Source organism: Cheilinus undulatus, linkage group 4 (assembly GCF_018320785.1).
Source record: "Cheilinus undulatus linkage group 4, ASM1832078v1, whole genome shotgun sequence".
Lineage (NCBI taxonomy): Eukaryota > Metazoa > Chordata > Actinopteri > Labriformes > Labridae > Cheilinus > Cheilinus undulatus.
This window is the reverse complement of record NC_054868.1, coordinates 39162056-39234144: the sequence shown is the minus strand read 5'-3', so window position 1 is coordinate 39234144 and position 72089 is coordinate 39162056. Positions and strand designations below refer to the sequence as shown.

General features: G+C 40.0%; 1 protein-coding gene across 1 annotated transcript; it reads right to left on the bottom strand.

The window, feature by feature from the left end:
- Positions 1-15725: 15725 nt before the first annotated feature.
- LOC121509133 (hedgehog interacting protein) lies at positions 15726-54359 on the bottom strand. Its single transcript, XM_041786367.1, has 13 exons — positions 53583-54359; positions 49840-50032; positions 44550-44691; positions 42632-42833; positions 35420-35571; positions 32908-33081; positions 32643-32786; positions 32268-32386; positions 30682-30805; positions 29861-30006; positions 28530-28611; positions 18247-18395; positions 15726-18074 (listed from the first exon to the last, which is right to left on the bottom strand). Exons 1-13 carry the CDS (start codon positions 53850-53852, stop codon positions 17878-17880), a joined length of 2094 nt encoding a protein of 697 aa, XP_041642301.1. The 5' UTR covers positions 53853-54359; the 3' UTR covers positions 15726-17877.
- Between the last annotated feature and the right edge of the window lie 17730 nt (positions 54360-72089).

Below are 72089 nucleotides of genomic sequence, written 5' to 3'. Positions count from 1 at the left end.
TGGCTTGATGCATGCAGCAGGCATTGATGTGGCAGCAGGACCATGTAACAGACAGGTGGGGGAAAATGGGAGGAAATCTCACCCCATTTATCAGTGCCCTGCCCATTAAAGTCATTCAGATCCTCTCTGTGCTCATGCTTTTGATTTGTCCTTCTGAAAACATATGGGAATCTTCATATGTTGATTACAGACATTCCTACAATTTTGATATTGATTTAGACTTTGTCTTGCCTATCAACTATTAGTTACTTAAATAATTTCATGTCAAAGAAGTCATTTTAATTGTCCGTAGAAATGACGAATGTAGGCCACTGAAGGTAATCTGTACCTAGTTATACATCTTTGCCCCTTATTTTCTTTATAGTTGTATTTCTTCGTTCATACATTTATTTATTTATTTATTTATTGACACCATTCTGTGTGATGTCTTTCCCTTACCTTCACCTACTGTGAGTTCTCCCTCCTGTATCTGCTTAGCCTCACATTATACGTAGTTCTCATCGTCTTCTGTTTCTGTGACAGTATACCTTTTGCCATGTGTCTTCAGTGTTTTCATTAGCTTGCTTTGTTTTGATTTTTGTTGGGCGTGTATTAGATGTTGTAGTTCTTAACCTTATCATTTTCCTTGGTGTTTAGTTGCCCACTTTGACTGCAGTTGCACTGATTTCTCCGTTGAGCATCAAGTTCAATCGCTAGCAGCCCTGTTAACAAATGAAGGGCCAACTGGAAATAATGTGCCATGAACCAATGTCAGTAGCTGATATTACAGAGCAGGAAGTGGCAAATCATAGATCCAGTAGTCATTGAGTATATTGAAAACGCTTTATCAGCGTTAATGTTTCAGAAAGGTTTTTAAAGAAAGGCTTTCCCTGTTAAAGTAAACTCTGACAATGGCATACAGGTAAGTGTATTTGAACCCTTGGTTCATGGCCTGGTTTCCATAGTGGACCATAGACTTCCTCAGCACCTCTGCACCCTGGCTTGCAACCTTTGGTCAGCAAGTTCCCAGTCTTTACCTTAGTCTACTAATTTTAGATTTTCTAATTTGCTGCATGCATCTAGTATGTAATCCATGATCAGGGAGTGCAGTCTTACAGCCTTATTACCCCAGAGCCTCTGCAGCCGAGGAGTCCTGTTCCTGATGGTCTGCAGTAACCTCCTTATCCTAATGATCAGCAGAGGCCTCCTGTTCTTCTGCAGTAGCCTCCTTTTCCTGCTGATCTGTGATAGTCTCCTGTTCCTGCTGATCTGCAGTAGCCTCCTTTTCCTGCTGATCTGTGATAGTCTCCTGTTCCTGCTGATCTGCAGTAGCCTCCTTTTCCTGCTGATCTGTGATAGTCTCCTGTTCCTGCTGATCTGCAGTAGCCTCCTTTTCCTGCTGATCTGTGATAGCCTCCTGTTCCTGCTGATCTGTGATAGTCTCCTGTTCCTGCTGATCTGCAGTAGCCTCCTTTTCCTGCTGATCTGTGATAGTCTCCTGTTCCTGCTGATCTGCAGTAGCCTCCTTTTCCTGCTGATCTGTGATAGTCTCCTGTTCCTGCCTATCTGCAGTAGCCTCCTGTTCCTGCCTATCTGCAGTAGCCTCCTGTTCCTGCCTATCTGCAGTAGTCTCCTGATCCTGCTGGTCTCCGGTAGCCTCCTGTTCCTGCTGATATGCAGTAGTCTCCTGATCCTGCTGGTCTCCAGTAGCCTCCTGATCCTGCTGATATGCAGTAGGCTCCTGTTTCTCTAGATCTGCAGTAGTCTCTGTTCCTGCTGATCTGCAGTTCTGCAGTAGTTTCCTGTTCCTGCTCACTTGCTGAGCCTCCTGTTTCTGGTGATATGCAATAGTCTCCTGTTCTTTTTAAAAGCCTACTCCTCCCAATGATCTGCTATAATCTCCTCTTCCTGCTGATCTGCAGTAGGCTCCTTTTTTCCTAAGGATCTGCAGTAGTCTCCTGTTCCTGCTGATCTGCAGTTCTGCAGTAGTTTCCTGTTCCCACTCACCTGCTGAGCCTCCTGTTTCTGGTGATATGCAATAGTCTCCTGTTCTTTTTAAAAGCCTACTCCTCCCAATGATCTGCTATAGTCTCCTGTTCCCACTGATATCCAGTAGCATCCTGTTCCTGCTGATCTGAAGAGCCCTCCTGTTCCTGCTGAAATGCAGTAGTCTCCTTTTCCTCTGTAGGATCCCCTTGTTCCTGCTGATCTGGCAGACTAGTCCTCCTCAGGCCCCATTTACATGTCAGCAATTTGAGAAAAATATGGTAAACTGCAGTTGCATTTTGGCTGGTCATTTTGACACAAATACAGTATTTTGGGTGCCTGAAAACGGGATGTTTTTAAAACAGGATTCAAAATGGTAGTGCAAACTTTCAGGTTTTATGTGAACAGGACACCTTGGCAACCAAAACCATTTATGTTGGACTTGGTAAACGTTGAGCAGCAATTGATTATACTACAGTTATTGTAAAAAGGGAAAGAGAGGAGACATCTGAGAAGATGGGATGTACAGCTGCTGAATCACTGAAAGAAGAAGATGGGGAGCTATTTATCACTTGTTCAACCACTGAAGGAGGAAAAGGATGTCTGATATTTTCAGATCTTGGCATGTAGATTTGACTAGTAGATTTGGTTTTCAATCACATAAAATCGTTTTAATTATTATTTTTTTTATTAGCAAAGTCCTGGAAGAAGACGAATAACAGCTATACTTTCCAACATCTTAGTGTTGAACACCTGATAGTTTTTACAGTTTTATATTGAATGAGTGAGGTTTGGACCGTAGATATGACCAAATAAATAAACCCAATGTGTCCGCATGGTCTGTTGAAAATTAGAGTGGACATTTTTTACTCCTTTACTTAAAAAATGTTGCAGCCTTAACCCTATAAGACTTATAGATGATTTAAGAATTGATAGAGGGAATTACTAGCATTGAAAAGCAGTCAGGAAATAGAATACAGTAGAGTAAAGTGGCTATTACCACCATGATGACTGACAGTTCTGCATGAGGTAGGCTCACAACAATGTGTTGGTAATGAGTGTTGTTTGACACCCTGACAGGTTTGTTTACATCAGTCATGTTTGTCAACACATAAGTCAAAAAGGCATGTATTTTTGTTTATGATCCTTCCTCCCTTTCTTCCCTCCTTAGTCTGTTTGTGTAACAACCTCTTGCTTTCACCACTTTGCCATGCTTGTTAGGCTATAGCTAAACTGGGAGTACACAGTGTACAGGGAGGCAGTGCAGCCATTCGACACAGAGCTTTGGAGAGATTAGGATGCACACAGTACACCACCAACACAGGCGGTCTCAGTACCAAAACAAGGATTAGGGCTTTGGCATTTGCAGTATAGTATCTGAGGAGAACACTTAACCATGCAAAGACACCAAAGCATCGCCAAAGCAAATGATACTGCATGCATGTTTTAACCTTGCGTGGCACTGAAGAATGAATGGGCAATATTTCCTGAGAAGGAGCAAACAATATTTCATATGCAGTTCAGTATTTCACTAAAGAGAAGGCTGTGTTTACTCAATAATCCTCCATTTATGAAATAAGACTGACTTGATTTATGTGTTATTCATTTAGTAGAGTGCATTTTGATGCTGTGGTTGGAGTTACGGGGGAACATTTGTGTGATTGTGTGTGGCTTTGACTGAGAGGCCGTGCAGAGCTGCAAGTTTGTTTTGATACTAAAGCCACAAACATATTTTTTTCTACGCTTTGCATACTGTAGCTTTTTGGTTTTATCGTCAATGTTGATTCATTTGAGAAGTTAAAAGAATATTTCTCTTTTAAATCTGATCATTAAAAAGCTTTTCATAATTAAGCTGAAAAAGGTACAACTTGGGGTAAATAATGTCACCTTTAATGATTTAAAATGTTAGACTGAAAGCCTCTTGTTCTCTGACTCCCTTATGACTCATACAGTTGTTTTGTATCCCTGAGTAACTTATGCACGTTTTTAATGTAAATAAAATCATTTTATTTAAAGCTGTCCATAATATTTGACTGCATTAATCACCTTGTGATTAAGTCCATAATTTGTGCATTGGTATTGGTTAATCGCATTCATTGCATGCCTTATTGTCCGTTTTAGCGCACTTTGGTTAAGCTTTGCAACGTCTCCCTGCAGCCACAATGATGTTAAAGCAGGACACCACTGCTCTGCAATGTCTCATTTCAGTTTATTAAGAAAAGATAAGATATTTCATTATTAGTCCCACAAGGGGAAATAAACTCACAGACAGCTCAGTGGACAAGTCAAAAGTCATCTGCAATAAATCAGTCATCTGTTTTTAAACATTTACCTTTTTACCATTCCCTTGTGTCCTTTTCAATCCATAATGAGTTCCTTTTTCCGTGGTTAAGTTCATGCCATAATCTTCACTCTACCTGAGGCTCCTTATTTCCTTTTAGATCTGTATCCAAACAGGAAGTCTGCTACCCTGAATTTAACGTACTATTTGCAGAGGATAATTATTACCTGTGGACCTCTGATAATTTGTGAGTTACTCCCTGACGTCAGTGTTTGGCTCGGTGCATTTACACAGGATAAGTGTAGTCTGTGATGTATTAGAATCTACAGATATTTCGGAAGAAAACATAAGGGTGCAGCAATGTCTGCAGCAAAGAAAACAGTGAATTTTGTATTTTTAAAATTCATACAAAAAATGCATTGTTCTGCACATCGCATTCTGCAGGCAACATTTCCTGCATATAAGTTAAGCATCCCTACCAATAATATATAGGACAGGGAGACGCCTCATGTGAAATCTGAACCTCTCCTGTTACTTTTAACAGTTTTAATGCAGTTGATGCTATTATTCTGCGCTCTGTAAATTTGGGATCATTACGCATCCTCAGCAGCCCTCCTCGCCCACATCAGCTTTTGCAGCCTAATCACTGAATGTTGAGCAATAAATTTCAAATCATAAATTGTGTTACGCATGAGATGTACATTAAATAATGCTAACATGAGATTAGGTACTTGCAAAGAGAAACTGTAGAAAGCAGAGCCGAAGCGCTATTTAAAACGTATATCCATCAAAAGTTTATAAGCAATCTTCTACGCAGTCTCTTTCTTTTTTTATTTTTTCATCAGAAAAAGGAGCAGAAAAAGCAGCATGGACTGTGAAAAAACATAATTACTACCCTAAATTACAGAGATGCCAATTGGCACAGGGATAGTAATACTTGTGGACTTGTGTGTGAGCTGAAATATGGTGGGTAATTTTCCCTGAATTTTTATTCCAATATTTACAGACATGGTTGATTTGTACATTTAAAATATGGATGTCCTGCACCATTATTACAAATTACCAGAGGCCCTTAGGTTAGCAAGGCATAAGACAGTACAAAACCCCAAGATGACACAGAAACAGTTATAAATAGAAACTAGAGGAATTTCAAAATGCAAGTAAAAGGGATCAATACGATTAACTACAGAAACTCTGAGATTAAATGCATTTTGAAAAATGTAATGGTTTGACAGAAATTTGGATTTGTTCAGCTTGTTATCTCATAATTCTGACCTACTATCTCATAATTTTATTTTTTATTTTTTTCATAATAATGACTGTCTTGTAATTTTGATTTAAGATTTTTTTACTTATGTAACATCCTTTTTGGTCCAAATGGGCATCCATAGATCTGGGATTTAACAGTCAATACATGAGATTGTCACAGGACAAAGGTCAGTCTATGAATAAATATGATTTTTCATACAATTTCTCTTAATTAAAAAATACAAGACATCCCATTTCCTTAATTTCCTCTTTCAATACAGGGAATGTTTTTAAATATTTTGGGAATTGTTTTTTTGTGTATCTTCTGTTTGTTTGTTTTTTTTAATTAAACAGTCACTAGTGCTTTGAAAACAGGCCCTTTTTACACTTGTGTTAAATATAATAGGATTTTTTTTTATGTTAAAATCTACTCCCAAATATTTTGTATTGTTTGTTTTTGGTGTCTTGAACTTTATGTCCTGAAGCCCTTTATGTGCTGCATCTTGTTCGTAGTGCTATTTGTGTTGCTCATCCATAATTTTTAAATGTACAGGTTATTTTGTTCTGTCTGTTTTTCTTGTCTGGATACTTATTAAGACCGTATTGCAATGTATATTTTCAACACATCAATTTAAATATTCCATACTTGAATTGATTTTTAAATATTTCACAAGGTTTGGTTACATCTCTGCTCCCTAGGTGCAACAGAATCATAGTCTAGAAATTTCTCCATGCAGATGTGTTCATTTGTCCTCTTTGCATGTGTTTTCATGCTTGATTCTGCTGCACTTTTGTGTGCTTCTGAGTGTGTCTGTGTGTGTGCTCTTGCTTGTGCAAGACTCCAGCCTCTCTTCTAGTGTGTGATAAACTGTTTGGCCCTCACAGCACAGCAGAAAGGGCCGTGCCTATAAAGATAACAAGGCGACGGGCACCTGGCAGAGTTCACTGGCCTGGACACACAGACACACCATCAGCAGTCTGATGCAAGCTATGGCTGCACTTCAGTTGGAGAAAACCACATCTCTGCAAGGACAAGAAAGCAACTGTGGTTTAGTTCAGTTTCCTCGCACAGTTCCTTTTCCTCCTTTCTAGGAAGGCTGTCAGTGTTGGAAATGAACAGGGTCATTGGAAAATAGAAATTTGTGAAACAGTTTTCTTGTAAATAAGACAAACAACAAGGAACTTTCTGCTCTGATGTGTCCCTATAAACCAAAGTGGAGCATTTAAATCAGCCGCTGACCTTTTTTGGCTCTGCTTGGACAGACTCACTGTTTGACCCCAGTGTTAGCGCTGGTGTTAGCACTAAGGCTGCGGCGGATGTCCCTCTGTTGACTCTGGATGATGTAAGCTTGAGATGAGCCCTGCAGATTAAGAGTGAAGACAAACAAAGGGTCCTGCCAAGATGAGCCACAGTGTATACAGATTAATATAACAATACAGCCACACGAGCGCTGCCGTAAACCATTTGCATAACTCTTTTTAATGTGTTTCGGAAAATTTCTTTGCTTTGCTTTCAGGGGATACCCCCACATGGAAACTTATACCTAGGTGGTCCATTCCAACCGACAGCAGTTGTTTACCTACTGAGGCTGAGGATCACAGCGAAGGGGAGCAGACAAAGAGCGATGTGTTGTCTTTGACAGCCACATGCAGATTCACTAGAGATCACACACACAGGAATGGAAGATGTGCAAACAGTGTGCAAAGTAGCACATGCACATTTAAGAGCCTACTTGCTACTGCACTTGCTCCCACTGTGGCAACTTTCACTGATATGTGTGAATTAGCTAAATTAATCCTTCATTTGGCCACAAAAAAACAACTTTATATGAATATAGATCAGTTTTCTCTGGCCCCTTCTTTTGTAAAAATGGAGCCAAAATACAAACTCAATATGAGCAAAGATCTTGTGGGTTAAGCCACACCCTTCCCACAAGCCAATACATGTATTTGATTCATAAATAAAATGGTAGGATCCCTCAGGAAGACAGAGACTTAAAAAGAAAAGACTTGTGTCGATTTTGAGCAGACACTTTAGTTTATGCAAAGCTCAATGACTGAAATGTTCGAGTTTGTTACATTTCCTCTTGTCATTCCTCCTCTACTATTCTGCTGAAATGAACTGCAAGAAGCTGCATTTGTCTTCAGAGCTGTCAATAATGACAGGGCTTCCCCTTCTTTCACATCAAAACACAGAGACAAAAATCAGTGACAATAACCAACTTTTATGACAGTAGCCAGGTTTGAGAAAAACATAAATTATTTTCTATATTTTACCATGATCCATCTGCCAACAGAGAGTCTTTTGACTTGACTTTGAGGGGGTGTTGCTTCATCCATATGTTTTTATGATATGTGGTTGCAATAAACAAACTTGAAGGTTCCCAGGAGCACAGTATCTCCCATAATTCTCAACTGGGAGAAGTTTGGCACAACCAGGACTCTTCCAAGAGATGGTCGCCTGGCCAAACTGAGCAACTGGGGGAGAAGGGGCCTTGGTAAGAGAGGTGGCCAAGAGCCTGATGGTCATTCTGATAAGCCTTCATAGCACTTTCAGACAGACAGGGTTCTGCTTCTGGCTCCACTCTGGAGTCTCAGTACCTTGGTGCTTTCTGGCAAACCAGCCCACGTTTCAACTAGTATCAGAACCAAAGTGGGAGGACATGAGGAACATGTATCTCCATGTCCAGCTCCACTATTGCCCAAGACTTTCTTGCTGTCCTGGTATTCCTTCTTCAGTTTCTTGACTTAATAATTATTTGGTCTGGTGTTCAGGTGAAGCCAGTCTTTGCTATCTCTTCTGCAAGTTCGACATATGACTTGCTCTTTCTTATTCCACTCTCCAGCTTCACCTGGAATTCTGTTAATGCCCAGATCACAACCAAACATTTTGTCTCCCCAGCAGACCCCTTTTTCTACATTTTCTGCTCATCTTCTCAACCTAGAATGTGATATGCCCACTGATGATGTTACGAATCCCAAAAAGGAACCAAATATTTTTGGTACCAGCTGAGAACCAACTTTTCAGGTTCAAAACCAATTATTTGTCAGTCTGAAAGGCCTATCAGATCAGCAGGGCTATGGCTGGTCCCGGTTCCCAAACCTAATTTTGATCCGACCGGTGCCATCAAACCAAGAAAACAATATTTTTTTGGCCGGATGGTGGAGTAATGTCCTCTCATTTTGGTTCTGCTTAACCCTTTAAAGCCAACTGTATCATATTTGATACCCACTGTTTTGATACCTCTCATCAAAATTATTAACAATTTCCTTAAAAAGCTTTTGTATACAGTAATATAAATGATAAAAATGCCCTCCAGTGCATTATCAGTTTCAAACAATTCTTAATATATCAAATGCGGTACAAAAAATGTATGTGAAATTGTACGGCCTTATTTCTTTTTCTGGATTTCAGTTAAATAAACATCTCATTTCCGCATTTCCAAAAAAATAGAATTTTCTGGCTATTATTTGAGGTATCAGGCTTTAAAGGGTTAAACACGGGTTGGTTCGCCAGAAAACACCAAGGTTTTTAGACTCCTAAATGGAGCTGTGTCTGTCTGAAAGTACTATGACTGAGCTCCAGATATCCTATGTGGAGATGGGACAGAGTCCCAGAAGGACAAGCGTCATTGCAACCCTCCACTGATCTGAACTTTATGGCAGATTGGCTAAATGGAAGCCTCTAGTCAGTGTAAAACACATGAAAGTTTGCAAAAAAGCACCTGAATGACTCTCAGACTGAGAAACAAGATTCTCTGATCAGATGAAACCAAGACTGACCAGTTTAGTCTCGATTCTAAACGTTATGTTTAGAGGGAACCAGGCGCCACTGGCAGTATCATGCTGTGGGGGTGTTTCTCAGCAGCAGGGACTGGGAGACTTGTCAGGGTTGAGGGAAAGCTGAAAGAACAGAAATATCATCAATAAAAACCTGTTCCACAGTGCTCAGGACCTCAAACTGGGCCGAAAGTTCACCTTCCAACATGACAATGACTCTCAGCACACAGTCAAGACAACACACGAGGGACAACTCTGTTAAAGTCCTAGAACTGCCCAGCCAGAGCCCTGACTTAACATCTCTAGAGGGACTTGAAAATGTAACCGTTTGGGACATGATAATATGTGAGGTTCCTCAACTGAGTGTGATGTCAAAGGAACATGGTTGCCAATTGGCAATAGAAGAAGTTAATAGCATGATAAACGAGGAAGTTAGTGAGATAATGTCAAACAGCAGTGAAAGGAAGTGAAATCAGTTATTGCAGAATCATTGTTTTGTGATTTTACCGTTATCATTGGCCCTTTATGGTATATTGTATCATGACACCTACAGTTCCTAACCCTAGTACAAACACATTCACTTCTTTTACTCTACCCTTCCATCAATGTTGTGTGATTTCAGTATCACGGTTGTATTTTCCTTCCCTCCCCTCATTTTACAACCGCCCCCTCACCCCCGTCAGTCTTACCTGTCGCCTGACACTCAGCTCTCCTCTCAGCCCTCTGTGGGGGTTTAGCATGTGTTAACATGACAGATTGAGCCCCAGTGGGAACCTTAATTGCATCATTTCATGGATGCGAGTCAGTGCTGTGGTCCGGGAAAGTAAACAAGCTCTGAATCCAGGAGCAGAGAGCGAGGAAGGTGAGAGGAGAGAGTGATGGTATGAAGAGTGTGTGGAGAGATGAACACGAGAAGAAAGGGGAAGCACTCCAGGATGGGACATTTGTGTGAATAAGTAAGGTATTGAAATGGATTTAGGAAGTGTGAAATTTGATATAGAGGAAGTGTGAAGCCTGAAACAATCTCTCTGCTTGAAAAAAAATACTGAGAAAAATCAACAGCCTCGCATAGAACTACCCAAAACTCTCCAAGGTGGTCGTGGAGCGAGGTTTGTTTTGTTATGCGATAAGCCAAAAGTTAAGTGAAGCAGAAGGAAAAGGCAGCAGCAGACTGTATGGGAAGTGTGTCTTCATTAGTAAGCGATCAGGGCCCGGGAATATGAGGTTTCAACAGCCGTGGTCGTGCGTTTCAGCGGTAGTGCTCACTGAGTCAGTCCGTGTAAACACATGAGGTCACAGAATACACGACACAATTAGGGGTGTGACAAAACTAGATATACAACCGAGGGATTGACATGCACACAGATGCAGAAAATGCACGCACAGACTCGCTAAAACAACTACCGCAAATGTTTACAAAGTCCAGATTCAATATTCTCACATAAATCAATAGGCTGGATCCTGCAGAGGCCACGATTTATGCTCCGAATCACAAGAGAGTGGTGCCAATACAGACAAACACAGATGTTAAAGTACAACATTAATCAACGTTTTTCTCCCCAGCTAGGATCCCTCCCTGACAAGACATCATGACTTCATGTGTTAACACATGACATCAAACTCAGAGCAACATGCTCACTGATTTCTGTGGTTGTGTTGGTGAAGTGGTAATGTGCCGTTAGATCACAGTGGAAACATTTATTCATGGTGCAGGGAGCGTCAAACATGATTTGAAGGGATGTCACGATCACAGCAGGACGTTTACGTAAAAGTGTCATGACTGGACATGGGTGGTATCAGAGGAAACATGCTATTGGAGTCATCAGTTAGAGTAGTGGATAATAATGTAAGTTTTATAAAGGAGTTAGTAATGAGACTTAAGATGTTCTCTGTTCTGGGAGTCAAACAAATCATGGTGGTCTACATTTGCTAAACCATCCCTTTTCAAATATATAAATAATTTATTTTAGGTTATATTTATAAAACTGTGACGCCATTAGATCATAGGACACATATTTACTCTGACTCCACACTTGTCCATGTATGGCCAGGTGGAATCATAAATGTTTTTTCTACCTCCACATGCACACTAGCTTCTAAACATTCACTTAATGCTTATTTTTATGCATTACTTGTGAGCTTATAGTCCACTCCTACACAAATAGTGCCACGCCTAGTTAAACTTTCCTACAAGAAGTCTTGCCTTTACCAGAAGCCCCCAAAAAACTCAGCAATGTAGGAAAAAACAAGTTTCACTGCAAAGATTGGTGATATATTTAAGAATCATGAAACCAAGGGTTCTTAACAGGTGGTTCAGGACCCAAAAGTGGGTCATGGAGCTCATTATTGGGTTGGAAATGTGCACCTAGACAAAAATCAGACACACATCTGTTTTTGTTGTTTTATAGCCTAATCTGGTTATCTTGAGATAGCAAAGCTGGTTTTACCCATAATAATGTATTAATTTCAAGATCTCTAGAGAGCAAACATTGGAAATAGAGAAGATAAAGTGTATGCAGACATGTCCTCCTATGGCCTCTGTGATGATAAGTCTATTAAACATTTTTTTATTGTCTATTCTAAGTCATATATTATGGTCCATCTGCTCTTCCAGAACAAAGCCTATGGGTTGTTGCCCTGATGGATGTGAAATAAACACTTTGCGCAAAAAGTAAGGACATTTGTGTTTTTGTGAAATTTTTTTTGTTGTAACAATGCTTCTTGCCAATAACTCCTATACCATTGGAAAGCCTGTTTATTTCCCATTTAAATGGTGCCACATTTATAAGGAACATGTGTCTGTGGGATGAGCAGCAGAGCTGAGTATGTGGGCCCATGAAAAATGTCCCAAATTTTCTTTGCCAATGCCAGACAGCTTATTATTCCTGTTTGGCACCTGATTGCCAGCACCTGTGAGCATGGGCCCTGCTACAGTGGTCAGTCAGTGTCTGCTCCAAGAACCAGCATGCCACGTTTGACTGATCTGGATAGGGCCCGTGTGATAAGGCAACTTCAAGCTGGTGTTACGCAAAACCAAGTTGCAGCATTATTTGGAGTAGGCCCAAGTACCATCTCCAAACTAAAGGCCTAGTTCCATGTAACGGGGGGTGTTCCAAGAGGAAGACACTCTGAAAAGACAGTTTACTCAGTCAGCACTTAGGAACCATAGGCTGCCTTCTACAGATTTGCAGTCAAGGTTTGCAGAACTATATGGATGACAGCACACAGCCAATCTCAGATCTCATAGGGCTGCCAGGAGACCTGCCATGACATGCCCGTTTGCACTGGTGTTGGCAAAACGTGCACTGGAACCTGAACATGTGGAGGAACACTATATTTAGCAGTAAGTCCACATCCTGCCTACGGCAGTTTGATCATAGGGTCAAAGTGTGGAGGAGACACAGAATGCTTATTGCTGCACCTTTTGTTGGAGGCAGTGTGTTGGTGTGGGGCGGCATCTCCCTCACTGGAAAAATGCAGCTTGTCATCATTGGAGGTAATCTCAATGCAAAGAGATATCGAGATTAGATTCCGCATTCAGAAGGCAATCCCGTATCTCCACAGTTTGGACCAAACTCTATCCTCCAAGATGATAATGCTTGCCCCCACAGAGTGGAGTTTATTAGAGAATTTGGGAGTAGAGAGGATGGAATGGCCTGCCAGCCCAACCCCTTTGAACACTTGTGGGATCAGCTTAGGTGTGCTGTTCATGCCAGAGTGACCAACAGAGTGCCAATATATCTTGTTTCTTGAGACTTCAATCCTCCAATCCACTAAACGTGTGTCAATGGCAGAATAAGCTGTCTGGCATTGGCAGAGAAGATTTGGCAAATTTTGTTGCCTTTAACAAGCTAGTTAACTCAGACCAGTTAAACAAATAAAATTTACTTAAAAGTCTGCATAATAATCTACCTGACAGCATGCTTTTTTATAAATATTTCACTAGAACCAGATCAAAGAACCAGATCTCTCTTTTACGAATCAATATCAAGCGGAAACCCACAGTGTTAGCCAATGTGGAAATCCTTGAGCGTCTCCCGGCAGCTCCCAAAGCCCCTGAAGTCCCATTAGCCGAAAATAAAGCAGGAATAGATTTGTTTATCAATCAGTGGCGTCACCATACTTTATTATACAGCCCATGGTCAGCATATTTGTGCTTGATTTAAATAGCACGACAGTCATAGTCCTAAAGGACTTATTAGTTAACTGCAGGATATAAATACTCAGAGACACTGCCTTGTGAATTGTTGGTTTGTATGAGGAGAAAGAGTGACGCCTCTCTTTGTAATCACAGGACTATTGTTTTTTCCTGTTTTTTCTGTCTCCTTGTGTTACCCTATAAGTATTGCTTGTGCCGCCTCTTTCACTCATGTATACAATATTATAGCATGCACTTCCAGCCATCTCAGTCCTACAAATATTTAGTATACAGACTCCTCATGTTTATTCTAAGTACTGGGTTACACTGTTTGGGAAAGATAGCCAGACAAGGGCCCTTTGGGAAGGAAAAAGAAAACCCTTCCAAATGAAAAGTAATGATTCATGCCCAAGATAGTGTATAAACTCAAATATACGTTGGACCTTGCAGTCCTATTGGATAGTTCCACTTTATGCAATTTTGATTGGATCTGAGCAGTGCATAGACAACTTAGTATTGCATTACTCTAAATATGGCAGTGTGTGCTTGTGTGTATGTGTTAGTGAGAGCGGAGTGAGGTGGGTGGTCTCCTCTCACTATCATTATACAACACAAAGTCTCATTGGTATTTTGAGAAGGAAATTAATATTGCCATCAGCAGTGGCTCTTGCGTGTGTGTCTCCATGCATGAATGTGTTTGTGTACTTCCGAAAAACCTGAGTGCAGAGTTTCCACTTCAGATGAGGAGGTTTCAGGCTCCGCTTTGAGCAATGCCATGATGCTGTATGACGACAGAGAGCCATCTCAGCTCAGTCTTCACTGTCAGCTCTGCAGGCAGCTTTTCCATTCAAGCAGAAGTAAAGGGGAAACCCTGGGCCTGTAGCCATATTGGCCCTATTTTAACTTACACATTTTATAAACTTCCTTTTCTTTTCTCTGTTTACCTGAACAAACCATCAGAGGAAAATGTTTCAGTTTACCAACCAGAATTTAGATGTTTCATAGTATGGGGTCAAGACAAGTTTTATAGAATGAATTTACATCCCAAACTCCCAATTTCAACTCAGTGTGTATTCTAGCTCTGCATCTATGTCTTTGCTCCATCCTTGTCATAAGACACCTTACCTTCTCACAGGTGTTCAATGCAAGATGGCATTTTTTATTAAACATGAGAGGTGGATTGTACTGTGTCAGTAATTAAAATCAGAAATAACGGACACCAGTTCGGCCAAGTGGGTGGAGCAGGCGCCCAGAGGCTGTAATGCTCAATGCACTAGTCACAAGATTAAATCCCACCCTCAGTGCTGTTTGGTGCTTGGTCATAATAAAGGCAGAAAAGCCCCAAAATAAGGAAGAAAATTGTAAATACCTTAAATTTATAACTAAAGTGAAAGGAAATAATGCAAACGTGCATTAAAAGTACACATTAATGTGTGTAAAAAACTCGACACTATGAGTGTTAGAAAATAACCCTTCAAGAGATGAAATATTATATTATTAATTTAACTCAAAACCTGTGAGATGTATATGAATTCAGAAAAGTGTGAAATTTAACACTGTGGGAGTTCAATTAACACTTTATATAGTAAAGGTCAAAGGCCCTATGTGCATTATTTGCTTGAGAACACAATACCGCTCAAAGATTTTGAGGGATTTTTTGCAAAAGTTGCACAAATTTCCACTATGATTCAAGGAAACACTTGTTAGAATTTAGAGGTCAAGGGAAAAGGTCAATAGGCCTTAATGGTCATTCTTTGTCTTAGTCCATACTTGTGAATGAGTATCTTCAGACGGCTTTGAGGGGTTTTCTCCAAACTTTGCTTCAATGTCCACTGTCTCAAGGATGAACTCCTTTGTTTTTGGTGGTCATGTGTAAAGATAATTGGGCTTATGTGCATATCATGTGGTGAATGTGATACCTCAGGATGGTTTGAAGGATTTTCTTCAAACTTTTCAAAACTGTCCACTCTGAATCAAGGAACAGCTGATTACCCTTGTGGTGGTAACAGGTCAAAGGTCAGGTCTTTGGTCTGGTGTTCATCCCTTGTTTTCCAGGTCATTCTTGTGAACTTAAGGATGCTTTGACTGATTTTCTCCAAACTTTGCACATGAATTCAGGATGAACACCCTACCATTTTTCTTAGTCATCACTGCGACTGTACAAGGCATTATTTCAAGTTTTAACAAAGAAGTAGCAGTTCTTATTTCCTAAATTACACATCAAATCTCCTTGGATATTTTTGAGAATCACCAGTAAATCTAAATTCTTGTTATATTTTACCGATAATAAAAAAAGAAATAGGCACAAGTGTTTCAGACATGCTATAAATTTTAATAGACATATTGATATTTCTGTAGAGAAACAGTTATCCCTAGTTTTATTTACAATACAGGAATAAAAAAAATTGTCGCATACAGTACAATGGTAAAAACAACATAGAGAACTTAAATAATTATTTTATTTGTGTAACTACTTAAATAATGAAAATGGTAATTCTATTCACACCACGCCGTCTCAGCAGCTACAATGCAACTTTCACATTAAGTGCTAAAAAAAAATATCATAATTTCCATTTTACAGCATGAGTTCCATTTTGACCAGGTAGAGTTGATTTCTTTCAGCAAACACAAGCAAGGCTGGAGATGAAGAGGACAAATATCTTCATGGATACCAAAATTCAATTTGAGCCTTAATTTAAAAACAAATATTTTCCTACAAGACTTTTAAAACACGATGGCTGATGGGTTTTGAATCATAAGATTAATTTTCTGGAATTTGAAAGGCAAAAGAACAAATGTACTGTTGTGTGCTGCATGTGTGTAAACTTCAGTCTGGTATCTGAAAAGACACATCACGACAGACAAACCCGGTCTGTGTTTTTTGCTGTTTTCTGGGGTCAGGTGCTCATTAGAGCGTCTGAGCATATTTCCATTAGACTTCAGGTGAATCTTAAATCTCCTGTTTGTAGATAAGATCGTCATCAGATTGCTTCCACAGCGACTCGGAGGGATGACAGGATCTTTGATCAACTCACAACAGACAGACTTCTGACAGTGGTAATGACACACCACAAATCAGACAATAGACGCTGACTGACTGTTGGAATTACCGAATGCAGGCACAGACATGCATTACTGTAACACACTTAATGTGTCTGTCTTAACAGAGGAAAAAGCTGTGTATGTTTAAGTACAAGAAAATGACATGAAGTGACAAGCTTAGTGTAAAACTGCTTTCTATAAACACCGTTCTCTCCCATATATTATTACGCTTAAAAAAATAAACCCTCCTCTATGATAACAATAGTAATGCTATATTTTTTTTTTTTGCAATACTAAGTAGTACTTAGGTAAGCTCTATTGGAAATCTACATCACCGCGCAATCTCTTCCCTTTGTAGTTCAGTGTGATGCAATGACAGGAGTTTGTAAAACCACACCTGTGAGATGGTGATGGTGCATTTCTGTGAATGTGAAACTACTCTCATTGCGTTTTTAATGACAAATTCATTTTGAATAATAAAGTGAATGAAAACAAAACATGTATACAGTGCATGGGAGTCGACGACTCCGTTTAGATTGAGACTGGCTTTGACAGTCGTTCCTTTATCCGTTCCGGTAACAGTCCTTTTTAGTAGATCCATTCTGTACATTGACAGCAAGTGAGTGTCGCAAAGCAGAGTATACAGGCTGTATACTGTCGTAGCATTTCATGACAATGTGCCCACAAACTAAATACAACATCATAGGTGAAACAACATGGTTCATCTCTCTTGTATTAGTGCCTTTTACAATAGTACAGCACAAAGCAATTTGGGCTCTATGTGGCCCACGACTCTCTCAGTTTCTTGAAATCAGAGGCAGAGCTGCTGAGTGTTTCTTCAAAGTCTGTGTAGAAAGACTTATCTCGCTGGGTTGTGAATGGACCTTAAGCACAAATTGAACCTTCAGCCACACCATTCCTTCAAACTTTGAATCCTTAAAGAACCCCTCTCAATTGAAGTGCCTCAAACTCCATTTTCCTGCTAGGAGGGGTCTTAGGTAAGGCAACTGGTAGCCCCTGAAAAGATCCAAAGTCCTGGTTTCAAATTCTCTGCAGAGGTCCTGTTCCCGTGGAGTGCCCCCGAGCTTTTTTTCTGAACAGCAGAGAAAGTGAACCAAACTTCCATAACTTGGCCATGCTTGTTGCTGATGTCTGCGGGTCTCTTGGAGAAGTGAACACGGCTTGGATGCCAGGCCTGGTGCTCAGGAGCAAGTAGCTTATAGGCGGAGGAGGAAGAGTTTGGTGATGAGGATGAAAAGCAGTCTGACCTGGGTCTTGTTTGTGTTTGTGTGGATGCCTGTGATGGTGTGAGGGAGATTAGGAAGCCTTATGAAGTTCACCTCGTTAGAGTCTGCTGGTGGTGGTAGGTAGATTTGTGTCAGCTTGAGGGTGACAGTGGGGAGCAGCTCCCCTCTGCTCACCCCTATACGATATAGCTGGTCAGGTCCAGGAGGTATGAGGTCATGTCAATGATGTGGTCCAGTAAGCCGTCTTTCTCCTGGTCGTTGGGCATTCCCCGCTCACTCTTCTCACACTGGGTCCCAGAGTAGCCACTCTTACAGAGGCACTTGTTGGGCTCCATACACACTCCTCCGTTGCGGCAGACTGGTTCACATTTTGCTGTAACAATAAATTATACCAAATGTGTTATTTATGATTTTTAAGAAAAGCACATAGGCCTACTGTGCATACTAAACCTCATTTAAACCTCTTGAAAGACAGACCACATTGGTGTTTGCTTTGTTAACACTACTGTGAAAGCAAGGGACACAAATCAACCATAGTCACTCACCAATTCTGCAGAGGGGTCCCTCCCAGCCAGGGCTGCAGCAGCACTTGCCAGTAGGAGTGCAGTGTCCGTTCTTACAGTGTCTGGAGCAAGCTGTCATCAGAAGCTCTGGAGGCTCCACCTGACGCTGGCACTCTTTGGGGGCATGAGGCCTGCAACAGTTGTTAGACAGAGGGAGAGTCAGTATCAAATGTCATTCTTACAAAACACAGGAAGTAAGGCTCTATAATGATGTAATCTTGTAAATCTGTTCAAGGATACAGCATGTGTTGAAGCTGTAGTTGATATACTTTCAATTTAGTCATCAAAAACCAAATACCATTGCTAAGGGCTGGGTGATTTTGTCCTTTTTATTCAAATCTCAGATTATTACCCACTGTGTTAGACATTGATTTTAATGGTTTTGATAATTCTAATGTAGGACGCAGGAATCCGTTTTGTTGCTAATGTCAGTTTTTATTTTTTTGTTGATGGCAGAAAGTGTTTGCCTGAGATCAGAGGCTGCTGAATCTACTACCAGATGACTGAGAAGTCACTCTTGGTAGGGATGAACAATATTATTGGCATGATATGAGTATTGGCAGATTTTAGCTTCAAAAGTAATTATCGTATCAGCAGATGTGAACATTTCTGCTGATATTTACAACCGGTGTATTAGCTGTAAAAATTGGGGAATAAGATATGAATTATATTGCGCTGTTTTAGGCAGGACTGAAGGTGTTTTCTTTGTTCATCTTCTGTCATTTTACTTTAAAGTGTTTCTAGGACAGCAGTTTAAGGTATGAACTACATTTTTGTATTGGTATTGTTATCGGCATTGGTTAAAATGAAACTGAAAATATCAAATATAGGCATGCATCCCCAACTTTGGGGGCATGTATTAGCTCTACCACAAGCTACCATGTTGACACATTCTGTGCTTTTGCATAACATTAAGGAAAAAGAATACCACCATCAATGTTGATGCCATTTATGGCTTCATTCAATTGTGGTTGCCACCTTACATTTGCAACCAATTTCAAATTAAACAGGCAAATACTCAGACATATGCTCTTTTTTTCTTGTTAGAAAGTGTATCTATATATATGTTTTTTTAATATACAATGAAGAATTTTATGATAACAGAATTTTGCTGTTTTACATAGTATTTTATGGTAAAATCTTTTTTTTTTTTGTAGTTTTACCACCTGACATGGAATGTGTTCTTTCCCACTTGTGACTGAAAATAAACTTTTTATCTTTACTTTAAAAGGATCTACAAAACATTTCAATCTGCCAAGGGTACCAGCTGGAATCAAATCAATGTTAAATTTAAAAGTAATATTTTTTTTTCTCCGTAATACCCTCACAATAGTAACATTTTCTCTCATGTTTGACCAACAAAACAGATCGGACTTCATCGAACGGGTTGCATCTTCTTCCTATTAATAAATCTCTTCTCTCAGCGACTAGGGTCTCTAAATACCAGCATTAGATTAAAACTGCATCACCGATAAATGTAATTAACAATAACAGTGACTGTGAAACATTGTATTGATAATGAGCTCATTATTTATTTTGTACTAAGCCACTGTGCCAATTGGAGAATTTGTAAGGTTTGTGTTATTTTCTAAAAGAAAAAGCTACACTCACAGTCTGTTTAGATGTTTGAGCCTTTCAGTGAGAAGTCACACCCTCTGACACACATCACTTCTGATTTGCCAGATCTCCATAGTTTCCACACTGCTTCGTGCAAAATCCATTCATGACTTTTGTAAAAATGTCTTGCCAACGGAACAGAAAAACAAAAAAGCAGGACCTGGACAAAAACACTAAAACAACTCTTATTTCCAAGGGTTCACTGTGATAGTAGTTCTGTATGCATCTTCTACTACATTTTATTTAGGGTTTGCTGGAGCCGTTTGTCTACTTTAAAATGATCAGTGAGGTATAAGCTCATCTGTATATCGTCAAATTCTGCCAGATATTCATGACACAGCTCTCACTGAGGGATTCTGACTGTAAAGTTGGGAGAATTCCAGTTTCAAAGTGTTGCTTTTATTGTTTTGACTCATGCTTTCCTCAAATTCCCTCTACTTGACAAACAAAACAACACGTAAAGGTTAACATGGGGCTCCTGCAGATATAAACACAATTTGGAAAATGCAGACACACACAAACACCAACATCTCTGCACCATATGCGTCAAGTCTGAACACCCGAGAAACATATTGTGATCGTTCCATATTAAGACAAACATCCAGACACGCACATCAGCAAATGGGCTGAAACAGAATTATTTCATATCACGCTCTACAAATCTGGAAATAATACAGCAGGAGCATAATGAAGTTCAAATGTGAAGCGTATGTTAGTGGCTGTTTCTCTAGGGCCCACACACACTCTAGTAAAGAAACAGAATTTGTGGACACTGAGGGACACACGCTTGTACACTTTTGCACAAAGGCGTGGAAAGTGGACTCCTGTGGACTGCTGCTGTTAAGAGAGCAGTCAGTGTATGAGAGAACAGGCCTCATTAATCACCGTGAGAGCAAATGGTCATTGAAGACTAGAAAAATACAAGAACCAGGAAGATTATTCCTGATTTTATCTGGATCAAGCAATTTTGAACTTAATGTAACACAAACATCTCGGTGAGTTAACTGTGCACGCAGTCCTAAAATCTCCAAGCTGTGATTTAATTGTCACTAGGTGTCATGTTTTTTTTAAATGATCTTAAGGAACAGATATATAAGACACTGATAAATGATTGTAACTACACTGTAGTGTGATAGAGGTAGGACAAGTTATTAATACAACAATAAAATCAATAATTGTGTCACTTGGGTGAGGATAATTTACTTTTTAAAAAAAATTCTGCTGAATATCATGCCGATAATATTGTTCATATTTAAAAGAGACAAACTGAAACTTGCAACTGCTTGCAACAGCTCACTCTGCTGCATTCTGAAAGCCTGAGTTATGATCGCTGCAACTGGAGGAGACAAAGCATCAGTTCCTATGCAAGGTCTCTCACAGCCACTTCTTCATCATCTAATGATGCATAGCCTCAGGCTGTACGATTCCTGTTCATCACTAATTCCCTGTTGTCATCACCATTGTAGCATGACAGTAAAATTCACAGTGCCTATAAATACAAAATGCTTTGCTAGCTCGGTTTTGTTATAACTAAGATACCTGCTGTGAAATGTTTTTACAGACAAATTTAGCTACAACAGCCAATAAATTCTTATTAGGTTTTATAGCACTACCGTCCTGCCTACTTGCACAGGTGATGGAGGAATCAAGAGTGTTTACTAGGCTCAATTTTCCATGTAAAAAGTTGAAATACACAGAGGTATTTCTTCAAAAATTAGCATGATTTTAGCCAACAAGATATTCTCCTTCGAGCAAATATCTGTTGCTGTTGACAGCCAAACAAAACTACATTTCCATTTCCCATTTATCCACTAGCAATGTCCAAAAACCAACTGTTTGCAATATGATGAACTGAATTATCAGTTGGCCTAATTTTTTCAGTTCAGACAGCTGCAATAGTTCCCAGAGATGTTCTAAAATAGACCTGTTGCATCATGTATCTTTGGTCTGGCTTAAAAAGATTTCCCTGCCAATCTGACTCACCACATTGCTACTTTATGATTCTTCAAAGTGGCACTTATGACATGAGTGAGGGTGGAATCAATGGAAGTTTAGAGACTTAAAAAAAAGAAGACAACAGGGGAAAGAAAATAGGCACTTGTAAAATGTGAACCCATCAACACACTGTAGTGAATCAATCCTGCACTCAAACCTTTAAGTTAGTTGATAGTCTTCAATAAATCCGATTTCATAATATATCATTAATAATTTTCATGTAAATCAATTATGACAGAACAGCTGCATCTTGATATTGAAGCTATTTTGGGCCACTTGCTGCATATATTATGGCAAGATATTGGATCATATCGCAAAGATCACATTGCATCATATTATGAATTACTGAGCTGTTCCCACCCCTACATCATAAACAGATTTATTTCACTGAGTAAAAACTGACTTACTGGTGTAAAAAGGGTTGCAAATGTATTGACAGACACACTGACTGATGGCAGTGTGCAGTGACAACACTGTGACTGTGTGTGTCTCTCTGTGTGATAAAGTTACTTTAAATTTGGAGGATGGAGGGCAACTGGGAGGGGGGGGGGGGTGATTCCCATGCTCCCATCAGCACCCAACTCCAGCCTCCATCAGTGTTGGCTTTTGTTGTTGCAGGCTGCATGTAGTTAAAAAAGAGCGCAGGAGGGAAGCAAACAGAAAGAGAGGGAGAGAGAGAAAGAGTAAGAGTCCCTGGAGGATTGGTGAGGGGGGTCTGTAGCTAACACTGTTAATAGCAGGCAGGGGTCAGCAGCGCTACTAAACAGTCTGTATGACTGCCAGGGTGGCTGTGAAAACAGCACCTGCTGGTAGCGCCACTTGACAAAGGCAGCTGGGTCAACAGCCACTGTGGGAATTTATCAACTTTGGGAGGGGTGGTGTATGTGTGAGAGCGAGGGAGTGGGATAAGGGCGACATGGCTCACACATGAGGAGGTTACAAGAGAGAATATGATGATGGTGCCTTAAATCTGAAAGTTGCACCAAACATGGATATCACAGTTAAATATTAAACAGACATGAAAGTTAGGTAGGCGGCTAAAGAGGAAAGAAGCTGGCTAAGAAGTTTCTTCGCCGAACATTAAAACATTTGAACACTGACATCCACTCAGGTCTGCAGAACGGTGTAGTTGCTCTGCCTCAGATTGGCCTGATCTGTTTGATTATCATGTTAGTCAGTGTGTCTGAGTGCACTAGTGTGTGTTTAGCTTGTTGGCTCACAGGCTCTGTGTGATTGACATGAGGTATATGTGAGAAAAGGGCAGTGGAGTGGTGTACATTGTGAAGCCTAACAATGGCTTAATCAAACGGCCCAGTGTGGTCTCTTTTGCTGTTTTGTCATCTGACTCCATTGTTTGGGGGCTTCTTTTGTAGCTTCATTCCTTGTTTTAATTGTGCAAGAAATTTACTGTGTATTGTAGGAGCCAGGGCTATTCAGTGCCACTGGCAAGCAGCTTTGTCAAGGGGAGGACCACAGCAGAGATGTAGGAAGATTTAGGAGGGATAGGAAAATAAAGAAAAGGCTTTTTTTCTTGCAGCCTGCTGGGAGCTAGCATAGCACACGCTCACACAGGCTCACAGATGTGCATGTTCGCGTGTACCCACCACCCACACAGTTTATATCTGTACACACAAAACACAGAGAGGCACACATACAGATAAATATATCCACAAACGAGCACCCGCAGTCTCCTTCCCCTGTACATCCAGTGATTTGTGACTTCCATGGCTAATGCAGTTAATAAAGGAGGTCCCAGGACCCTATTCGGGGTTCACTGTGTCTTTTTAAGGTCTCTGCACACTGTAATTCAATCAGTCCAGCCTGCAGCTGACAAAACCTGGACGTGTGAAAAGCCTTCCATAACACTGCTTTCCGTACTTCTCTGTGGAGGGGCTGAAACAAACAAAAGGGCAAATTGCATTTAACACCAAAAAACAGCAGGAGGTCTGGCTCTATATGTTACAATTAAGCTTCTGCCAATGACCAACTGTAAGAAGTAGGCTGGTTTTGTTCAACCACAGGGATGGGGAGCAACATGTGCCTCTTGAATCATGATATAATAAACACATAACTTTACAATACAACCCCCATAGTGCACTGTATATACAGAGAAGGGCTACAACAAATCCCTGTTTTGTGCTGAATCATAATATCTTTCTTTTTGTTAGTATGTTTATTCCTCAGAAAGAAAAGGGGTCTGACCAGCAGTATTTGTTCCTGGCATAAATATAATGCTCTCACTGTATAAATAATTATGTTATCAAAAGCAGACTCAGTGGGAATGAGAAGACGCCTGCCCAGCCTGAATACCTGCCCACAGTGTGCAGAGTAAGACACAATTGGACTCATTTTTCACTCAGTTTAAAGGTAACAGAATTGCCTTATGAGGGACTTCGTTACTTATGAAGGATATCAGATGTTAAAAAGCAAATGAGAGGCATAAACTGTTAATAATATAAATACAGTCTCAATCCGATTAAGACATTTTAAACATGTTACCCTTTCTAATCCTATTTATCTGCCTCGTTTCTTCTACAAATCTGTGTTCTGCAGAGTACTTTAAATTTAACCTGACACGCCAGATAGACTGTTACACATTTCCTTTGCTTAGGAGATGTTTCACATCCATCTGGGCAACCACCCATACAAATGCTACATTCACACTGCAGTATAAAGTGACCCAAATCAGATTTTTTTGCTCAGATGTGACTCATATCTATTTTTTTCTGACAGCGTGAACAGCATATGTCACACTGAATCTGATCTATTAATACCAATTCCAGTCATTTTCATATGTAGTACTTATTAAGATACAGATCTGATCTTTTGGAAATTGACTGCAGTTGTACAGCCAAACAACAAAATCTGTTCTGAGCAAAAGATCAGAATTAAGCATTCAAGCCTGTAGTGTGGACATAGCCAAAGTGTTTGGCAAGGGCAGAACCCTGTTCTATCTGTCATGTTCATTACAGGCCAATTAAAGTGACAAGACATAAGTCGGAGTGGGTGGTTAATGGCATGAACAAGACAGACGCTGTCAATTTTCATTATCAGTGGAGACAGTGAATCAAACTCATGCTGAAGATGGTCAAGGGAATAGCAAATGTATCTTTTCCACCTAGAAAAGGCTCTCAAGGTGGTTCTCTTTGCTTATTATAATAAAGAAGTGTTGTACACTTATGATTAAACTGCCACTATAGCTACATCTGAGCTAATCACTCCAACAGTGGCAGCCATTGTTTATTGGCTGGCAATATAGCTAAACCATGCCTGTTATTACTGAAAAAACTCATGCAGAGGCTGGCAGGGAAAAGAGCCAAGACATCTTTTTTGCCTAGAAAGCTTTCAGTGCAGTTCTTTACAACAGTGGCTCTCGACTCATCTAGTGTCAGGACCCACCACCGCTTCCTCAATGCAAAATCACAACCCAAATTCATTTAAATTTTTCAATGATAACCAAAGGTTTTTCATGACAATAGGTCAGTCTGTACTTGAGCAGCAACATCTCATGAAACGTAACAATGATATGGTGGCATTTACGTCCAAATATCAGCACATCATTACCAATTTTTCTTCAGCTCACATCTGTGACCCACTAAAAATGGCTTTGTGACCCACTTTTGGGTCCCAACCCACCAGTTGAGGCTTTATACTTCTTTTCATATAAAATGTTGTGCAGTTTTGAAAAAAAAAAAAAAAAATCAATAACACTGCTGACAAAGCCATACCCAAGCTAGTCGCTTCACCAGCAGTCATTTTTTTACTACTTTGCAATACAGCGAAACCAAACTCATAGTTACCACCTTGTTCTCCTTAAATGACACTGATTACTCTGTTTATTCTAAGGCCGGACACAAACATTTTAGTTATGGAGCTTTGCAAGATGGATCTGCCTGATGACATACAAAGAATCTGGCCAATCCATCAACTTTGCAAGGTTACTTTAAATGATTATTTTTCCTTTTAAAATTGCTATATAAATATGTAAATACATATCTATCGTTTGATACTACTGGACACAAGATTTAACACTCAAATTATAATTTAGTCATGATTCAGATGTTCCAGCTGAGTATTGCAGTCACCATATAGAGACTATAGGATTGTAAATATTCCTATCCCACTATTTTACCACAAACAAGCCCAGTCTTGCTCTCAGTCTCACTCACATACACTCGCAGCAAACACATTCAGCATGTTTCAAAATGCATGGTGGCCTATTTATTATTGGAGGGGTACTCCAACTGACAAACAAATACCTAGAAATGAAGTCATCTGGCCAGGACATGTTTACACAAACACTGGTGAGGGATTTTATGGCTGATGTTTCCCTGTAAGCCTTTACCACTCTCCCTAACAGTTCCTCTTTCCCCTTCAATGTTCCCAAACACACTGTTGATCAAAACACAGCACTAGATGCTATTCTGCACCACAAAAACCACCACGCTCTAAAACAAACCTCTTTATGTGAAGGCTTAAAGGTCCAGATGTCCTCGCAATATGGAAAAGGAAAAAGGGGAGGACCACCAGACTTGATAACGCGCTAAGGTCAGACACGTTAGCTACCCCATTTACTCCCCCTGTTACCCCCTCTCCATCCTCCCTGTAACTAGATCATAATAACCTTGCCAGAGTGTATTAGGAGTCAGGACTCCAAACACCACAGGGTCTGCACAGACTAAACAAGTCCACTTGGTGCTGGAAAGAATTGTTCTTTGGGAGAAATGCATCCAGAGGCATTGCCAGAAAACATAAATACAGAGTGAGCCACCAGGGCCTTTGAAACATATGTGGAGTAATTAATTGTGCTAATGCCTGGGTGGCACTGTCGTCACCCAGGAATAATCAGCTGCGGATATGTTTCTATTGTGACTCAGAGGCATGCAAAGTTCTCTCTGTGTGAGTCTGCTTCTCTTACTTAACTTACTCTCTTAATCAAATCTGATGTTGCCTCAAGAAATACTATTCTGTTTGGGATTTTCCTTGTGAATTCATTATGTTCAAAGTTGGACACAAACCTCAAACTGACTAGGCCTAACCCTGGAGGTTGTCACTCTCTCACTTCCTGCAAAAGTACTGATAAGAATATAGGTAACATGCAGCGTGAAAGCTGATATTCACATGGCTTGAATTACACATTCCGCCAATGTTTGTGGCAGTATCCTTTATGCCAGGGTTGTATATCAGACAAAAAAGCTCCTGTATGTAGTGGAATAAATTAATGTACTGTTTGCATATTCTTCCACTGAGAGTGACAAATGATTCTCACCTGCAAAAACAGATCCATCACTAGCTGAATGATTCTTAATACTGGAATGCATATGGTACAAATTATGACACAGCATCACACAAATACATATGAATTATGAAGAGCCACCATGTTCCCAACACATTCCAGTTTTTAAGTATCAACTAATTAAGCATTAAGCTGCATGGACATAAACTGGATGGAACCACTCAAGAAAAAATGTGTTTGCTGGAGTGTTAGAGAGCTCCATTCATCTAATGATGAATAAAACATGCACTGTTTTATATTAGAAAGATGTATGTGCTGATCTGAACTCATACGGATCAGACAATGTCATTTTAGCTGTTCTTGAAGAAGTAAAAAAACACAAGTTTAGTTTTGTCCACATTTAGAGCAAGTTGCAGCTGAAACAGCTGATCTTGTACCATGCCAAAAGCATGCTGAAGATATGCAAAAGCTTGTGCAGTCATAGGTGCACAGCAGTGAATTGCCGTATCATCAGCATACAATAAAGAAAAGTAGAATTGGAAAAAATTCAGTCCAAGGCAGTTAATATAGATGGTAATTATTAATTACAGGCCAATTAAAGTGACAAGACATAAGTCGGAGTAGGTGGTGACTGGCATGAACTAGACAGACACTGTCAATTTTCATTATCAGTGGAAACAGTGAATCAAACTCATGCTGAAGATGGTCAAAGGAATAGCAAATGACCCAGTAGTGAACCTTGTAGTACTCCCTTTACACCCTCTAACTGAACAGCCTGGGTTCTGCCAGTAAAACAGCTAGCAAACCGTCAGTGCTCTGAGAACCCAGTAGCTTTTAGACAATCCAGTAAGATACTGTGAGCTACAGTATCAAAGGCCTTGGAGAGATCTATAAAAGTGCACCAGAGCATGAGAAGGGCTCTGGAACAAATTGCTCCCCTCTAGTCAATCTCCGGTGCAGTTCCATAGCATGTGATCTGGTCCCTTTCCAGTGTGTGTCAGAAGCACCACTCCACTCTGCTCGACTTGACATATGCACTTAGCCTATTTTAATCAGAGGCTTCTGCCAAAAAGGGTCAGTTCCTGCACAGAGCAACACAAACAGGAACGAGAATGTACAAAACATCTACTTCAACTTCAAAACACAACACAATGCACAAACTCCAGACAGTACATCTCATGACTGTATCAACATTACGTCCCATCTTGTGGCACTATCACAGGTCAACAGTCAGTCAGTGGGTCAATCATGTAGTACGAGGCCATTGACGAAGAATATAAGATACAATATAAGTGTGTGGTGAGGGAAACCATACAGGAAGAAAAGATGGCACTACAGTAAACAGTGAGTGCACAAAGTTATGTATAGTCCAATGAATAAATAAAAATGACTAAAAAGGTGCATTGTGCAATGGTACCTTTTAGGGTCTACGAGTTTGTAGAGTTTCCCGCTGTGAGACTGCACCATGCTTTTACTGCTTGCCAGTATGTAGACTTCACCTGCAAAAAAGGCAACAGTTTTATTACAGGCTATTTCTATTACATACTCCTTCTTCCAATCCATACAATGCATTTTCCAAAAAGAGTGGAGGAGATGAAAGGAAACAAGAGTACAAAAGCAAAGGACATGAGAAGATAATAGGAAAGATTGTAGTTAAGTATGCTGCATTGCTGCTTACGCCAAAGGACTGCAAGAAAGAGTTTAATGGGACAATTGGATACTCATGACTGGGAACCAGGCAGATAATTTAATGAGGAACAAGCTTGCAAGAAAATTCCATAAGGGGACAAATTGTAAACATGTGTCTGTGGGGCCCCCACTTTGGGACACAAGCCCACCCCTTCCACGATTCTTTCAACACTTGCAAATCCAGATCAAATGCAGAAATCTTTAAATACCTTGTCAAAAAATATGCTCAAGACCTGGCAAGAAGTTTGATCAAACATTTCTGATGGTGTTGTGTATGATCCACATCATGTCTTTGTTTTAATAAAAAACACCAAAGCTGACAGCTAATAATTCTGAGATCGTTTGGTGAAAATCCAACTGGTAACAGTCTGTATTATATTAGTCTGCTCACCTCAGCTCACCCCACTTTATCTTAATGTGCAGAACCCCAGGTAAACAGTATCACATCCCTCTATCCATGCAAAACATTGCCTCGTAGGTGGCCCAACACGGCCCATAACTGTGTCTTTGGAGTATCACTGCTATCTAATGGAAATGACAATTAATCCACAAGGAAGTATACTCTATTTAATATCCTGTTGGGAATGGCCCAATGAGTAGAAGGGCTATTAGTTTCCCTGTAGTTTTCATAGTTCTTCTTGTTGGCCAGGTGTCGCATTTTTTGAGATTTTCAATGGTGCTTAATGTATCAAACTATGTTAGAACAAAACGTTACAAACATCTTGAAATAAATGAGTGGAAAATTCCACACCGCGATGTAAATAAAATAAATTTACAACCAAGTGAATCCAAGCCATGTTTTCTCCATAGCTTTGACATCCATCATTTGAAGTCAACAAGCCATCAAGAGAGAACTGTGAAACCATACTGTGAGACATACTGTGAAACCCCAAAGTGTTTCACAAAATATGTGAACACATAGCTGTCACTCATGCAGAAATGGAGAGAAAGTTAAAAAAGCAAAGCAAGGTTTGAAAAGAAAAAAAAAAACAAGTTCTACAACATCTGATATCAGATGGAGAATGTGAATTAAAGTGCTGTTTTTGTTGCCCTACTAACCTAATTCATCTTCTCCAAAACCCAAAATGTGTCCAACAAGCATAGAGCCACAGGAGCCAGCAGAGCCCAGACACAAAGCTTTCTCCTGCCACTGCTCTTCACTTCCTGATGTTGACAATGTAGACTTCTGGAGGATTCGCAGGTTACTGAAACATACAAAAACAAAAAGATCTTTAGTAAAATATTATGCACTGTACGTAACCATTATTTTTAATAATATTTTAACGTGCTAGTTAAAGAAGAATGCATTTAATTTTCCAACTACAGTTGAGATATGGAAAGAGGGACAACTTCTTCCCATTGTAACACGGTTCACTGACCCGTGCTTTTATTCCAGCCCATGTCTCACATGGTGTTATTTAAGATGTTGGCTTTTAGTTTCAAAACAAACATCATGCTGGAGCCTTCCCTTAGCCACAACTATATACCCTCAAATTGTACCGAGGCTCAGAATTAAGCGACCACACAATGTTTTTAACACAGTGCCAACTCCTGATAGTTTACTCCCCCTCCTCACTATTTACTTCCTTTGTTTACTCAAGCGTCAGTGTTTGACATGAGCAAAGTAGGATGAATTACAAACCAAAGAAAAGTGTGAACAGCACAGGGTAAGATGCCTAATCTCCATTTACACTGAAAGGGCTTTGCCACAGTAAACTCAGTTCCCCCCACATGGGTGGATCTTGATGTTTACTTTGGCACATGTAGTTCAAGGAGAAATCAAATTGCCCATCAAATAATCTGGGACCAAAGCCCTATTCTACAACTTAAAATCAATTAGCAACAAAATTTGTTTTAGGAGTTTTATCATTCACACTTACCCATTTTTATCTCCAAACACATAGTTGCCATAAAGTCTTCTAGACTGGCAGCCCCTGTAGATGAAGCCCCCCACAGGTGGTGCTCCTCCAGTGGACTGGAGGTCATAGACTGAAGGCTCATTTTCTGTAGAGCAACAAGGAGGCAAAAGTCTGATTAGACACAGCTGTCTGCATGTCTTTGCAGTAGAAAAAGTTAAAGAGGAAATATGCTGCATTCTTTTACAATTCATCTATATAGTGATGTTTAGTTTGTGTTCAAATAAAAAGAATTACCAAGTTTACTCTATTTTTCTATGATCTGTTTTATATATGGATGCCTGGACACTTTAAAGATTTTTTTTAGTAAGTAGTAAGAAATAGTGCAAGGGGTGAATGATGAGTAAAAAGTGGAACTTGATGTACTGGACTTCTTTTTTGACTCCTTGAGAGCCCTCTCTTACAACGTGTCTGAACTGCATGTGACAAGAGTGTCAGCAACAAAATAAGCTTGATTGCACTGATTTATATTGTAGTATCCTGACAGCATGCTAGTAACACAACAAAATCTGGTGTGACGTTTTTCCCAAGATGGATGAGGGACAACAAAAGAGGTAGATGACAAGGGACCAGCAGAGTCAGACAGGAAGATTTTCTTGATTTCCTTTTACTTTCCTCATTCAACAGAGATTGTGTGTCAACTCGGAGGCAAAACTATTCATCTCAAAGCTGTAAAAGCTTGTCAGTACAAAGCGTTGCACTGCCATAGGTCCACAGTCAAAATAAAAGCAGTAGATGTCATGCAGTTTACAGGAGGACATGGCAGAAAATTCATTTTTTACAGATGAGGTGTGGACAGCAAGTGTGTAGTATAATGCGATATGAAGCAATGTCTGATGCCTACTGCATTTCTGGTTGTAGTTTCTGTTACTGGCTATATTAGACCTCTTGCCAGGTGAGAGGCAGATTGTGTGACCACATCAGCAATGCTGAATTCCAGTAGGCTGTAGATTAATTCGGGTTACCTAATAAACAAACATTATCAAAACTACAACCTGAACAATATTGTTTGGAACAAAAACTGTTTTTTTTCCCTTTTCTATGTGAAGAGAAGAAGCGAGGCAAAGTTGGTACTCTGCTGTTGATGATTATTTCCTGCATGTGAGAAGAACAAGGCCCTCTCAGATGGGTTTTCAACAACACTCAAACCCTATCCAGACGCATATTATTGTTGACAGTTTTAAGTCTTTCTTGTAACACCATCTCACATTCCCTTCAAGAATGCTTTCCCGTTGGAGAGGTTTTTTTTTTTTCTTATTTAACCTGCACTGTCTCTGCACTTGACCCCATGTGTTTTGTGGATTTGTTGCCAAAACACCATGTTCTTACAAAATAAAAGACATTTGTAAAACCAGATGTAATTTTTAGCAGAAAAAATTTGAAAGGTTGTCCAAGAGGTTCATGTATTTTCATTTCTTTCTGCAGTTTCCTTTTATCCCGAGCTGTGTTACCAGTGTAAAATCATGGACTTCTTTCAAATTCAGAAAAAGTCTACATTATGTAAATATTATGAAAATATTTTGGAAAACCTCATGGAAATTATAACTCACCATAATCCTTCCCCTTAGTTATTTCCAGTATTCTTCCTGAAGATGTGTTTTTGCCGCTAGCATCTGTGCAGAGGATCAACAGACTCCCATTCTCTGTCTGAAGTCGATCCACTGCACACCTACAATACAGAAGACCAGGGATGAGTACAGAACAAACAGAAGTGATGTCTTGACACAAACAAGGTGGCAAGTTTCTAGAAGAAAGCCAGCTTTACAGAGCTTAAAAATAAGAACATGAAATGGAAGATTTCCACACATGCTTCTTCTATTTGCTGTTAGAAAAACTTAAGCTTGTATAAGTGTGTCAGTTTCAGGTAGGTTAAGTTCCTCAGTGTAACACTGCTGATGTTCTTAATGTTTTATTGATTCACTCACCTGCCTGGATCATGTAATCCATGAGCGAAAATCTCAGGTGGCTGGTTGGTGCTGTTAAAGTACGGGTTGTTCCGTGGTATGGAATAAGGTGATGTGCAGATGTCTGTGTCCACATCGACCCTCAGGACAGACCCTGTGAAATCACTGCATTCAAACACAAACAAAATACACCTTCACGATTGTAGGAGCTAGGAAAGGATTCATTCATGGGGCAAACGCCTGCACATCATCATTTAAACTACAGATCATTGGCCTCTGATCTTACCTTAGTCCGTCCATCTCTTCCATATCATCCAGGGTGATCATGCCATCTCCCAGGATGATGTGCAGCAGACCATCAGGGCCGAACAGTAGTTGACCACCTAGGTGTTTCCTGTGCAGCTCTGCCACTTCCATCAGCACACGTACAGTCCGGGTGTCCACCTGGTTTGGATTTTTTCTAAAGAAGACACAACATGTCATTGTCACTTGATTTCTCTGACTCAGTGTGAAATGACACTACAGAGTACCTATTTGTCATGAGTGGGTTTGTTATGATACCAGTATAAAAACAAAGATAGCAATACCGATTTTGATACCATAGCACCTACGACTCAAAGTCGGAAGCACCTAACTCTGGGCATTTTTATGTTTGGATTACCACAACATTTTAAGCAAACTCCTGCATGTATCCAGTAACAGAGATTGTATTATGCTAATGCAGGTGGTACCAAAGAATATTACAAATTCTGACATATTCTAACACTGTTACATGCTAATATCCTTACATACAATCCATACAGTTTCTTAAAATGTTGCAAAGATATTTGAAAGTAATCTGCTTTGGATTTTCTGAAGGTTTCCTTACATTAAAGTGAAATCAACTGTAATTGTTTAAATATTTCCTGTATACTATAGGATTTTTTATAAATGACTAACTCTCTGATTGCCCCTATAGAGGTGCATCTAAAAAAAATTGAGTATCATCCAAAAGTTCATTTTTTCCCGTGCTTTACTTACGAAAGTTAAACTTCCATAAATTCTAAATTCTCATCTCAAACAGCTTACAGCACATCCCTGTTGCTTGCTCCTTTTCTTACCACACTTTTCTCTTCCAGTCAACTTTCCATAAATATGCTTTGATGCAGCCTCTGAGGAACAGCCTGCCCTTTCAGCAGTGACCTTATGTGGCTTACCCTACTTGTGAAGGATGACAGTGATTGTCTTTGGACATCTGTAAAGTCAGCAGTCTGCCCCATGACTGTGGTTGTGTACACTGAATCAGAGTGACAGAATAAAGGCTCAGGAAACATTTGAAATTTAGACGTTTCCACAATATTTTAATGTATTGAGATAGTGGATTTGTGTGGGCTTTAAGCAGTAATCATCAAGATTAAAACAAAAAAGTTATGAAATGTTTCACTTTGAACTAATGAATCTAGAATATACGGAAGTTTTACTTTTTGAATTAAATCACAGTAGAAAAAACACTCTTTTTCATGATATTCTTATTTTTTTAAGATGCACCTGTGCTTTAGTTCCTTGGTCCTCAACCAGTGGGTCAGGACCTGAAAGAGGGTCACAGAGCCATTTTCTTTTCCATCTTTTGTTTCATGTCTGCCCCATTTTACATTAAAATATTTGGTTATGGCTGGTTATGGATCTATCACGATCTATGAAACTTGGGTTATAATTTGTCATAGGTGATAGTGAGTCCTGATGTTAAACCATTTGAGAACCACTGGTCTAGGTGGTTGCAAAGATATGGATAAGAAATGCTGACTTATTAAACACAGTTCAAGGTCAAATAAGTTTGAATAGTTCGCTGTCTAGAGACTTTCAGTCTAATACATTTTCAACTGAGGCAGACAGTGGGTGGAGGTGTAACACAGGCTTAAAAATGTTGCACAATTTCTTGTGAGGATCTGGCTTCTCTGTATCAGCAACAAACGTTTCATAATGTGTTATTTTGGGTAGTCCTTCCATATTGCCAAAGACAAAAAAATGACTCTTGAGCTATCATCAAATACTTTTACTGTTATTTCTCTATTGGACCCTTAATTTAAGGACTATATGCTGCAGTCACAAAGACTGCGTGCCAAGTCTGTAATTAAGATTAGAGCATTCAGTCAAACATACAACTGTGATTATGAAAATTTTACTATAACACTTAAACACGTTCGTGAGTGGAGACTGTTAACTTAATCACAGGTTTGTCATTAAGAGTGTCGCAAATGAACCCCCATCACTTACTCAGCAAAACAGTGCACACTGAAAGTGAGTAAGGTGGGACGCTGACCTAGATTCTGAATCCCTGAAGATAAAGTTCATCTTTTGTAAATTTCCACTATGTGCCCTGGAAGCTTTAGTTCTTACTGTGGTTACCATGGTCACAGGAAGAAATACATCAAATCATGTTGTTGAGCCAATATTAAAATCAGTTCCTCCAGGATTTTTTAAAAAATCAGGACTCTTTTAGAGTGGATTTTAAATTTGTCTTGTTTCTCCAATTTTATTGGAAAGCTTACAATGTTGCAGTGTTACTAGAGTGTCAAATATTTTGAATTTTCACCAAACTGAAGTCATTTTTAACTGTCCTTGGTTTTTCAAAAAGGATGCCATGAAATCTTTATGTTAACACAAATGGGCTTCAGTGTGCAGACTGCGTTAATCTTCAATAGTAAGAGATAAATCATTGTATTGTTGTGCAGACTTGGAGGCAGCTGGGGTTTGGGTTTCCTTTCAGAAAGTGAGTGACCCATATTTAAGGTACATTTGGCCCACACTTCTCCCATTACCTCGAAACGGTGTATTCAACCACACGGAGAATGTGGTCGTGTGGTCCAATGGCCCAGCGCTCTTGGTTGGTGGTGTAGGAGACGTAGAGCTTGCCATTCTTCTTGTAATTGGGGTGGAATGCCAGGCTTAGCAGGCCCCTTTCATCTCCACCCTGCAGTCAGATGAGAAACACAAAAGATCCAGGAGTTAATTATGTCCCTCCTTGGCTTCTGCTTGACTGTGTGGGGCTGGAATCACCCCCCTCGGTCATCTTCATCATCACCAAGACCACTACATGCAACCCCTACACACCCAGCCACCCCCCACCTCCTGTAATTCTTCAACCTCTCTAATCCCCCCTTTTTTTATTTATCCATCACATTCTCTTTCACACCCCTGCTATTCTCCCATTCTCTCTTTTTCTACCCTCTCCTGTTTCACTTCACACCTTCACCAACCTACTTGAATATGCCATTACCGACCATTATAAAGCATTTGACTCTGGGTAAAGCTGCACCTCCTCTAAAACCCACTGCCTTTGCCCGGTCCTCTCTGCAGCCTGGTTATGTGCGTTTGTCCACAGGGTCGGGGGGCCCCTGTGACGCCCCGGCCCTCCCGGTGGCCTCCATTGTGCAGTGATTTGTGTGTGTAATCTTTGGGGGATATCCGTGAATGCTACGCTGAGTGGCTGAAAGAATTTATTAGCTCACTCACAGTTCATAGAGAGCACAAAAGTGCAGATTGCTTCAGTCCGTGCTTTTTGCTCCCCATCCCCTCACTCTTTACCGGTTTACACAAAATCCATACAAAATTCAAGGCTTGGAGGGGGCTGGGGGAGGGTGGGCAGAGAGCTGCCAACTCCCACTGTCTTGGCAACATGTTTAGAAAACATCCAAATTGCTTGTGTAATATGTAAACCTTTGTCTCACCCCGGAGGCAGCTACATCAGTTGTCACTACCCTGGTGGTCCTCCCATCATAGTTAGCTGTAATAATCAGCTACAGCATTTCATTCCCCAGGCAAGGCAAGCCAGGTCGGCCCTTTTTTATGTTGTACTCTGCCTCACTATTTCTTCTTGACAAAAGAATGAACAGAATGCTAGGCTTAGGTGTGAGGAATGTTTATTAAGTGGCCCCTGTGTGACTATATCCCACCTAATTTCCTTTTACTGAGAAAAGTAAAAATAGCTGAAGTGAGCATCCTCTGAAAGAGCTATCTTACTTCAGGAGCATATGGCTATGAGTCTACGATTAAAGCAGTTTTCTCCTCCTTAGATTATTCTTACTAAAGAGAGAAAAACCCTTGGTTTTAACATAATACAAGACTTTAAATATGTCCTGTCACTTTAAGGACCCAAAGAAGCACACATCACAATTTGTTGTTCTGGATGCTGAAGTTATGTTTGGGCTATTTGAGGCCCGGTGCAATCAAACACATTATTGACTTGGGCCACAAGTGAAAGCAAAAGGGATGACTCTTTGTAAAAGAATGCTCTTGAAGTAACACTGAGCAACAACAGAGACCGGCATGATAAGCCACAGGGGTTCTATCAATGTGAAATGAAGTGAAATGTTGAGAAATATGATGAAAAAGCTTCAAACCAAAGACAGTTCTAAAAAAATCTGAGCAGTTCTAAATGTCAGATCATTGTTGTCAAATACAAAGGAGTTATGTGGGAGAGGATGCAGCAAACTGTGCAGCTGGATGTCAGTCAGAACAGACAAGACTGCACTCTGCCAAAGAATGTCAAAAAGTTTCATCATGGGAGGGAAAATTCTCAACCTTCACCTTGAAATGCTGCATGGGAGTTATGCAGTGACCCACATCCCCAAAATAAACCCTTCATAGGGAGTGTGGGTCAAAGACCCCAATTTTAGAGAGGCCCATATCTGGAGCCAAAAAGGGTACCACCAAGATACACAGTATTGAAACGGGTTGGTATATTAGCTCCCTTTCTTATGTTGAGCTTCTTCAGCAGCAGGCGAACAGCAGTGCTGGCACCAAAGCCATAAGAAACAAACACTGCAGAGCCAATCCACTGCAACACCTTGATTAAAAGAAGACAGAGTGCCAACCTGTGGCTCCTGAACATTGATCATAGTGAAACTGCTGCCAGAGCTGCAGTAGGGGAAGACAGACCTGCCAAAACCAATATACTGAGCAAATGAGCTCATTTACAGAATTCAGGGAGAACAAACTTCATGATTCAAATTGTTAGCAGTAGTATGAAGTGTAAGACCTAAATAGTTGGTACAAAGTTTTGCTCATTCTAGTGTGTTACAGTATCAAATGCACACCTTCATCTTAGCCTGTCTCAAACATTATATTTATGTTAGTCCATAAATTGAGTTGTTTTTTTTTTTTTAAAGATGAAGACTGATTTAGGCATAAAATGTCTTCTAGCGAATGTTTATCCTTCAAAATGTTGATGTCTGATTAGAAATCCTTCCATCTGCAAACTTCCTAAACTGTACAGATTACTTGGTGGATAAACTTAGATCACATTTCATCCTCTTTCCCCTTGAATATCTTTGTGTTTTAAATACTGCCATCATTCTTCCAAAGCCAGGCAGGGGATTCTGATTGAATCTCTCATGAGGTATCTCTTCATTTTTCTCAAACACCTGTCTCTGCATTCCTCTTTTCCCTCCAGTTCTGTCCTTTGGAGCTTCAGCTTTGGCACTGTCAAAGTGTTGGCGTCATTCCACAGAAAGCTGGGAAAGTGAGGTGCAGGGACGAGCAGCGGTTGTTATCTCACATCTCACGGTGCATTACATGGAATGCTTTTCTGTCTGAGTGGCGGACGGAGCGATGCGCACAGGGCTATGATTTCCAATTCTGCAGGGCCAGCTGTCTTGGAGTCTCGATGACGCACATGTTGGCTCATGCATTGTTACCCGAACCTTTTGATCCTTTCTCACTGGCTCGTGGGGCATTCCTCTACCAAGGACATTCCACATGAGCTGATTCGAGCATAACAACGCCTACGCCCTTAAGTCAAACACTACCTGTCGCATCTAGGCACACTCCTCCTTCTTCATACACAATGCAATGCATACATATTGAATAGTCTATTTTCTCTTCTGCCTTATTTCAATGTATACTCCACCTGTTGATTAGTAATTCTATGAAAAGTACACAGCGATCCATGATACATAAATCTTCACAGAAACCAAGACTAAGATATAAGCCATCATTTGGAAAATCCATGCAACTAGCATTCATTACTTTAGTGCTAAATTAGTTAATGTTTTATCTTTCCCAGGGAGGGATCCCACTGTTAGAAGATGAATGATATCAGTATGACCCTGTCTTCTTCAGTCATAGTAAATTGCCGAGATGAGGCCACTTATTTCAGTCTGTATGAGAGCAACCCCGAGCATCTGATGGATGCTGAGAATGTAGAGCAGCTGTCAGCAGTGCAGAGACAGTAAGAATAACATGCTGTGACTTATTTGTCTTAGCTGTGAAATATTTCATAGCAGGCTCCCTTGCCCCTGTAACACAGGCTAATATATGTCAGCAGACTGCTGGCTTTGGGCTGCTACTCACAGATGTCTTCATCTTAGAACTTACTATCACTAACACAGATGTAACTCTCTAGTGCCTTTCCTGTAGTGATTGAGTCTAATTTGTAAATCTGTACTGAAGCTGACAAATATGACCAGACAGACATGGAAGGGAACTGAATTATTTTAAATACTTTAACTTAGTGTTTTATAGGGATGTAGCATTATTTGTATCGTCCCAAAGCATCAGGGTTTAAGGGTCACGGTGCTTGTCGTCACAAAATACACTTAAATGAGCCTCAGACAGCCTAGTGGTTAGGTCACGCCCCATGTGCATGGTTCACCTCTGTTCCTGATTCTTGTCCACCATCCTCCACTATGAATAAAGGCATAAAAAGACGAAAATGACATCTAAACACTCACCCAAAATAAACAAATACAACTAAATGGGTAAAAAAAAAGTAACCATACATGCCAGTATTTACCTGCAAATCCAGGGGGCAGTAGTACTTGTAAATGTTTGCCAACCACTATTAAACAACAAATAAAGAAGAGAAAGAAGAAGAAGTAAGCAGCAAAAGCAGCAGAGCTACGAGACCCACAGTCCTCTTATCCCTCTCCTCATCTTCACAGCACTGTTGATGTTGTTTCATTAGGTTTAAAATCATTACTGATGCTAACACTTTTTAAAGGCTTTACCCAGATATGCAGAAGTAGAGAACACCAGCTACAAGTGTGTTTTTATTCAAGTGCTCTGCTCAGGCTCCATTACACCATATCATCCTGTATTTACATAATCTAGTCTGGGGTCCTTTACCAAAGCACGCAATCATAGTTTTACACAAGTCACCACTGCATCAGCTGTTTTTTAACAACTATGTGACATTGCCACAGCACACTTAATAAATCATAGATATGATACATTGCTCTAACATGCACATATTTTTAGGATGCAGATGGCCTAGTGGTAAGGTTGTGCCCCCATGGTTCAAGCCCGGCCTGTGGCTCCTTCACCCCATGTGATTTCCTACGCTCTCATCCCTGTTTCTGGCTGTTCCACTGTCCAGTCTTTCTAATGGAGGCAAAAAAGCAGAAGAATAAATCTACTAAATTTGAATAAAATGCATTGTTTTTTAATTAGAATTTTACATCGTATGTATTATATAACTTTAAATCAGGGGGTATTAGGCTGTTTTTTTTCTGTGTTGCTTTTTATTTTGTATCTTTTTTACCTTCTTTTGGCTGGACCAAAAGACCTATATCTGCTGAAGTCTTTTTCTTTATTTATCATCATTTCTTACACTTTTAAGTGTGTTCTAAGGACTGAAAATTGTTCATTTGTTCATCCTCAAACTTTAATTGTGTGTTTCGATGACTGAAGTTTTAGGTTTGAACATTTAAATATTGGTATTGATATGGGTATCAGCTAAAATTGATTAGTGAATATCTGCAAATGGGATATCAGCATAGAAACAATATCTTGCATCCCCAATTACAATCAGGTTTAAATGAAACAAGATAGAATAAGCTGTAAGCTGTCCTTCTGTCAGTTAACTAATAAATAAGGCCTACAATAAATAAATGAAACCTAGAATTAAAAGTTCGGACTTCATGTTCCTTTTTTCCTGATGAACTGAGTACTGAACCATGACCCCAAAACCAAGGTACAGACCAACCTATGACCTCTGAGAACCATTAAACCCCTTGTATCATAGCGGAATGCACATGGACCATTGTTTGCACCTGTTTTATTTGGTCTCCTGAAGTTAATTTCTACATCATAATACTGAAATATTAATACAAGAAGTACACCACATAATTTGTTTTTGAAGTTCCTGCACATTTTTAGGTTTCAAGACTCTGTTCTACTCCAGAGTGGGTTGGTAAAAACAATCTAAATCAACAACACACACCAATTCTGAACCACATCCTTTCGCAAGGCTCCGTCCAATCAGGAGGTTTGTCGACAATCCACCATCATGTTGGAGGTGTGTGATTGTGAGCCAATTGTGGAGAGACCGCTGTGATGATGACATGGATAGAGTGTGTTTGAATGTGTGTGTGGTTGCTAGTGGTGGGGGACTGGAGTATAGAGATTGAATTTCAGGAGGAGAACACCCACAGCGCAGCTAGGAGCCCACACCACCACAGCACAGCATTGTTTCTGTGCAGTTCAGCTTAATTGGCACCGGGGGGATCCGAGAAGGGGGGGGGGGGTTAGACGAGCAGAAGGAAACACAGAACATTACAATCAAAGCATGTGCATGGAGCTGATGATAAACCCGTTATCTGCCCTCTCTCCTGGGGGCCTGGGTTCCTCTCTCTGTATAAAGGCACCTCCATCCTGTTGATGCTACCAGTAAACACCTTAGCCCTCCCCTGGTTCTGTTCACTCCGTGTGGCTGGGAGCCCGTTCTGGCAGCCAACATCACAGAATAGGACTCCTGGGGCCTGCGGGGGATTGAGCCACGTCTAATTGTCATAATGATAAGGGAGCACTGCAGAGCAGTGAGAGCTGCAGCATGCAGGGGGCAGCTGCATATTCAATTGCTCTGCTCCGTTTCACTTCTTGTAAGCAAATGGTCTTGTCAGTGGAGGAGCAGTGGCATGCGTGATGGATAAACTTCCTGTCTGGGAGTGTGTCCCTAAAACATCTCAGCAATCCCATCTCGTGCGATCTAAACAATTTCTGACCAACTATCAGATACAAAATCTAAGATGCAATAAGGATTGCAGATGAGAAATAAATATCAAGACATTTCCCTGAAGTTTACGGTGTTTTGGCAATTGGGACATAGACGAAGAATTCCCAGAGCAACAGTAACTGTATACTCCATATCCTATTACTGATATTTTTCTTCATCTTGTAGTAACACTGCTGTCAGGGACAAGATACTTTCAAGAACAAGATCACAAACATGGTTGAAAATACGCATGCACGATGTCAAGATTACTTCAAAACATCTACATAAGACTTTGAAGGATATCTACAAAAAATAAATATGTCATGTCACGAGTATGTTAATTCTTTTTTAATTTCTTGTAATTTTCTCAGACAGGGGCTCAGCCAAACAGGAGCAGAGTATGTTTACTTGCCCCTTGGCACTATATCCCTTCATGCCTCTGTGACTTCTCAGCTGAAGAATAAAGAGAGTAGACAAGGTTGAAAACGGGACGACGGTTGATTAAATTCATTCTCGTCAACATGTGTGGTATTGAGTAAGCCACTATGCAAAATATTGGGAAAGGCACCATGTGGGATATTAGAACCCTCATAGGAACAATATGGGAGAGATTATGAAAGTCATTAAACCATCTTGTGAGAATTAGCAGAAAATTAGCAGTAAGCACAGTGTGTGCTGTATGTACAGTTAATTAGCAGATAATAGGGTAATGATTAGCCCTGATCACATATGATGAATGGCTGCTTGTTTGGTGTAATTATATAATTAAATACTAATAGTGTCCAGGCACCGTTTTAAAAGGATTTGTCTTGGCTGGAGATGTTCCTTGCACTTTTGCATAGGTGCAAACTTTTGTGTAAAGAAATGTGTGACGGCTGTAGAACATTATTTCCTTACTATAGCACATAAAAAACTATATTCATACCCCCAGCCAAGAGTGGTTACTTTCTCTTTCTTGTTTACATCTGTACGCAAATTACATCCATAACACAAATTTGCCCAAACATTATTAACACCGAGACGGCTGGCTCATTCCTACCTTCAGGCTGCTCTGCACCAGCTTGTGGATGTCCAGGAAGGGCTCCTTGATTAGCTCCAGGTCATGGTTTAGTATCCTGACAATTCCTTCCCTCTCGAGAACAAAGAGCCGCTGAGATCCATCCCCACAGTGCACCACGGCCACCGGCTGCCTCAAACCACTCAACACCTCCTGGGCACAGTAGCAGTTGTGTTTGGGTTTCCTGGGTAACAGAGGAAATAGAAAAGGTCAGAGGCCTTTGATAGAAGAGAATAATCCAGCTGTTGGGGGCATGACAGAAACTGAAAAATAGGAACTTGGAAGGAAGCAAGGAGATACAAAAATGTTTTTCCCCCAGAGACTGAAAATGATTTTCTTTGATAGCTATCTAACAAGTAACACAATTAACAGGTTTGCTTTATAATTTACACAACTTGGTTTTAAAGTGGAATGTCAGATGTTGCTTTTTGCTGAGTTTTCTTTCACATTTTCTTTGATTACCTTTAATAACATACATTTAAGTGCCAAGTGGAAAGAGAATTAGAGGAGCAGGAGTGTCATGGAGAATCCTATCATGTTGTAATTTGGATGTGAAGAACTTTGGCACACAGTAGTAGAGCGTATGACCCAAATACAAACACTGAAACTTACCACAGTGGCCCTTTGTTCATTTCCAACCCACATCCCTTGGATGCATGTCACCCTCTCTTTTTCCAGCAACTTTTATCACTCTGACGCTTTAACTATCCAATAGAGGCCAAATGGACATAAAATATTTAAACCACAATTCGGAACATCCCAGTGTGCACAGTGCTCCCAATATCTATATTTTCAATCAATCAATCTTTATTTGTAAAGTGGCAATTCGTAACCAAAGTTGTCTCAAGACCTAACATAAAAGCCCATGATATTAGCACTAAGCGACAGTTAGCTATGTTACATTGGAAAGGAAAATCCTAGTCGTGGGATTTTGCCTAAAGTTTTTCTTATTCAATGACTGTCTTTAGTTTAAATTTCTTAACTAGATGCATTTAACTTTGAAGCAATCTACCACAATATTCTACATAGGAAAAAAGCGTTTGCTCTGTGTGAAAGCTTTCTGTTGTTTATGTCCCTCTAAATCAATCTGAGGGCAGCAGGTACACCTCGGTTTCCATTTGCAGTCTCTACCTGAATGACTGATACGACTTCATAGACCAGAGCTGTCTGTTCTTTAGCTTAACGTCTTAACAATCATCAGACCGTTGCAACCTTAAGATTCTGTCATTTACCTTGCTCATTATAATATTGGCTTACCAACTTACAAACTAACCTTTCCTTATCCATGGTCAACTGTGCAGATCAGAAGAGTCTCTTTCACTGTTGATTACTTAACTGAACTTTTCAGGATAACATGCAGAGTTGACAAATGAGCCATGGACTATATAACTTTTGATGGTTATTTGACTGAGTGTTGGTTACTGATATTTCAGGTGCACATGCTGCTTGGCCTTCTTGCCTCAGGAAAAACAGAGATGAAAGGCATCCCCCCATGAACAAAAGGGCAAAGCCCTGAGTGATGTACAGACCTTTGCAGTGAGTGAGACAACCAGAATGACGCAGGATAAGCATTTTCATTATGTGAGCAAAGCTGAGCAAATGCAGTCTGGACAAACTTTAGGATTAGAGAGGAGAGGGCATAGCACTTCTGTCTGAGGATAAAGACCATGGCCAAATGGACCAGTGAACCAAGAACATCTGACCAAGGCTATGCATGTTTGTATGAGAATAAAAATCAGAACTGAATGACATTCATCCTAAAAGCCTTAAAGAAAAATTCCCTTGGCTGTAACCCATCAAAGAACCAGCCAAAGCTCATTAAAGTAATATCATAAACATCTTCCATACTGTAACTCAATCCTCAAATGGAATAAATCATGGTTTTAGTCAGAATACAAACCTGATATCTTCTATTTTTTCATCTCCCAAGTAGTTGGAATCATGCCCTTGTGGTTGCTTTCGTTGAAAATCTGGAAAGCATGGACTGGCATCTCTCCTCCCATAGTACTGGCAGAACTCATCCACATCGGCTTGGAACAGCTCTAACAAACACAACAGATACAAAAAAACAGAGGGTCTTACACTTGCAATAGATACTGCAAAATTTAAATGAGTAAAAAAATGAGTAGATCAGTAAAATTTAAAAATCTTAACACTGTTTAGATTCTGTGAACACATCACTTGTGTGTGTAGTTGTACCACATGTTTAACAATGTGTGAGAATGTGCTACACATGACAAAAAAGATTAAAAAGGGGAAAGAGAGGGGATGTCATATGCTTGTGTGGTAGGAAAAGTGAAAATTGTTTCCAAGTGCTAAACCAAATTCTTGCCACACTGGGCTGAAAGAACAAGTGAAGAAAAAGTGGGCCAAACCAAATCAATCATGGAGTAGAAGGAAATCTGCAGTAAAAACTACCTCCTCCAGAGAGCAAAAGACTAAACTTCATTATAGGTTTGCTTTTTATTATTTTTATTGCTGGTATTATACTGCTACACAAGGTGTCCTAGTGAATTTCCACTGCAAGATCTGTGGAAGTTGCTTTCTTTAAAGGCATTTTGCAGCAATCAAAGAAATGGAAATTCACCCAGAGCAAGATCAGGTATCATAATAGCCATAATTTTCTCCTTTGCACCAAAAAAATCATATATGGGCTGAGTTATTTAAGGAACACCGTGTGTCTTGTGCTTAAAAGATTCCTAAGTAGTGTTGTTATGAAATGAAAAACCAACAGATACCTGCACCCTACAATTAAGCTAAATAGGCAATGTCAATATGGTACTTGAAGCTGTGGGATACAAAGCAAGGAGAGCTTTCATGAAAATCACTTAGACCTTGCTCTTTCCCTTTGGTTAATGATGCATACACAGAAAAAGCCAAATACCCTGACAATAAAGTTTTGAATCCATCTTAAACAAAATGACCCAGTGAAAAACTACCACAACATCCCAGTCAAATACTTTTCTAATGTTGAGACTCTGCTCACGCAACCTGAAAACATCACAATACAAACCTAAACAAACTATCAACAAAAACAAAACTACATAGCAACAAACCCTCAAGCGTAAAGAATAGAACGCTGATTTGAAAACACAAAATTTATAATGATGGCAACAAAATCTGCATTGTAACCTCTGTAAGTTGAAGCTATTTGAAGGGTGATAATTAAAATGGCAAACACACATTTCCACTGGTTGAGGGGTTCGCCCTAATTCAATATGATAATTTAAAACTGTCTTCAAAACCAGACACAGTAGATGACAGTTGTGCAAAACCAGTACATTCAGTGATATTCAGAATATATCTGAATATTCCCACAACTGTAAGATGACTGTTTTGCATTAGAGAAACACATGGACACAGCATGTGAAATGAAAAAATCAACCTGTTCAATATGGTATGTAATTCTGTATAAACAAAAATGTTCACAGGGTGAGAGATATTCTTTGGTAGCATTGCCAAACAAAGACGTGATATTCCCTGATGGCCCACAAATCAGAACACATCTGAAATCTTAATTAAGTGGTGAGTGACCTTCTGCTTACTGTGGGCTTGGGTGAGACTTGTTGTTTCTATCACTAGATTTCTGTGTGGCTATTGACAAAGTTCCCTCTAAAATCCAAGACCAACTGGAAAATTAATTTGGTGTCTCAGGCCTTGCTCTAATATTGTTATAGTTTAGAATATCTGAAATTGCACAATGTGTTTCCTATTGTACCTCTACATTTGATTTTCTACCGCTGAAATTCTGAGTACCCCAGGGTTGTCTCCTTGGCCCTCTGTTTTAATCTACTTTTATTTCACCTTGTCTCCAAAAATCCATGCAATCATGGTATTTATTTCCACTGCTTCACTGATGATTTTGAGTTACAAGTGAGTAATAAGCACATTACCATTTCCAAAATATTAAAATGAGAGGAATACTCACTATGTCTTTGTTTTCTGTCCTGCTTGATTTCTTGTCTTTTATCCAATCTTGATAAACATTTGTTGATGTATACTAATGCTAAAGCCATCAAACAGATTTTAAAGCTGCAGCTATAAGTTTCCAAAAAACTTTAAAAAATGATTTACTACAACAATTTTAGAGGTCTTTATCTGCCATCCCAGGACCTCTCTTCTACTTGCCAGTCTTTCAGCGCTTTATTCCAGATGTTTTAGATCTGGACCCCATCCTCCAACAGATACAGCATTGTGTTTTTCATATTGTTCCAATCCATCAAATTTGTTGTCCACGCTGGAGTTTTCAACAGTTGGTTAATTTTGACACTATTGCATATCTTTGCATCCTGGTTGAGAGATTGCTCATTTGTTCTTGCTAAGGTTTCCTTTCTTATTTCTCTGTAAACAATGTATATATTTCCTTTCTGAATAAAGTGGTTAAAGGTAGAGGATGCTGTATGCTGTGGTGCAGCTAATTTGCCATTTTCATTTAAGGTTTAAGAGTCATTACATTATTCCTTATTTGTCCTCGGACTGCTGGTTTACCTTTAATGCTTCAGCACCAGAGCAACAAGTGTGCTGCGTAAACATGACAGTTACACACAGCTACGCCTCCAGCCTGCGCAGTCACAACACTTTTCCCTGGAAAAAAACAAAGTGTGCAGAGGGTCTCAGGAGCCCTTTGTGACCTAAAAACAATCTTGCAAATATTGTTTCCTTTAGTCAATCCCTTAGAGGACAGAGGAGAGCAAATACACCAGTGATAAAAACACAAACAGGACTCTCCCTGTCCCCGCTTTCATCTCCCTCTCCTGCCACACACCGACCACAAGTGCTGACCGCACCAAATACTGGAGGTGATAGGATATCCCCTCAAACATCTTAACACAACACGAAGATCAAACACACATAGAAACACACACAGCTCTGGCTATACCACCCACCCACTTGTGTCTGCAGTTATCTTAACCATGCTGGTTGAGGACCTCGGGTGCAGGGAGGGGGGATAAGTGAAAAGGGGAGGAAGATATAGGAGAAGAGGAGTACATGGAAGGTGGGAGGTTTGCAGTTAGAAGTGAGTGTCAAGGCAGTAAATGTCTTTATAGAAAAATGGGGGCTAAGTGCATGGCCTAATCAAAGGCCGGTAAGAAATTTTCATGGGAGCAGGACGACAGTTATGGATGCTGTAAAGGCTACTGTTTCGTTTTATACCTTTCGCGGATATTCGGTATTTGCAAAAGTTTTTGAAATTTCTGTTCATGTGTATGCTCATCGCCACTGTTTCTGCATCAAGTAACAATCATGGATATTATTGAAAATAAAACTTTGTATTTTCTGATGTGTACACAACATTCTGTTAATCCTCATTTAAATTTAAAAGACAGAAGAAAAAGAACAAGAGCAAAGACTGGGATAAAGAGAGAGAAAGAAAGAAACAAAACTCTGTCCATATTCCCAGCTCCACAGTGCTAAAGTTATACTTCCATCTGGTTATCTTCCAAGACAACCTGGGTGGCCCACCCAAAGTACTTGACATCTTGATGCACTTCAGCAGTTTTACATACACACAACCTTTGTAGAAAAATAAATGTGTCATTCGTCACCACATATGCTGATCTGTGGAGGGTTGAGGGGCGGTGAGTGGGGAGGAGCATGACGGTGAACATGGAGAGGGGGGAGATTCTTCTTCCTCCTCTCTTGTGCCTTTTTGGGTTGACTCTGTGTCTTCTGTATGTCTGCTGGCTTATGAGCAAGCCAGTAATGTCCTCCACTCAAGTCTTTGTGTTCTCGCTTTGTTCAGCGCTCTTCAGAGTGCTGTAATTCTAGTGTAAATGTTGCACAAGATTTGGCAGCAGGCCACTGGATGCAGATGAGGATGGACTCGGATGGAATGTACACGTTTGATATTTGACTTGAGCTGCAGCATACCATGTGGGTGGGTTGCAGACAAGTGTGTTTGAAACTGTTCTCTGTTTGCAAATCTTGGCAGATCTAATCAGTTCATGGCGACAGAGATTGGAAGAAGACTTGGCTGCAGGAGGGGAGACAGTCAAAAAGCGTTTGATCATGTTCGGTATGCGCTCTAAAGGCACAGGTACCTGTGATCTTGCAGCCCCTCGAAGAGAATTCTTTTGAAGACCAAATGCTTTCAGAATGCAGACAGGTTCCTATCGTTTAACAGTACCTCATTCACAAAGATAACTGTTGCATCCAAATGTACTTTCCTTTTTTAGTGGATCATGCAAAGCCACTGCAGGGCTCAAAGAGAAAGCAGCTCCTGACTTTTGTTTGATTTCTACGAAAAAATGCAAGCGGAAGATCATGAGACACAGGTCTGACCATCTTACGTCTAAAGAAGCCAAAGTGCTGGGTAGTCATGTCTGATACATAGCTAGGCTGCTTATGCTTCCCAAATACAAAACACACTCCAGGAGCTGAATGTGCTGTGCAGTATTTAGATCATAAAATAGTTCAAAATTCTCTCGTCCAGTTTTTGGGTATATTGGTTAAGACTGTGTGGCTTTGTAACTGCATGTGAGAAATTTGTTTTCACACCCACCTTTGCAAACCAAACATTTTCCATTCACATGTCAGGAAATGCCTCAAACTGTGTGTTGTTACACATCCAAGGTCTTTGGAAAAAAGGTGAAATTTTTGCAAATTTACGCCGATTAAAATAAACCTGCAAATCTGGACAAACCTAACAGAGACTGGAGAACAAAACTTTCCACACCTGGTTCCATAAACACAGCAAGACTCAATAGTAAGTCATGAAAAGCACAAATATTGGTCTGCAGTTTGCTAAACCAAATGTGCTAGATCAGTCTGAAAACTAATCAGCAAACTGCTGTTGTGCCTATATGGGCAGTTTGGGGTAAGTAATTAAACTAATGCATTAAAGTGCAACAGTAAAGCATGGAAAAAAAGGCAGCAAACAAGCAAATGGTTGAGACAAGCTCAGCAACAAATGGAAGTGAGGTCAGATGAGGTAAGAGCTGGATAAATAAATATTCACAGACCAGACTACTGACGCACCACTTCTTGCATAAGTCCAAAAATCTGCCAGTTCTACATGTGCAAGCTGAGTCTTGATGAAAAATCAAGTCTGTTGTGGATTTTAATTCATTAAAATCAAGTGTCACTTTCACTTCAAATGTAGTAGACACGAGCATAGCACATTCATGACTCTACCAAACTGTGGCAATAATTAAAGTCGCATTCATGGTCATAGGTATCAGTGTAATTACCTGGTATGTGCCCCCTGCAGGTGTAGTAGAACTCACGGCAGAAGTCCTGGCAAAGTCGCGGCAGGTCTGGCTCCCTGTGTGGCATCTTATCCATCTCTGAGGAGTGGAACAACACCTGGGCATTGGGGGAGCAGTGCGCACACTTGATCTCCTCCAGGAGACGTCCACATTCTGTGTTGTTGGTGGAGAAAATCTGGAGACCACACGCAACAAAAGACCAATGATTAAAATGGTGAGTTGTTCACTATTTTTTCTTTCACTCTGTACAAAAATGGCCAGTGTATAGTTCAGGAGTAGAGGGCACTAGTGATTAAAACATCATGGATATATCACATCAAATGTAAGTTGCTGAAAGTTTATACATAACTTGATCAATTTTAGATAGCTGCATATCAGCTCATGTAATGTGTTGATTTGTTCTGAGCAACACAGAGATGCCGAAGCACATCCCAGCCCTTACCAGTCTTTCTTTCAACAACAATAAATAAGAAAATCTCAGCCCAGATACCACACAGAAAGACTGAATCTCTATTTAACAGAAACTCATTCAAATAAAACTGTATTATAACAAAACCTTCCTCCCATATGGCATCTGCAAAGTACTCTGGCAACAAGATATGAAGCAACCCTGGATGTCATAAACCCATCACTCCTCATCCCGCATCATATGTTAAACATCAATGTCATCCTGGAATTTGTTTATTTTCTACATGATCTGCAGATTTGGCATGTGGTTAGACGGATAGTTATTGTCAGAATTGGTATTGAGCGGAACAGTTTGTGCACGCAGCAACTTTCTTTTTCTCATGGCATCTTCTGTAGAATGAAGAATGAGGAGAGAGACAGACAGTGACTTGCACAGTGTGAAAATCTGCTGCATCTCAACCACAATCTGCATGAAAATTCCCAGAATTCATTTAGCAAAGTGTTGTTGCCTTGTTTCCCATTTAAAGGTTTACCAACATTATATAAACGGCTGTAATACACAGATGTTTTGACATGCCTCGATATCCTTTGATACCAATTTGTTAAACACTGAGGCTGGAACACCCTGTCTGTTTGGAGAAATAAACACAGAAATCATCTCATTCACTGCCTACTTACCCAGGTTCATTACCAGTTAAAATCAGAGCACAACTTCTATGTCTGACAGATCTCAAGGCATGAAATGAATGAAGCCAAATTAGAGCCCCAAAGCCTGACTTGGGGTCATTACACAAAAGTATACAAAGAGTTAATCCGAAAGAAATTAGCTGGATTATTTACATAACAAATTAGCTGTAATGAAACACAATGTAATCTGTTTTAGGTCAAGAACAGTGCTGCTTGGGCAGCCAGGCAGGCTGGCTGGCTGGCTGGTAGTGCTTTGCTCTGTGTGAGGTCCATGTGTAAACACCAATTTAGAGATAGACAGGCACATCATTCCCACTCTGGTATCAACAAATTAGCAGTCTGTCGAAGTCAATTAGACCAGGGGACCAGGGGCCACCATATGGATGCCTTACACTTTGCTCTGACGGCAGAAAAAAGCTGCTACAAGGAAAATATTTTCTGTTTAGGAGTAGTTCAGCCAACAGGTGGCAGAGCAACAGGAAAATCTTCAAGGATCTACCTGAAAATGCACCAACATCTACAGTAAATCTCCTCAAAATGGGAGGCATGGCAGGCTAATTGAATAGGGGCAATTAAATATGAATTTAAAACCCGTTTTGGGTGGATATTTCTTTTAATTGTTCACTCCAAAAGGGAGCTCTGGGCTGGCTTTGACCCCATATGTGTGGTGTGTTACTCTGTCTGCATGCCCTCCACACTCATGCCATGTAGTGTTGTGGGCATGCCTGCCCTCCTGCTCTAAATTGCCCATTGATTCTGTGTGCCATGAGCTGGCACAGGGTCCATGGAGAGTGGCATTTGTGTGCTCTCAGCCATGCCCTGTGTCCATATGTTGCTGGGATGGGCTCCAATGTTGCCATCCTCCAAACCAGAACAAGTGGACCTTTGTTTTTTGTCCATTGCTGAATCTCATTGAGTGAGTATGTTCCTCAAAAGCAGGGAGAAACTGGCAACGGGGCTCAGCTGTTCCACTTTTGCTGAGGACACACTCAAGCAGGTTAGGAATGGAGACATAATGACACAGACATGGAGCTTCTATAGTGTAAGAAAACAAAATTGTCATTAACTTGTTCCCAGGCTGTTTCAGATGTGTACATTACACTCCCAGAAGTTGGCATCTTACCAAGCAATGCATAGCTTCATGTGGGAGAACAGCTGTTACAGGATTACGTCCTTCTAAGATAGCATCTGCATAACAGCTTTTGCCAATGAAATTGCCGGAACAAACATATCAATATACAATGCCACGCTAGGAAACAAAATCTCATGTCAGTCTGCAAACCTCCTATGGTGAGAGAGACTGAGAGCAGGCAACACTAAGCTTAAACAAAACACTTGTCCTTAGGGAATAGGTGTAAGTTGGTTGGCAGGGGGATATGGTGAAGGACACACACCCTCTCAAAGGCATTAACACTTGGACAGGGCTGATGACTGGGGGAGAGTGATGTTCTCCAGCTTCTCCCATTAGTGAAACCAGCAAACACAATGGTGTTGTTGTTATTCTTTTGCTATAATCAGAAAGGGCTCCGTGTGTGGGCAGTGTAGTGGGGAGGAGGAGAAGTCGAGTTCTTCCTATTCAGTTTCCCCCCTCTTATTTGCATGACTTGAGCAAATTAAATGATGCAATATGGCTTTTTGTCGCAACACAAAGTGAGATACCACCCAGCCACTGAATGATTCGGAGCGTGGTTTACATGAGAATGACCCGGTGAGGATACAACGGAATCCGCTACAAGTTTGGCGCATACAGTCGCCTTCTTTCTGCTTTTCTCCCCATGGAAACTGAGCGGGCTTTTAAAGCCAATTTTACAACAAATTTGAGCTGTTTTTTTTTTTTTTTTTTGTCACGTCAAACCCGACAAACATTTACGTTAACTGACAATACGACATTTTCAAAACTTCTTCGTTACGCTTGACAAAGAAATTTTGCAGACTGTTAACGCCAAAATGCCAAAAACTACGACTGAACTACAAGAAAACAGTTCTCAGCTGTAGTTAAAAGAGGTTGACGTTATATATTAAGGTAAAACTCGCTCCTACCTTTTCGAGTTACAACAGTTATGCTAGTTCTTTCCGCGGACTGCTGTAGCTGACTGACGGGAGGTAACGTAAATCGGCGAGTGATTACCATGGTAACGCCGAAGCGGTTGAATTAATAGTTGCGCCACATAGTGTAAAGCAACATTTTTTTAAATGTCTCATAAATGGCTGGGAATTCCTTCAATTTCAGACTAGGTAAGCAAAAGAAGCAGCTAAACTCTGACAGAATGACACTATAAGCGCAATATAAGTTGTTTAGTGCTTTAAATATTAAGCATAATAATTAAGACGTATGCCTAAACGCACGCCTTAACTTAGGATTCTACACGGTATATCCAGGTGGGCTAATAGTTTTCAAAATGAATGGTCAGGTCAGCAATATTTGAGCACCATGAGTGTCTCCGTAGGTGGATCTGAGCATTCACATGCAGCATAGCCTAAGGCAATCCCCCCTTACCATCCCAGAAGTCGGTAGTAAGAAGCAGAATGACAATAAACGAGGCTTGTTACTGCATCTCCTAAGGCGTTTAAGCCGTAAAAAAAAGACAGTCTCGAGGAAAATGCAACGTGGTGCAAGTGTGTTAACCTACCCTGGCATCCCTGCGGTGCAGGATCTGGTAGGCGGCTCTCCTGGTGGGACAGCAGGACACGCGGGGATACAACCTGTGGCAAACTTCTCCGCTGCTGCTGCCGTCAAGCAGCACTTTTCGCTCCCTTTTCTTCAGCCGCTTGGGCATGCTTCCGTCGTAACATCTTCTCCTCCTGGGGCTAATTTCTCCCCTCTCGCCAAATTTTGCGTCTCCACATTCCCACAAGTTGACCGCGATGGCCAGGACGAGAACGAATTGCAAATGCTTCATAGTTTGAAAATCATAAAAATAAAACAACAAATATAACAAAAATCTCCCTTTAAAAGAAAATATCAACCTGCAATGCAATATTTGTGTTTTTATTGGGATATATAGCCTCAATATATATCTCCAAGCAGCAGAAGCCAGTTACAAGAAAATAACCCAATATGCTTTTCTTGTCAGAGCAGGTGTCCTAAATTTGATTTACTGCCATTAAGAAAGGTGTTAAAAATAAATCATTGTTGCTACAGCTTTTATAGTGCAGTTCAGACATGAAAAGATAAAATGAAATAGAAAAAGCAAAACAATAACACAATTTATCCTGATGAACTCAAAAAGTCAATACCCCCCAAAACAGCGTGAACTGCAAAAGAGCCGTGACGTTCTCCTTTAGATGTAATTCCTTTTGAGCACAGCACGGCGGTGTGTGCATGAGCGGGGTCAGAAAAAAACATATAAGACATAAAAGTTGTCTCTCACTAAAGTCCTCAGCACGCTCACATGTTTTCCCGTGCTCTTTCCTCCTTCTTTTTAACCAGCGCGCGAGAAGAGGAGCGAGCACGGTGACGTATGACTTCGCGGGGGCGCGCATGTGGCCACAGTCGCGTCCACGTCGAGGTAAAGAGTTTACCTGGTAGGGTGGAGGACGGGGAGATGAAGCAGTGGGGGACGCGGTAATGGATTCTATGGACGGTGAAAATAGAAGATACACGTTATATGAGTCTACTTCCGCAATGTTCACAAAATAAAACTGATATTTTGGAAATAACTTCTTTGCCCATTTAATAGATTGTCTTGTTTCTCTTTTTTGCCTCTGCAGACAGATAATTGGTGGTTTACTGAACCTCACTGTCTGTATTTTTCCTCTCTAGTTGCTGATAATGCCTTTGAATTGCCACTTTATTTAAGTTCTTAACATTTAAGAGGATAAATGTGCAATTTTTGTTCAATTATTCTACGTTTTAAAGTAAATTTGCCCTGAAATTCAATGACTTTTTATGTGTTTATAGATTTATTTTGAATATTCATCCATTATATGGACTAAATGCACTTACAAATACAATTAAAAACTTTCAATTACCATTCTTTCTGCATATTTAGGGCTCATCATTCCCCTCACATTTTTCTGTGCTCACTTTTTAACCAAAATTTACAGGGAGTACAAGTTTTGCTACTTTTACATCTCAAAGGAATCTTATGATGCTCACCAAATGTTCAAATTGCTTTACAGAAAAGAAAACCTCTGGATCTTTTTTTTTTTTTTTCCTCCGTTTGACTCATTGAGTTTAATGGAGAAGCACTGAGGTTCGTTCAAGACACTGCGTTACAAAAAAGGAGAATATCTTGTTACATCACAAACTGTTTCATGGGTGTTTGACTTTGTTTGTTAAATATGGTCTAAAAAGTTTATTTTGGTAGCCACAGAATGAAGAATTACATGTGTTAGGCAGTGGAAAATCAACCGCAATGTGAATCAATCACTGTGACCTGCTGCCCAGCAATTTGTTGACCCAGAGTTGTACATACTGTAAGGCATCTTAATTTGGCTCTTGATTATACCCGACCAAATGTGGGACAATTCCTCTTTCATTCCCCTCTCCAGAGAAGTGGCACGATAGCGGCACAAAAGACAATTTCCAACCAGGGCAATTACTTGTGAAACAACAGCCCCCTTCCTTTTTTTAGATACACAGAGAATCTGAAATCAGTTACATTGGCGGCACCTGTTCTTACTCGGGGGTCTCAGGCACTCACCAGAGCCCCAGCTCAGCTAATCTACAGGAATCTGAAGCGGGAGGAATCCAGGAGGGGTTGGTTTGATTGTGGGCAATTATGGAAATGACTGTGTGCTATGAAGCCATGGCAGACCCTGCCAGATCTGACCCCCCACCCTCCAGCATTCTTTACGTTACCCAAGTGGAGACATTTCAGGACCAAGTATAGCCAAAGTGCTACTGCGAGTATTCTGGATGTAAAGGACAGAAGGAACAAGACCATATGCAGAGAGGTAATCTGCCACCAACACTACTACTAGCAGAGAAAAAGAATATCACTCCCTCGTCCAACAGCGTGAAAACATGTGGGATGCAGCTGTGGAGCAGAGAGGAGTACATCTGCTGGGAGAGATAGACCATTAGGGAGAATCACAGCTCAACAGACTGCAGTATAAGCTGACAGGGGCTCGGAGCAGACACACACAAGCCTACACATTGAGATAGAAGCATAGAGCCACATAAAGTGGCTTCCCTTTTCTGTTTCATCACTTATTTTATGACACACTTTGGCCATGCACGTTAATTCTGGAGCTTAATTATTCTCATGCTTGTGACACAATATTGATATAATTAAAATATATGCACGTTTACCTGACAAAACTCTGCACAATCCTTTTTTTTTCTTTATTTCTGCAGGGTCAGTTGGGGAATTCTCATGTACTCACCGTATAACCCTCGGAGAGGATATCCCAGAGGATGATGGTTAGGTTTGTGTGTGACCACATAAGGATCAACAACATGGGTCTGGAGATCTGCAGGCTCTCATTGCCGGCTCCACTGTTTCTCCAAACTGAGGTGATGTTGAAAGTTCACTCTTCTCTGTCCACTTTTCTGCGTAACATTTCTACACTGTTTCTTCAAAACCCAGCATCATAATCGTGAAAATATACAACAGAACTGATGACAGCACTCTGTTTTTGCTTTCTTCTTAATTTTTCCATTCCAAGCAGGCGAAAAAACACTACCTCACACCTCACAGTTCATAAGTCCAACAAAAGTATCTTCAAGTGTTGTTAAAGGAGGTCAATGCTTAGCTGTGGGTCCCACAGTGTTCTTCTTTAGCCCACCAACAGGACTTTAGTGTAAGTTATTTGACTCAGTCGCAATCTTTGATCCGAAAAAGAGCCTCTTTATAGAATAACCCCAAAACTTGAAATCCATTAGTGCAAAACTCTTTTAATAATATATGAATCTGTATTTTGAACTACATATGTGACAGTTGTGGCAATGATCTGTTTGTTTGTTAGTCAACCATGCTGTTTAAAATTGGAAGACATAAACAATAATGTGATGGATTGGCATGAAATTTGGTGCAATCAGTCATGGTTCTAAATAGTTTGATGAATAGCAGTGACTTTGGTGACCTCCACACCTTTCCTCTAGCACCACCATGAGGTTTATGTTTGTGGCTTTGTGTCAAATTTCCTATAAGACTTTCTTGAGGATTGTAAACCATATTTAGCAGATAACATTTTTTCTAGGGGTGTCGCTGACAAAGGATTTACATAATCAAATCTGATTGGCCGGATAGTTTTCTCTCATTTCTATTTCAGCAATAGAACCGATATACCACATAGTTAAACTATTTTGTCTTATAGACGTAGAATGACTTTTTATTCTATGATAGGGCTCATTTCATCCTTTTTCTCACACATTAGGTTTGCATTATAGTGACCCTATAATGATATGACACATGCCTATTTACAACACAGAAGGCTCATAACTTACTGGTCTTCATGAGCTGAAAGGCTACTTACCTATTTAAAGTGGTAGACCATGTTACTTATCAAGTGGTATGACAGAAGCTGTGGACACAACTTGTGGTTTCGGTTTCCTTTTTTAATCATCTTTAACTCATTCAGGAACCCTCTCGCCATACATTTAACCATTTTATTGCAAAATGGGTATACAGGGGTTTTTTTTTTTTTTAACTTGGTGGAGACGGCTCTGCTCAGAGATGCACCCTGGGTTAGTCAAGCAGCATGCTTTGACTTTACAGGAATGGAATGGGATTATTTTTGAAAACAAAAAAAGAAAACCTCAGTTAAAAAAGGAAGTTAAAAATACTCAAAATATTTGTTGTAGCTGATTACGTACATTTTTTTAAGTAGTGGAAATACATTTTTTGAGTTGGACTTGTTAAGATAAATAATTTTCATGTTTACCACCCACGGTATTAATTTGAAACAATCATGTCACCCAAGAGTTAATTCACTTTCCTACAAGTAACACTTACTGATAGGTGCACTTTGACCCAGAAAGTGCTCTCCCACAGTTCAGTACATCATCTTTGCTGTTTTGAAGGTCTCCACAGGCAGAACCTCTCTAATTGTGGGTAACTTCACTCACGCTGCAAAACTGTATCATGACTAAAGAAATTCTTGAAAAACTATGCAGATTACGAGATGAATGTCAAATATTTGAGCACAATGACAAGAAAATTACTTAGAGTCATCAAGTACTGTTAAGTACTTAAAATTAGAAATGTTTTCAGTCAACTCAGAAAAATAGAGCTGAAGCACTATTTTGGATTTTTAATTACCACAGCTCTTTTTAAACAACTTGCAGTTCAGTCTTGTAGTGTAGGCTTTAATTATTGCCCTTTTATCCACAAACTTAATCAAGAATCATTTTCACTTTTTTGTGTTTGTCCTCTACTTTGCTTTCAGAATTATCCTGGGAAATAATAATTATATTACCAAAATCCTTCAAGTAATCTCAAACACTTAATTGATGTAAAATGTTCACCTGCTTTCCCACTAAAGGAATATGGAGAAAATTATAACAATTGTTCTGTAGACCAGGAGTTCCCAAACCTTTCTGCTTGTGAGACCAGGGACCCTGTCTGACCCTAGGGGTGGTTACCGTATGAATACTGTATGATGTTGCACAACGCATCACATACAAATTTACATTGTACACATTACTTTAGTTTTAGCAAAAATCTCAATCGTTCTGATTTAATTTAACCTGAGCTGGTTTTGAATATATATTTTAACAGTAACTGATAGAATATACCACTTCAAATCATTAAATTTGTCTTTGTTGTTTTGGAAGGCATCCTGTGATGCATCCTTAGATTCTCAGAACCAACCACTGCTGTAGATGGTTCAGAAGGAAGTCTTATATCTTCTTTACATTCTGATTCTGAAATCACATTTTCAAACAGATTAATTAGAACAGAATTATCTTAATGAGACTTGTTTTGTGGCAGCAACAGTTTTTGTTTGACCTGGCAATTTATATCTTTTCTCCCGACTGATTTCAATGCATCTTCCCATCTGGTTATAAACAGATGGAAAAGTAGTTTTATATGAAAGCATGGACTTAAGGTTTAAACACAGAAATGTCTCCCTTTCCCTGTTTTAGAATGCTTTCTCTTATTGGCGTGCACCTGCTTTATAGCAGCATGTTAGCCTTGTCTTTGTAGCATACTGGCGATAGGCAAACAGTTCCACTACCTAAAATATCACCTCATAAAGCGAGCAATCTTGATATGGTCTCTTATTTAGGGTTTGATTAAAAAAAAAACCTTAAAATGTATCCATTCTAATGCATTCAGTATGCACATTTTGATATTTTAGGGTCTTGCACCCAAAATCTTTTAACTCTCATGCATAAATCAAGTAACAGTGTACATTTTTTTGTCAACTTCAAGACTAAAGTGAAATCATTAATGTCAGCCCACTACTAACAGTCATTCAACCATGTGTGTACTTTTCTTTCACAGCTTCCATCCCTCACCTTGCAGCACACAGCAGCATTGTGTTACGCTCACACCTTCTGTAATGGCCGAGCTTTGGCAATCTTAAGCCCTAAGGCATACAGAGCTTCGGAAAGTGTTCACAATGTCATTAATAGTCCTGACAACAGCTTAATGAGCCCCTGCCATCTGTTTATGAAAGCTTCAGGGAAAAGCACGAGAGCAACATGAAAATCAGATCCAGTAGCGCTTTCCAGCTGTGTGAGCGCGCCTGATTTCCACTCGAACATTTCTAAACACATGAGGACATTTTAAGTGTAGTGACTTATGCAGCGTCATCTACAGTGAGTCAGTGACTGAGCCTGGGCTGTCTGCCCGGTATCAACAGCCACTAAATCACTGGCTTCAACCAAGGGACCACACGACTTCGCCTCAAGCTTCCTTGCCCCTCCTTGTCTCTGTACCACCCTGGAGTGTCCTTAGGCCTTGTTTGGCTTAAGTATACACATGGCATGAGTAACTGAAGCCACCCAGGGCTCACTGGCGTGGTGGCACGAGACACAAACAGGGTTGCGCACGTCAAGACGATGTAGTGTCCTGTCAATATTTACGTGGTACTAAATGTCCTATGCATGCAAATACACAGAAAGCAATGACATTGCTTCAGGGAGATAAATACAGCAGCACTGGTTTGCTTTGTTTATTACAGGATCAGACATTTGCCTCAGATAGATGCCTTTCCAGATGGGTGCTAAGAAGTCATCAGTCTCCCTCTCAGGGTTTTCAAATCTCTTAACCCCCTTTTTCACATCTTTTCTCATCATAAGAGGAAAAAATAGACTGAAGTGACCATAGCTCAGCTCTGTTAGTATTTTGCTAATCACCTCTGCAGAAATCTTTAAAGGGGACAATTTCTTTCGTCCTCTCTGAACCGTAGCAGGACCTCCAAAAGGCAAGTAAGAGGCTAATGTGCAGATTGATAACTCTTTGTGGCCAGTTGTTTGTAAATGCTTCAATCAGGGGTTAAAAGAAAGCAAAGTAATGCCATGTTAGCCGCCCTGCATATGTGTGCAAATCGAAGATTCATTACAGACGAGAATCACAGCACTGCAAATGAATTTGGTGGGATGGGATGCAGGCGGGTGGGCAGGTGGTGGTTAAGTGTAGTCTGGTGTGGGCAGCAATGATGGTGGTCCCTGACTGTCGATGCTCTCTCTCCCTTCTTTCCCTCCCTTTGCTCCCTCATTCCCAGTACCCCGCCATCCTCAGCCCATCTGTTCCTGCTTGGCCTCTCAGGCTCTCCATCAGGTAGGCCCAGGCAAGCTATTGAGTGCTCCTCTCATCTAATGGCATCTGAATAAGCCCAGCAGAGGAGTGTGTGTGCACCTGTGCGGCTATTTTTGTAATGTAACTCTTCAGTGTTTGATAAATGAGGACCTTAAGAAGGGAAAACATCTACAGAGAACAAGTGATGTTGAATCTATGACATTTTAATACAGTTCTCTCTTGAAGATCCAAATTTTTTTGACACTATTTCAAATCTCATCAATGTCCCTTTCTTCTGCTTTCATTATGAAACATGACATCGAGTTTATCCCTCAGATTCCTGTATACTAAAAGGATGGAAGGCATCATTTCTCACTCTAAACCTGACCATGTCGTTTGAAGAGAATTGCCTGCAGCGTAGCTGTACTGACATGTACTGTATATTGAACTTTAATCAGTCAAACAAAAGGGCTAGCAGGCACATAGGATAGATTAATCAATTCCACCCTTATTTAGATTAAGCAAATGGAAAGTATTTTCATTCCATTATTTGGGAAAGTATCGCTGAAGGTGGTCCTCTGGATGGACTTGGAGGGCTGATTGGTATGATAGCACAGTGCTGTACAAGTTCTCTCAAAACCATACATTTTATGGTTTTCCCAGGGCTTGTGGTCAGTTGTGAAATCCCAGTTTACACAGTCTCTTTGCGTTGGGATCGTTTTACAACAGAGGGAAAGAGGTGAATGGAGCAGGCACTTCCAAGAAAGTAGTTAGGTGTGGTGGGGAATCGAATTTGAGATTTTTTCCTTTCATTCCCTCATACACAAAGTTCACTGTTTGGGAATCTGCTGAGTTTTATTGTCCTGATGAATTGTTTCGAGCTCTCATTTCAGAGTAATACTTCCTCATCTGGGCCTTTTTCTTTTATATAAAAAAGCTGGAGTGAAAACTTCCCTTTTGTCTGGGATCTGATTGCAAAGCATGAGTCATTTTTATAAAGTGCCAGCTTCTGCCGTCAGGATGTTTTTGTTCTAATCCCATTCAGTTACTCCAAGGTACGTCTGCTAGAAAACACTGCCCAGCCGTTACAGTATACATTTTCATATCGCCACCCTGAGTGTAACTCAAACTGTGCTCTCCTTTGTGACTTTGCTTCTTACAGGCCATGGAAGGTATTTGGTGGTAGCTTTGATGCAACAGCTTGGAAATTGTGCCAAATTCACAACTGCTTTGTTAACTCAGAGTGACATCGAAATGTTTCATTATTTATGTCCAGGTGCATTTCCACCTTGACCCTGCTATTACTCTTTATGTCTCACCCAACACTTTAACAGCTACAAAGTCTCTGAATTTGTCATGCACAACTGCATGTTAGTCAGATGTGTTTTGCCTCCTCATTGCCTTAAGGTTCTCATTAGCAGCAGAGTGAGTGCTGTGTCAGAAGGTGGTCTCCATGCTGGGCCCAGCGACGGCAGGTTTGAATCAGTCAGTATGTTTTTGAGTAACAAAAGAAAACAGGTTATGGGATAAATCAATTTGAATTCGTACAAGTGGGTCTTATGTGAACTGCAGTAACATGGTGCATGTAAATCTGTATTTGTTATACAATAATCAGTTGTTTCAAACCTAGCATCATCCTTATTCTTTTAGAAAATACATATAAGTAAATGTATGTATTTAAGTGTCATAACTCAGCAATGCAAGCTTCCTTAATTTATGCCCGCCACATTTCCATGTAGTATAAGATCAAACCATATATTTTTTCTTGAAAGGACATCGAGGTTTCCATCATTAAAACAGCACATTAAACAAGCAAAAAGAACAAAAAGAAATGTGGTAGTTATTTGTAGACTTCCTTCAAGCATAATTGAGGTATCATGCTCGCAAGCAAGGGATGAACATGAGGCCTAAAGACCTTAACTTCTGACCTATAACCTCATAAATATAAGCATATCATCACCAAGTCAGAGAGAACATTTGTGCTATATCGGAAGAAAATTCCTCTAAGGGTTCTTGAGATATCACATTCTCAAGACTGGCATGGACAAATGGACAGACAGTCCATAAACATACTTAAATTTAATCATGACGTCTTATCAATGAGCCTAGCTGATTAAATTATTGTTCCCTGCATTCTCAACCAATCACAGCACATTCTCTCACCAAGGTGGTCTACTTAAATATGGCGACCTTCTCACTCCTCTATGCCAGCCTCCTCATCTCTAACTAAAAAGCTTTGTTGTGCCGTCATATTTGCTTTTATGCACTGGGGGATGGTCACGTTGGAATTCAAAATTGCCTTCCCCAAATTGCTGCCACAAAATTGGAAGCATAACATTGTCAGATTGTCTTGGTATGCTGAAGCATTGAGATCACCCTTCAGTGGAGGTAAGGGGCCTAGCCCAAACCCTGAAAAACAGCCCCATACCATTATACCTCCTCCACCAAACTTCACAGTTGGCAGAGTGCAGTCAGGCAGGGAAGGTTCTCCCAGCATCCTTCACACCCAGACTCGCCCATCTGACTGCCAAACAGAGAAGTGTGACTCACACTCCACAGAACATGTTACCGCTGCTCCACAGTCCAGTGTCTGTGTGCTTTACACCACTCAAGCCGACGCTTGGCATTGGACTTAGTGATGTGAGACTTGCATGCAGCTACTAAGCCATGGAAACCCCTTCAACGAAGCCCTCACGGCACAGTTTTGGTGCTTACATTAATGCCAGTAAAAGTTCAGCACTCTTCAGCTATGGAATCAGCCGAGCATTGATGACTTTTATACACGATGCACCTTAGCCGTTGTTCTGTAATTTTATGTGGTCATCCACTCTGTGGCTGAGTTTCTGCTGTTCCTATATGCTTCCACTTTCTAATATCACTTACTGTTGTGCATGGAATATCCAACAGGGACGTTTTCAAATGGAGACTGCTTGATTTTGTACACCTGTGGCAACAGGTCTGATTGAAACACGTGAATTAATAAAAAACAGGTGTGGCCAAATACTTTTGTCCTTACAGTGTAAGTGTACCTTATTGTAAGGTGCTACTTTTAATTATATTTGATATATATTCTCATTTATGTATCGGTTTCTCTAAAAAGAAATTCTGATGAACACCAGCTTAAAACAATCTAGCCCTCCTTAGCACCACAATCACAACTCCTTGTTGCACTTCCTGTTAGAAATACAGATATGTTGTACAAGTTTTTTTCCTATATTTTCCATGTAACCTCCTGTTTTACCCTGGTTTACTTCCAGAAAACCATATTTTACATCAACAGTACTATGAAATAATCATGCTAATGCAGAATTCTGACAATAGCCCAGTTCTCAAATGGCATGTAAATGCTTAGAGTGTGATTGAGCACTTTCCTAGCTGGCCTCAGACCTCTCTCAGCAGGGTTTATCTCACACTGATGGGGGTCACTGCCCCGTCTGCCACTGTATGTCCCCCTCCCATTCCTCAAACCCTCCATCACATTGACACTTGGACAGGCATGTTGTCCTAAAAAACATCAGATATCCTCCATACATGTGCATAAACACATCCTCACTGGAGTACAAAACATGCAAACAGTTACAGGCCTATTAGGATTAAAACACTCAAAAACATAAACAGAGCCTCATTATCTTCATTCTCCTCTCACAGGCAGACAACAAATTAATGAAAGTCAGTGACCATAAACACAGCCTCCATGTTTGTACTTTCTTGTGGGAAAGAGCATTTTGTAAATAATTTTAAAAAACAAAGGATAAATCAGCACAGTGTAAAACCCAAGTTTATCTTCAGCTAATTGCGACGACACAGAACAGAACATTTTCGGCGGGGTCCTCAAAGTGCTGCATTCCCGATGCTGATAGCAGTGTTGGACCACCAAGGACTTTAAGTATACTTACATGATTTAAGATGGACAAAGAGTCTGATAAAATGGTTCTCTCTGCAGCTTATCCATCCTCTCGCTGTCAGAGAAGCAGTAGTGTGTCTGTAAGGTGGCGTCTAACAAAACCATAAGTAGTAGTGGTTGCATTGGGTGCCAACATGCCAGACAATTTGTGCTGTCACATTTTACCCCCAAAGTCCACCTTGTTTGACCAGTTTGAGTGCTCAGTATCATGCTCAAGCACGGTACACTTACTTTGCTGTAGCATGGATGGAAGAGCTGGGATAACTTTGCTCGTGCACGTCTTTTGATCCAAAAGAGTGGCACGCTTTTTTTTATTTACAGATATGTAACTGCCGTATTCTTATATCCATGACTAAAGAAAAGCTCTAGGGTTGGCAGTGTTGTTATCACTTTATGGATCATTTTTCTCCTACTGCCAACATGGTGAGTAGCATGGACCAGTCATATCAACCTTATAAACTTAAATTTGGTAAACACTGTGCAGTTTTCAGCCGTTTCAGACACGGATTTTGAGTAGCATGGTTCACTTGGAAGTCAGGCCAACCCTCAGCCTGATTGTATGATGTTGGCTGTACAGTTCACAGGGGGACATGATGGCCGACTACAGCCAAACAAGCTGCTCTCGACCGGTTGCATGGATTCCTGGCATGCTTGATATTTTGGTTGTACAACTTCACATAGTCTAAGTGGCAGCAGAGCTGCAGTCCCTCAAATGGCCACTTGAGACTCGCCCCAAAAGTCGATCAGTTCCCATTGAAATTCATGTATATGGTTTACCTTTTTAGCAGTAGAAATGTTTAAACTAGCTACAATTGTGGTTTTGTTCTCCAAAGCTAATTTTACAGATTTTTCATCTGTGTAAAGTGGATGAATTTTACACTAATCACCTGCCCCTGCCACTTTGCTACTGCTGTTTCTGTGAATTGAAATGATTTAATGTCAGTATAGTTAATGCCACTTAGCTAGTGTCATTTATATATATAAAAACTTTTCATTTTAGCTATGTGTACCACTTAGCTATTGCAATCTCAATAAATGCAAATTAGGCTAGCTAATGTTAATTAGCCATATATACCACTTAGCGATTTTTAGTGCAGTTAAATCAAATTAATTGTCTATTTAGTTAATGCTAGACTGGCGACCAGTCCAGAGTGCACTCCACCTCTCGTTCAATGACAGCTGGGATAGTCACCAGCCCCCGTGCCCCCAAATGTGATAAGTGGTGTGGAAAATGGATCGATGAATAGATAGTTAATACTACTTAGTTAACTGACTAAATCTTTGCAGTCACACGTAGCTGTCAGCAATTAGCTAATATAATTCTAACTCTAGATGCCATGTTGGTTTTGTAATTTTTGTGAACACAACTAAGCTAACTAAACAAAGGGTCTGCATTGCCACTTAGCGATTTCCATTTCAATGAATGTTTTCTTAGCTAACAAAATCTTTGGCATAAATGCTTCCTTGCAATTGTTTGAATGAATGCAGATGCAGTTTCAGCAAACATAGTTATTGTCATTTTGGCCTAAGGTGTTATTTAGCTAGTATAATCTCAATGAATGCAAGCCAATGTCATCTCACCTATAAATGCCACTTAGCTATTGGTATTTCAACAAATGCATCTGTCATCGTAACTATAGATCCTGCTTAGTTGTATCTCCATTAATGTAAATCAGCTTCTGTAAATTAAATGCCCCTTAATCAATGTCTTCTTAGCTACAGAGGCCACTTAGCTATTGTAACTTTGATATAGATGTCACTAAGCTGTTGCTATTTTTGAATGAATTCAAATCATCTGTGACTTTAGTTTCTGCTACTTCCCCTTTATCATTTTATTAAAAGTCAGTTAAGTTCATCTCAGCAAAAGGTGCTCTGTTTGGCATTTGTATTTCCAAAAAAGTAAATAATGCATGTCTTGGAGCTTAAATATTGTAGCAAATAGAGCTAACATTTTCTTAGCTACTATTTCACACCTTTTTGGCTAGTTATCTTACTGTAGGCAACCTGGCTAACACTGGCTAAGGCTTTTTCTTAAATAAAGCCTGTGGCCCACCACTACCACTAAGTTTTGTTTAATTCTGAGTGAACACACAAAAAATATTCCCCTTACCTCATTTTATTATTGTGGTGATGGTAATTCATGGAGGCTATTGCATCATAAAAAGAAAAACCAAAACCTTCTGCAAAACCCAGAACAAGAACGTTCTGAAGAGAAAAATGTTGGCTTTTTTGTAATCTCATTCAACCTTTATATTAAAGGGTCGTTTTTCAAATACGTCTGGTACAAGTACTGTACAAAATTGTGAACAGCATTATATTTAGCGTAATAGTGGCTTGTATGAGCAGGTGTTTGACATCAATGCTCGTAGATGTACAGCGTTGTGCTAATTTACTCTAAAAAGCTTTTTTATTCAGCCTTTGGCAGAGGAATACAAAGGAAATGGGGAGTCTTGCCAAGATTAAGCCACAACTGGAATCAGTATTCCTTTGACAAAATGTCTTTGATTAGTAAGGTTGTTATGATTTTACAGGCCAAGACATAGAAGCCATATGGCATGTTTTTTATTAACATGCTAAATGAACTGAGCCTTTCTGTTCTTGTGGTGAACTCAGCCCACCAAAAAAGCTCCGTGAATCCTGATATTCAAGGGAGAATTGACCCAACTCGACAACCCTGGTTGTAAACCAGTGAGCAAATTAGCGGATAGAATGATCATAAATCATTTGTTCACCACGGTGCAATGTTCTGATCCATTTTAACACTTGTCCCTCCTTGAGAAAGTGTTTTTTTTTTTTTTTCTCCTGTAGTCTTTCACAACCTGCGGCTTGCACTCTGTTTCAAGGAGAAGGAGACTGCCAAGTATCACTGCGTACTCCAAATATTTGTGTGGTCAACTGGACAGTGCTGTTGCGGTTGGATCCCGTCAGCGGTATTCAAACACTCTTGAACTGGCTTCATGTTTTACATTGTGCTGTTCAAGTGTTGTTGGTTTACTTTTCGTTCATTTGAAAGAATTTGGCAGTTATTCAATGGAGAAGATTTCTTTTGGTTGTCTGTTGTGGCTGCTGTCCTGATCTAATGGAGTCATTTGGGAGTAAATAAAAAATATGACTCTTGAATGGGCAATAAATCTGTGTTTAATAGCTTCATAAGAAGAAATGTTAGCAATGCTGATTGTAGGGGAATCAAGACCAGTGTCAGCTTTGGAAAATACTAAGATTTGGAGCTTTTAGAAATCACTTCTGAGTGTGTTAATCTGCTTTTAGGATGCGCCGTATCCAAGAACTCGCTTCATTAATCATTCTTTTGTATTACAAGCCTAAACTTTTGCTTGGATCTTTGCATCATATCTGCTGTAAATTAAGTCTGTTTGGTTTGAAGCAGAAGGAGGGAGCCCCTAAAGTTCTTTGTAGAAATAAAATACTTTGAGATGTGTTTGGAGTACAGTTCTCTGACAGGGTCTGACAAATGCTTAAATATTCAGTTTTCAGTGTCATGCATCACTTATCATGATCAATGTTTATTGAAAGGCCTGTTTCTTTTCATCGCTCACATGGCATTGTCTATTCAGCTGACTTTGGTTGGCCTTCAGAAACAGTGCAGCATTATCTGGTGACAATAACAGTATTTGGCAGTATGGGTATCCACAGTCCCAGTATACAAACTTCTATCATTGTTGGAACACAGCTCAGTTACTGTAAGCTCTCTGCTGTTTCATCACTGCTGTAGACCTCCTCCAAAGATGAGTATGAAACTGGAGGGCGCAACAGACTTACAGGCACAAAAACAGTGAAACCAGCACATTTATGGAAACACTGTGGTTTTCAAGATCAGCTGCAGAAGGCTGGACATAATGTAAATTCTGACGCGGGCTCTCGATCAAAACAATAACAAAAGACGATGAGAAGAGACATGCTGTTCAGCGCTGCTTACCTCCACATCTTCCTACTTGTTTTCAATTGAGGGCTGTTCAATAAATACTAATCTCTATAAGCTTTATTTCCTGGACAGTTCTGACAATAAATAAAAGCTTGATAAAGACAATGAAAAAAAAGTTGACAACTAAAAGGATAAAAAAATTTGAAAACAAAAAAAGAAAGATTACTGGGGCACAGGTGGCCTAGTGGTTAAAGGGCGCCCAATGTATGCAGAAGGCCCGGGTTCGAATCTGGCCTGAGGCCCTTTACCACACGTCTCTACCCCACTCTTGTCCCTGTTTCCGACTCTATCCACTGTCCTCATCTATCAAATAAAAGCACAAAAAAAGCCCAACAATAAATCTTTAAAAAAAAAAAAAAAAAAGATTACCATAATGAGGAAAATGTTGACATTGAAAAAAAATTACAACTATGAAAAAGTTAACGACAATGATGAAAAAAATTGTCACTATGACGACAAAAAAGTTCAGGATGAGGATGGCAAATAGCTAATAAGGACGACAAAAAACTGATGATGATACAAAATGGCAATGACGATTGCAAAAAGTTGACGAAAATGATGACGACAAAAAAAGTTAACAATAACAAAAATAATTTGTTGAGGGCAAATAAACAAATAAAAGTTTATGACAATGATGACAAACAAAAAGTTGACAACAAAGCCGACAAAAGTTGACAACGAAAAAATGAGTTGATGACAATGATGAAAAAAGTAGTAAACGATGCAGAAAAAAGTTGATAAGGACAACATAAAAAGCTGCTGATTACGACAAAAAAAAAATCAATTGACAATGATGAAAAAATGACAAGGACAAAAAGTGACTACAGCGGCAAAAAAAGGTTGATGTTAAAAAAAATGATGATGGCACATGTATCAGGCATGGTGAAAAATTACATATTTTAAATGAACTTGAGCTTCTATAGCGCTTTACACCGCAGGTCACACCTATCCATTCACATCCTTTCATTCTACATTCAAAACATGGATGGGAGAAGTTGCTGTGGAGAATTGGCCATCAGTTTTAGCCAATCACATTCATACTCATTTACATGCCACCGATGAAGCAGTGGGAGCAGATTGGGGTTAAGTGTCTTGCCCAAGGGCACGTCAACCTGTGACTGCAGGAGCTGGAAATCTAACCCACAACCTTCTGATTGCAGGATGACCAACTGTACTGTCACCCCTGTTGCTGTTTGACATGGGTGATGGAAAGAGCCTTAAAAATGCACCCCAAAACTAGCTTTGGTACACATAATCTAGGTTCACACTGCAGGCCTCAACGCACAATTCTGAACTTTTCTCAGATCTAATTTTTCTGTTTGGCTCTTCACACTGCAGTCGACTTTCAAAGATCTGATACATATCTGAAAGTGGCCTGAATCTGAAACAAAAAGGTCAGATTCAATGTGACTTGTGCTGTTAACACTGTCAGAAAAAATATTAGATACGAGTCACATGTGGGCAAAAAATCTGATTCAGGTCACTTTTAACTGCAGTGTGAACGTAGCCATATGAAGATTCCTCAGCTGAACCAAAAAGTCTATGGCCATCATGATGAATCACAACAAGCAGGCTGCCATTGAAATAAAACTGTGAGATTTTGGCTCATTTGGCTATCCTTAGGATTAACTCCTCTGAGGTCATAACTCCAAATCTTGTGAAATTTGGCTCACAGCTAGAAGAGACTTAAATTATAAAAAGTGATTTGGATTGTGTACAAAACTCAAAAGGTGTGGCCATGGCGAAACCTCAAATTAAAAAAAGTAGTTTATGAGCTGTACATGGCCCAAACTGATCAAAACTTTCCATGTATTTAGAGGTTCCAGACAAGAACAGCACCTCCTTGTGGTGACAGGAAATACCACGCTTTACAGCACGGGCTACTGTTTTAAGCTGGTTTGAGGCATTAACTTCACATTTGTGTCAGGGACGCCTGAGGATGCTCATTCAACACTGTAGAAAAATCTGTGACTTTTCATCGGAAAACGTGCCCTGGATGGTCAAAAACAATAATAATTTTAAAAAAAGAAACGCCTTTTTGTCTCACCATCACAATTTGAACAGTCATAGCTCAGCTTCATCATATCTCAACAAGATTACCTGTGTTTATTAATACTTTAGTGATCTGAAAGCATTTGCGTTTAAAAAATTCTGAAAATTAACAGTGCCACTTTGTGGCAGGAGAAAGTCATTGCTGCCATTTTTTCACTCATAATGATTCTTGTTGATCAGTTCGTGCTCAGATTTTAATTTGGCACATTCGAAGACATTTACTTTCTTCTAAGGAAGGTAAAAATAACACTGTTGCAATCGCAAACTTTGTTTTGCCATGGCACACAAATTCATTATTTATAGGCATCAAAAAACTTGCACATGAAACTTAGCATAAAATGCCCATTAAGAAACTGAGATACGATAAATGATATGGATTTTGTTGGTGGACATGTCTGTGTAACTCAGTGGTGCCCCCAGTAATATTTTTAAAAATCAGGCCCTGCAGGGCAATGAGTGCAGAAACCTGAAATTTGATGGGCAATTGAGTAATGCAGAAATTTAAAGTGGTCCTTCATGGATTAACTTCCCTGAGGGGCTTCAGCAGATCTTCTTGAAATTTGCTGTACTGCTAGACCTTTGCAAGAAAAAAAATGCTCTGCTTGTATATCAAACTCAAAGGGTGTTGTCCTAGCAGGTCATCAAACTTTTATGTCTCACCATGACAACAAAAATCGACTTTTTTGTTTCTTCAAAGTTGATCACATCTGCCTCAAAATTGGTTTAAGTGTCCTCATGGTCACGGGCCTGACATTACAGCTGTTACTGAGGCGGCTGATTATTATTCCGCTTGAAACGGGAAGTAGTTTTATGAAGAACTTAAAGCACTTGCCATGAAAATTTATGGGCATAAGCCCAGTAAAAAAACTTGAGAGTCTTGTAGCTATGCCTTTTTTCTGTTGTCAAATGCCTTTTTGTGAAGAATAAAATGTTTTCTAGTCGATTCTTGTAGAAAACCATAGAACAACCTTTTACTTGAGAGAAAATTATGTTTGGTGAAAACTTGACCCAAAACATCAGACACCAACATCGCTGTCACCCTTTCAACGTCTGTTGTGGAAGACCATTTACAGATATAACACAGTACCATAGGGCTAGGGTTAGGATGGCCCAGATCTCCTCAACCTCTTCTTTCTACGTAGTCCAGGCTCTGCTTGGGATTGGCACCTAAAAGTTGTTCAGAAAAGTGAGCACTGGGTAAACAGCGGCTTAAAAGTCATCAAAGGTGATCCTACGCAGGATGAAGATTTCAGCTCTGATAATTAGAAAATAATCAGAACGACTCCTTCATTTTTCCAAAACATTTTTGTTTGGAGATTGAAAAACTGGACATCATTCTGAAGCAGTCTGTGCAGAGGAGACCTCCCTGGTCTCTGGCTCAGATCCACCTGACTGTCCAAGAGTTTGCCACAGCGCTGGACTTTAGAGTGCAGGCATTGTGCATGCAGATTTGAAAAAGAACAGAAAGACGTCTCGCACACTGCAGGGCTCCAAAAATACCATTATTTATCACACCAACTTAAATTAAATAATTAGATAATTAAATAATTGTATTTTTGAAGTCCTGCTGTGTGCGAGACGTCTTTCTGTTCTTTATCATTCTCTT

Coding starts and splice junctions, on each gene's coding strand:
- LOC121509133 (XM_041786367.1), bottom strand. CDS start 53,852: ATGAAGCATTTGCAATTCGTTCTCGTCCTGGCCATCGCGGTCAACTTG. Junction 42,834..44,549: donor GAAAAAATAGAAGATATCAG/GTTTGTATTCTG, acceptor TCTGTTACCCAG/GAAACCCAAACACAACTGCT. Junction 33,082..35,419: donor GTTGAATACACCGTTTCGAG/GTAATGGGAGAA, acceptor TGTCTTCTTTAG/AAAAAATCCAAACCAGGTGG.